This window comes from Mobula birostris, chromosome 14 (assembly GCF_030028105.1).
Source record: "Mobula birostris isolate sMobBir1 chromosome 14, sMobBir1.hap1, whole genome shotgun sequence".
Lineage (NCBI taxonomy): Eukaryota > Metazoa > Chordata > Chondrichthyes > Myliobatiformes > Myliobatidae > Mobula > Mobula birostris.
The window spans coordinates 13,979,009-14,051,097 of record NC_092383.1 but is presented as its reverse complement, the minus strand read 5'-3'; the positions used below and the strand labels follow the sequence as shown (position 1 = coordinate 14,051,097).

Here is a 72,089-nt window from a genome sequence, read left to right as displayed (position 1 = left end):
AATATTGATTTTCTTCAGGCAGATTGTGATGTTATCTTTGAAGTGTTTGCTTTGCCCACCAGGGGCTCACTGACCGTTCTTCAACTGGGAGTAAAAGATCTGTTTGGGGAGATGTGAGTTAGGCATCCAGGTTTGACTAAGCCATCAGAATTGGTGTTGTTTTATCATGGTGAAGATGCTGCTCATGTTGGCCTCCTTAATGGTAGAAGTGCTATAAAGATCTCCTCAACAAAGACTCCATCTTTGTCATGAGTGTCTACGTTGTATTATTTGTAAAAATCTCAATGCTGTCCTATTATCAAAACCAAATATTGAAAATTCTTCTGGAGAAGACAAAACCCCTGCTGTAAAAGCCAAAAGAAAAATGGTGAAAATGTATGACCCTGTCTAAGGAGAGTGTACCAATGGACCTGAGAGATGCTGTAATCATGCCCATTTTCAACAAAGGAAACAATTTTGATTGCAATAATTACAGAGAGGGCACATTGATCTCCACAATTTGGGAAGGCTTCTCCCAATAGATGAATAGTTTTTCCCACAGATACAGTGTAGATTCTGTCCATTAAGAATCACAGTGGATATGGTTTTTACAGTGCAAAAAATCCAAGAAACTTGCAAAAAGACCGGCATTACAACAGTGCCTACAACTTATACTATAAGACAGAGGAGCAGAATTGTCCATTCGGCCCATTGAGTCTGCTCTGCCTTTTGATCATAGCTGATCTTTTTTCCCTCTTAAACCCATTCTCTGCTTCTCACTGTAACCTTAGATACCCTTATTAATCAAGAATCTGTCAACCACCGCTTAAAATATACTCAATGACTTAGCATTCATAGCCATCTCTGGCAATGAATTCCACATATTCACTACCCTCTGACTAATGAAATTTCTTCTCACCTCTGTTCTAAAGGGACACCCTTGTATTCTGAGTCTGTTTCATCAAACATTCCTGGTACTTTAACCCTTTCATTCGAGGAACATTCTTTAGAATCTCCCCTGGACCCTCTCCAATGCTAGCACATCCTTTCTTAGATCTTGGGCCCAAAACTGCCAAATTATGCCGAATGCAGTCTGGCCAATGATTTATAAAGCCTCAGCAGAAGTATGCCATTGTCTGTAAAATACTTTGAGACACCCTAAATGAGTCACAAATGTCTCGGCAGAAATGTAAAACGTTCTTTTGACTTATTGTAAACCAGGAACAGGATTTGCAGTCATTCTGAGGTCAGAACAGTTCATTTAACTTGTGTGACTAGATATGTTAAAAGTGTAACAAACTTTAAACTATTTGCTAAATCCGTGTAGTGCATGCGAAACAGGAACAATGCCTGTGCAGTTTTGACTGGTTATAACCAGTTAGTAACAAATGATAACTGATACCAGCATTTGTGTCATATCAGTCTCAGTGTGGCATGTTATTTATAAGGTCATTATGAAGTAAAGGAATTTCCTTCAGATAAGGTCTGTCACAGATGCCTTGCAATGGACACCTTGACCTGGATTTTAAATTCCCAATGTGCTGAGGGCATGAGGGGAGTGTTGCAAGCAGAACTGACAGCATGGTTATATTGAAAGGGGTATGGTGTTCCAAGGGGCCATCCGGATTCGAACCCAGGACCACTGGCCTTGAAGTCCGGTGCTGATACCACTACACCACTACACCAGCCAGCTAAAAAAAAAAAGGAGTATCTCTTTTACATATTCATGCTTACACATTAACGTAGGCTCTTGATTTAACAAGCAATTGGAATGGGGAGAATTGGGTCCATTACTCAATTAGCACCTAATTTTAATGAGGCTTTTCTGAATGAGGACTTCAAAATTCCATTTTCTGCAGAAATACTGATGCAATTCTGCACTGCCATCAGCATCCTCACGCCAGCCATTACTGTCCTAATTGGGTTGCTGCAGCCACCTCACAATATACAAGAACGACAGTGAACAGCCGGGTTATCAGAAAAGGTCATTGGCTGCAGTCCACCGTCACTTGTGTGCGTGCCCAGGACAAAGAAGCGGGCAGGAAAACTCATTGCGGACACTACCCACCTCGCAAAATACCTTTTCCAAAAGCTCCCTTTGAGAAAGCAGTGTAGGGCTATTAAAATAAAAACTTCAGGTGATCTTAAACGTTTCTTCCCCCAGGTAGTTAATCTGATCAACCATTCTAGTTAGATCAACCACCACCCTCTACCTTCTGCACTTTAAAACACTTATTATTTTCTGTTTACATTGTAAATACTGTACATGCTGGTATTTTATGTATTTATGCAGTTTATTACATATCTGTACTTTAACCTCTTAACTTTATTTTACATACTTCTTTATTCTTTGTATTGTTGAATGTTGTTTATTGTTACATGTCGCACCCTAGCTAACACAGCACAGCAAATTCCTAATACATGTAAATGTACCGTATGTGGCAAATAAAGTTATTTCTTAATCCTTCAATGAGTCACTCATCTTCTGCTGGAGAGTAAGATGTCTAGGGTAAGGTTAACAAAGCAACACACAAGGAACTGGAGGAATTCAGCAGGTCAGACTGCATCTACGGAGGGGAATAAACAGTTGAAGCTTCCAGCTGAGACCCCTAAATATGAGACCCAACATGTCACATATTTATTTAAGTATTTTATTTATTTAGTGATACAGGACTGAGCAGGTCCTCTGATCCAGCAACCCACCTATTTAACACTGGCCTAATCACAGGTCAATATACAATGACCAATTAACCGACTAACTGGTACATCTTTGGACTGTGGGAGGCAACTTGAGCGCCCGGAGGAAACATACGCAGTCACGGGGAGACATACAAACTCCTTACAAGTGACTTCGGGATTGAACTTCAAACTCCATAATGCCCTGAGCTGTAATAGCATCGTGCTAACCCCTGCGCTACCACGGCACATTTATTCCCTCCATAGATGCTGCCTGACCTGCTGAGTCCCTGCAGCATTTTGTACGTGTTGCTCTGGATTTCCAGCACCTGCAGAACCTCTTGTGTTTATAGCATGCCAGTGAGCAAGCACCAGGAGGGCGGTGCTTGCAGATTTCATGCCAAAAATGATTGGTCTAAGCAGAACGTAAGCTGAACATCATAGCATACTCACCTACATTGTAATAAACTTAAGCCCCATCCCAATAAAGTCTGTGAAGTATAAACAGTACTTCACATTTTGCACCTGTTTACCTAGTTAGGTACACTTTTCCACTAAGGTTTAATGGAGAAGGAAAGAGTCTGGAGTCCTGCTGCTATTGAACACTTAATGGTTGACTCTTGTCTGACTGTCTCTGCAACACTTCATGAGTGTGTTGTTTGAGGAAGGAAGAGTGACTGATGCGCTGCAAGAGGATGTATTGATTTCTGGTACAACGATCGAAGCCTAAAGGTCGATCTGAGATCCAGATCGAAGCCCAATGATTGATCGAAAGTCCAGAGGCCGAGGTTTGAGTGCCGGAGCCCAAGCCTGTGAATCTCTGTGAGTCTGCTGGGGAAGGCAAAGCCCAGTATCTGCGAATCCATGAGGCCTCTGGAAGATGGAGGCTGAAGCCGGCCTGTCCTGAGATTAGAGGACTGTGTATATGAAGGGGGGGCGGTGTTGGGGAGGAACGGGACTTGTTTCACTATTGTTGCTTTGCTGAACATTGCAGGCATGCTACGTTGGCGCTGGAATGTGTGGCGACACTCATTTGTCTATTTATTGACATACAGCACGGTGTAGGCCCTCTGACTCTTCGAGCCGTGCCACCCAGCAATCCCCCAATTTAAACCTAGCCTAGTCACGGGACAAATTAACCCACAAAACCATTATGTGTTTGGAATGTGGGAGGAAACCCACAGGGTCATGGGGGGACCGTACAAACTCCTTACAGGGAGCAGCAGGAATTGAACCCATGTCACTGGTACTGTAATACATTGTGCTAGCTACTGCACTTGTTGGATGCCCCCAGCACATCTTTGGATGGTGTTAGTTAATGCAATTGATACACTTCATTATATGTTTCAGTGTAGAAGTGATAGGTGAATCTGAATCAGTGATTTATTGGGTCAATAGCTTTAAATTTATTAGCATTATCATATCAGAGGATCTGATTTCAAAGCTATGTCAGCACCTCTACTTTCTTAGATATTTGCACAGATCCTGTATATCATCTAAAACTTTGACAAATTTCTGGAGATGCACAATAAAGCAGCATCTAGCATCAACGAGCACCACCATCCAAGCTATGCTCTCTTCTTGTTCCTGTCATCAGGAAACAACAGCAAGAGCCTTAGGTCCCATACCACCAGGTTAAGAAACAGTTATTATTCTCCAACCATGACGAACCAGTGTAGGTAACCTTACTCATCTCAATACAGAACTGATTCCACAACCTATGGACTCATTTTCAAATACTCTACAACTTATGTTTAGTCAGGAAATATAAAGGAGTCTTGATCCCAAAGCAGAGTGGCAGAGACGATTTAATGGTGAGTGATTACTTTAATAAAAACTGCAAAATAGCAAGCTATGAGGGGGCCACAAAACAACAGAGGACAGATACCCAACACAACACAACACAACACAACACAACACAACACAACACAACGTACCTGAAAGCTAGGAGCAACTGGTTGAAGCTGGCTGGTTTGATGAGTGTAGAAGGACTGTGGATGAGAACTGGGTTTAAATAGGCTGCAGGTGATCAGTTGGAAATGAACAGCAGGTGACTCCTGCTAGTTGGATGGAGACTGGGAGGTGTCTGCCTGTGGAGGGCAGTATTATTTATTTAATTTATCTGTATGTCTGTCTATCTATCTTTTTCTGCACTTTGGTTGCTTGTCAGTCTTTGTTTATCTGTAGATTTTCATTGATTCTATTGTGTTCCTTTGTTCCACTGTGAAAGTCAACGAGAAAGTGAACCTCAGAATAGTATATGGTGACATATACATAATTTGATAATAAATTTACTTTGAACATTGAATGTGAAGCAAGATATATACTGTATATAATGTATTTCCTACATCTATTGTTATGAATTTGGGTAGCAGGGTGAAGATACGTCGCTACCAAAAGAGGTGCAAGGCATTCCTTCCCATCGTTAGTCTGCAGATCACCCTTGAGCACCTGGTTAGCCCCCGATCACGGTCACATGAAGCCATTGGAGCAGGTGGTCATATGTGCAGCTGGTGCATATCGTAAGTCCTGGTTATGCGCCCACTGACGCCAGGCCGACAGTCTCTGAAGAGTATTGATGACGGCTAGGGTCACCCATCTTATAAAGACGCTGCCCAGAAGAAGGCAATGCAAGCCACTTCTGTAGAAAAAAGTTACCAAGAACAATCATGGTCATAGACCATGATCACCTGTGTCATACAACAAGGTCCATACGAGTGAATAAACAACTTCCCGCTGCTGCCTGTAAGGAGTTTGTACATTTCCTCCCACATTCTAAAGATGTACCGGTTTGTAGGTTAATAGGTCATTATAAATTGTCCTGTGATTAGGCTAGGGTTAAATTGGGGGTTGCTAGGAGGCACGGCTTGAGGGGCCTGAAAGGCCTATTCCATGCTGTCCCTCAATAAGTAGATAAATAAATTGTTACAAATAAGGTAATATTACAATTAAAAATATATACCACTGTCTTCATCTCTTTCTCCGCATCTGTATCAGTCGATTATCCTTTTGCAGTGTTTGGCCTGTCTCACACCCTATATAGTTTTTTTTCCATCTATCTCTCCAACCTGAGCCAGTGCACTTGGAAGCCGGGGAATAATGTGGGAGCAAAGGCAGAGATTCTGACGTGGCTATCCATCTCTACCTTATGTGAGGGGTGACCTAATTGAAACCTATTGATTGGTGAAAGGCTTTGATAGAGTGGCCATGGAAAGAATATTTCCCTTGGTGGGAGTGTCTAAGGCCAGAGGACACAGCCTCAAAGTAGAGGGGTGTCCTTTTAGAATGGAGATGAGGAGGAATTCCTTTAGCCAGAGAGTGGTGAATCTGTGGAACTGCCACAGGTAGCTGTGGAGGCCTAGTCGTTATGCATATTTAAAGCAGAAGTTGATAGATTCTTAATTGGTCAGGGCATGAAGGGATATGGCAGGGGCGGGGGCAAGGCAGGAGATTGGGGCTGAGGGAAAAAAGGTGAAATGGCAGAGCAGACTCGATGGGACAAATGGCTTAATTCTGCTCTTATATCTTACAGCTTTATGGTCTTATGTTTGCGATACCTCTGGGAGCTTCTGCATGCACTGGTATTGATTGTTCTCTTTGCTCTCGTGTAAACTCAAAGTAATCCAACATAAACTGCATACTTGGTGTTTCTGATAAGATTCTAAAGGAATTTCTCAGCACCACCAATACAAACAGAATCTTCCAGAGTTAGTCATGGAAGTAACTATGTGTTCTAATTTTGTTTGACCAATCCATCTGTCAAGCCTTCAGCTCCTTGCTCCTTGCTCCTGGCTTCATACCATGAATGCTTTGCAGTTTTATGCAAACCATACTTGTGGGGCCCTATTTAAAAATTAAAAATGTTACTTTTATAAATGACAGTGACAGAACAGGTCAGGCACCATTTCTAGTTCGAGAAGCGGATTTCACATTTCAGGTCAAAGGTCCTTCACTAGAAGTATGAAAATGAGAAACAAAAGGTCACTTCAATGTTGCTGAAAAAAATAGGGAATGGATGAGTAGATTGGAATATCTCTGATAGGGTGTAGTCAGAGTTGCCATGGTGTCAAATTGTTGTTGAAGACATCAAGTTATATGATAAAAAGAGAAGTGAAAAAGAGAGTACACTGACAAATGAACTTGTGAAATGCAGAAGTGCAGTAAATTGCCAGCAGGTCTGGCTGTGCTACTGAGATAAAAACTGAGTCAGTTTCACAGGCCACACACACAAAATGCCAAAGGAACTCAGCAGGCCAGGCAGCATCTATGCAAAGGAGTATAGTTGACATTTTGGGTGGTCTCACCTAAAAGGACAGTTTGGGTTTTTGGAAGAAGTTAAAGGATAATTGTTGCATTTTCTCTGATTATAATGGGAAAGAGCCATGAGAAGGGAAATGGTTGGTGAAGTTTGAAGAGCAGATGAGGGATTTATTAAGCAAATGGTCACTCAGCCTCAGGACTCGTACCACAAGGTTCAGGAACAGTTACTACCCATCAACCATCAGGCTCTTGAACCTAAGGGGATAACTTCACTTCACTTAACTCCACTTGCCCAATCACTGAAATATTCCCACAGCCAATGGACTCATCACGTTCAAGGACTCTTCATCTCATGCTCTCAATATTATTTATTTATTATTTCTTCTTTTATATTTGCACAGTTTGTTGTCTTCCTAATCGAACGCCCTAGTTGGATGATCTTCTATTGATTCTGTTATGGTTATTATTCTATAGATTTACTCTTTGATGTAATTTTGACCGAAAATATTCTTCATCAGAATTTTGAGAAAATTCTCACCAATATCAACCTGAACTGTTGGAACTCTTCTCCTCCTGGAGAACACAGACACTCCACATTACTGCACTGAATTGTGAAACTTCCTTGGACTCTCTACCCTGCTTCATCATTCCCTGATTTCATATATCTTCCTGGCATCCATCTCTTTGATCACACTCTCATCCTCTTCCTATTTCTCCCAAATGTGGGCATGACCTGTTCAAATACCTCCCGCTGAGAGGAACTTGTGACACTTCTTGCTGTATAGAATGAGATGATATAGAGACCTGTTGTTGAAACAGTAGCGGCAGATGAGGGAACACCTCCAGTTCAGGCACAAGAGCAGGTGGTATCTAAAGTTATGAACTTGAGCTATTAGTCTCTTTCATGAAAGAAACATCGGTGCTCTTACAGCCAGTGGCAACTAACAAAGATACCCGGAAAGCAACAGTCTTATCTAGCTTAAATGGTGCACCTGAAATAGAACTAAAAATTGTCAGCACGTCACTAGAAATTTACAAAAGCAGCAGTTGGTTACTTTTTCCACCTATCATCACCTTCTGAACCACCAGGTTCAGGAACAGTTATTATCCTTCAACCAACAGGCTCCTGAACCAGTGTGAATAACTTCAACTCTGAACTAATTCCACAACCTACAGACTCACTTTCAAGGACTCTACAACTTATGTTTCCAGAATTATGTTTTTTTTATTTACATAATTTGTGTAAGTTGTGGGACTCAATACTCAGGACTCATACCACTGTGTTCAGGAAATTACCCCTCAACCATCAGGCTCTTGAACCAAAGAGGATAGCTTCATTTCATCATTGAAATATCCCCACAATCTATAAACTCACTTCCATGGTCTCTTCATCTCATGTTCTGGATATATATTGTTATTTATCTATTATTATTATTTCTTTCTTTATGTATTTGCACAGTTTATGTGTTTTGCACACTGGTTGAATACCCAAGTCTGTATGGTCTTTCATTCATTCTCCCATGATTATTATTCTATTATGGATTTATTGAATAAGCCGCAAGAAACTGAATCTCAGGGTTGTATATTGTGTATATAGTTTATATGTACTTTGATAATAAATTTTACTTTGCCTTTGACTTTGTAAGGAAAAAAGAAAGCATACTTGTGCACAGCATGATCCCATCAGTACAATTAAATAATTGGCCCTTTGATCTGTTTCAATAAAGTCCCTTGAAGCCTAAATGTTAGTCAGCACTCTTCAAATTCTGCATTTGATATTTTCACTTCAAATAACAAAATGGCTAGAGAGCTCAGCCTTTTGTTTCCATTCATTAAAAAAAAAAATGAGGGCTTTGCTGGTAAAGGCTTTGTTACTCATCCCAATCTGTCCTTGAGAAGATGGTGCTGAGATGCCTACTTGAGCCTTTGTAAACCTTCAGGTGAAAAATAGTCCCACATGCTGACTGCCAGGATTTAAACAGAGTAATGATGAAGAAACAGTAAGACATTTACCCTGGGGGTGGTGGGAGACCACTTGTTAAATTTGGTTTAACATTGCATTTCCTAGCGTTAGACTAAATGTGATGCTCCAAAAGGGTTCTCTTACATCATGGTGTTGACTTCAGATCCCCAAATGTTACTATATCTCGTCACTCTCCTTTTGTCCAGTCAGCTAATTATTCTAAAGTTTTAATTTCACCTCAATTTCATTTACAAATGAAAACTAGCTCTGCTCATACATTCAACATCCTCACAACTCTCTGCTCAAATCATCAGATATTGTACTTCTCTTATCGTTAATTGTAAATCAACATTCCATCGTTCCAGACCACTGACTCACCATCTCGGAACTCCCACAGACAGCACAAACAGCCTGGTGTGGGGAATGGAAATGGAAATTTCTAGAATGATTAGTTATTACAGATCAATGGAACAGAATTCCTGTTCCAAGTTTTGTTAGGGGAAGAGATAACCAGGTTGATAAAGGGAAAGACGAAAGAATGTGGTTAAAGCCTCTTTGAGAAGATGCAGCATCCCCACTGACATCTGGTCCCCTCTGGCCCTTAACTACTCTGAGGAGAAGCAACAAGGACAGAACTGTCAATCGTGAGACTTTGCATCGGGATCTTATGGAAGCCATATTGTAAGCGGTGAAAGGGGCATATCTTCTCAGAGGCTACTCATCCACTTTCTCTCTGAGGCATCTCCAGCCCCTTTTGTGAAATTCAATCTCACCAGCTATCTTGGAACCCTCAAAACTGGAGTACAAGAAAGTTGTCCTTGATTGTCATACACACATAGAACATAGAATAGTACAGCACAGTACAAGCCCTTCGGCCCACAATATTGTGCCGACCCTCAATCCCTGCCTCCCATATAAGCCCCCACCATAAATTCCTCCATATACCTGTCTAGTAGTCTCTTAAACTTCACTAGTGTGTCTGCCTCCACCACTGACTCAGGCAGTGCATTCCACGCACCAACCATTCTCTGAGTAAAAAACCTTCCTCTAATATCCCCCTTGAACTTCCCACCCCTTACCTTAAAGCCATGTCCTCTTGTACTGAGCAGTGGTGTCCTGGGGAAGAGGCGCTGGCTATCTACTCTATCTATTCCTCTTATTATCTTGTACACCTCTATTATGTCTCCTCTCATCCTCCTTCTCTCCAAAGAGTAAAGCCCTAGCTCCCTAGGAAAGGGGAAGAAACGGGAATAATAGCTCCACTCTCCTATCAGACTCCTTCTTCTTCAGCCCTTTAACTTTTCCACATATCACCTCTCAGCTTCTTACTTCATCCCCATCTCCCGTCACCCCACCTTACCCCTCATCTGGCTTCACCTGTCACCTGCTAGCTTGTACTCCTTCCCCTCCCTCTACCTTGCTCTGAGTTCCTTCCCCTTTCTTTCCAGTCCTGATGAAGGGTCTCAGCCTGAAATGTCGACTGTTGATTCCCCTCCGAAGATGTTGCCAGCCCTGCTGAGTTCTTGCAGCATTTTGTACATGCTGCTGGCAATCCACAGTATCGACAGAATCTCTTGTGTTCTTGATTATGAGAAACAGTCAACAAGTAGAAGACAAAAAAAATGCACTTCAATCAACACTTAACTCATATTGTTCCTGATCTTGAAATTGTGATGCTGTTGGTGGATGCCTGAAATAGATGTATCGTTTTATGAAACCCAGATTTTCAGGTTCTTGACTCTGAATACAAGAAAGCATTAAAAGCAATAATGTGAAATCATGGCTTAGTAGCTGGCAGTCAGAAGGTTGTTCCTTTCAGCAAATTAAACTTAGAGATCTTGGATGGCATTCCTGTGCAGTTCTGTGAAAGTGTTGTCCTGCTGGATTCCACAACCTATGAAATCATTTTCAAGGAACAGCCTATGTCCTCAGTTTTATTTATGCATGTAAATACTTGTTTTGTATTTACACAATTTGTCTTCTTTTGGACATTGGTTGTTTATCAATCTTGTTTGCAAGAAAATAAATCTCTGGTTGTATATTGATGCATATGTAGTTTGGTAATAAATTTACTTTGGACCTTGAATTAATTGACAATTATCACATTGTTGCCCGTGGTAACATGATAAATACATGTTGGTTGTTGCATTTCCTGCATTGCATTAATAATTGCAAATCTTCTCCATTTTCTTTAATGAGTTGAATGATGAAAGTACTGCCACAATTGTGCTCATTAGAGGGTTCCAAGATTTTTACCCAGGCACAATCAAGGAGAGATATATTTCCAAGGTGCATACCTGGAGGTGTATTTGCAAGTGGAGGTGGTCCCATGTTCTATAATATATACAGCATTGAATAGACTGTTTGGCTCAACTTATCCAAGCCATCCAAGATGCCTGTCCAAGCTAGTCGCCTTTGCCTGCATTTGGCCTCTATCCTTATAAACATTACCTATCTGTGTACCTCTCTAAATATCTTTTACCTTGCTGTCCATGCCTGTGAACAGTAAGTAGTAAGCTTAGATGCTTCAGTCAGAGAAGTCTTGTACTGTAGTGCACCTTTTCTATCCAGGCCTACACGATAAATGAGAAGCAATTAATTGTTTGATCTATTTTAAACTTAGTTTTTCATCATGAAGGAGTGTTGCAGGGAGGACTGGCAACGAGAAAAATTGCACAGGTGTTCCCCTATTTCACTGCAGTAAGTGCAAAGTTGCACAGCACATTTTAACAAGCACTCACTTCCTTACAAATGTATGTTTGAAATGTTGTATAATATACCCCATTTTTAAATATATATATATATTTCATGAGGTAAAATGCTCTTCTTAATTATTTGCACCAAACTGTGATATCTTAGCAATTCCACAATATACTATGGTTCGATTGAAGTCGACGGAACCGAATTTCAGAAGCAGAGTAAAGCATAACTTCAACGTGAAGATAACAACCACTGAGAGATTTATTCTTAATTTTCTTCTGTAATCATTAACTTCCGATTAGAACTGTTTGCACGGTACAAGGGGTGTGATTCTAGACAGAATCAGAATCAAGTTTATTATCACTGACATACAATGTGTTGTGAAGTTTGTTACCATCATCTACAATAACAAGTATAGATATAAACAAATAGTGCAAAAAGAGAATAAAATTGTGAGGTAGCATTCAGAAGTCTGGTGGTGGAGGAGAAGTTGTTCTTAAAATATTGAGTATGTGTCTTCGTGCTCCTGTACCATCTCCCTGATCACTCACCCTATCATTGACTGTTCCCCTAACCTATGGGCTCACTTTCAAGGACTCTTCATCTCATATTCTTGATATTTATTGCATATTTGTTGTTATAATTATTTTTTCTTTTGTAGTTACACAGTTTGTTGTCTCTTGCACATTGGTTGTATGTCCATTCTGTTGGATGCAGTCTTTCATCGGTTCTATTGTGCTTCTTGGATTTACTGGGTATGACCACAAGGAAATGAATTTCACGGTTGTATATAGTGACATCTATGTACTTTAATAATACATCTATTTTGAACTTTGAATTTTGATGTCAGAAAACACGATCCTTGAATTCGCATCAAGAAAGAAACATTTTTATTCGTCTGGCGGGAAAAATGTAGAGGAAGTTGAAGATCTATCTGCCACCCAGAGCTTTGGTCTGTCAAGCATGTTTTCTCTGGACTGGTCTCATTTTGGGTCAAACCCAGAAGCAGTGTCTGTCTGCCTCCATCTAGTGGTTGCTTTGTTGTACAGATTCAGGTCTATCAATGGGAACAGGGAAACGATGTCATCTGCAATACAATTGCACTAAGTCTGTCTGTTCACTATAAAAGGTCATTGTCCTGAGAAAGTAGTCCAGTTTTTGTCTCCACAGATATTGCCCGACCTACCGCGGATTTGACTTTTCTTTTTTGGTATTGTTTTATTGAACCACCGAGCTCAACAAAGGCTTCAACGCCACTGTTCAGATTCAGAATCAGAATCAGGTTTAATATCACTGATAAATGCCGTGAAATTTGTTGTTATGCAGCTGCAGTACATAAAAGCTGTAAATTGCATTAAGTATTTGCACTACTTGTTTCACTTAACTTTTTAAATATCGATATATATATTTTAAATATTTTAAAAGTTAAATTAAATAAGTAATGCAAAAAGAGGAAAAAAAGTAGTGAGGTAGTGTTCATGGGTTCAATGTCCATTCAGAAATCTTATGGCAGAGGGAAAGAAGCTATTCCTGAATCATCGAGTGTGTGCCTACGTGCTCTTGTACCTCCTCCCTGATGGCCACAATGAGCAGAGGGCATGTCCTGGGTAACGGGGGTCCTTAATGATGGATGCTACCTTCTTGAGGCTCCTTGAAGAGTGCCCATGATGGAGCTGACTGAGTTCACAACTTTTTGCAGCTTATTTCAATCCTGTGCAGTGCCCCCACCCCCCCGTATCAGATGGTGATGCAGCCAGTTAGAATGCCCTCCAGAGTTTGAATAGGCATCCGTTAGTCTCGTGAGACCAGGGATTTGCACCTTGGAAGGTTTCCAGGACGCAGGCCTGGGCAAGGTTGTATGGAAGACCGGCAGTTGCCATGCTGCAAGTCTCCCCTCTCCACGCCACCAATGGTGGCCAAGGGAAGGGCATTAGGACCCACACAGCTTGGCACCAGTGTCGTTGCAGAGCAATGTGTGGTTAAGTGCCTTGCTCAAGGACACAACATGCTGCCTTAGCCAAGGCTCGAACTAGCAACCTTCAGATCACTAGATGAACGCCTTAACCACTTGGCCACGCACCAACACTCTCCAGAGTATATCTGTAGAAATTTTGAGTGTCTTCGGTGACTTACCAAATCTCCTCAAACTCCTAATGAAATAAAGCTGCTGTCATGTCTGCTTAGTAGACGCTTGAATGAACCTCTTATGTGTTGAAAGATGACCTCTTGATCTGCAGTCTAACTGATCACAGTCCTTGCAAGTTCTTTGTCCACCTGCACTGCACTGTCTCTGCATCTTCAGCACTACATTATGCATTCTGTTTCCTTTTCATTACCTCTATGCAATTATGTATGGCATGTCCTGTCTGGATGGCATGCAAAACAAAAGCTTTTCACTGCATCTTGGTACAAGTGACAATAAAAAAACAATTACCAATATTTTTGGTACTCACTGTTGTCGTAATTCGTTAAGTTTCAACAATTTTTGGATATTATAGAGAAACTGGAGTTGATTTTCAGTCTGCACAAAATTGATTTGGTAGTAATATCACATATGCACATTCCAAGTTATAACTTATTTAAAAATACCCATCACCTTTTTATGTGGACCCTCAGGATCCAGGATTACTTATATGTACTATGAGATGACTGATGAGGCCAGCGTGGGATGATCTGGCTTGACTGTAGATGGTGGGGAGCACTTGGCTTTGTCTACAAAAGCCATCCCCACCACTGAGTACATTTAGATGGTGTGCTGCCACAAGAAAGCAGCATCCATCATCAAGGACCCCCACCATCCAGGCTATGCTCTCTTCTCACTACTACCATTGGGTAGGCGGTACAAGAGCCTTAGGTCCCATACTACCGGATTCAAGAACAGTTATTGCGCTACAACTATCAGGCTCCTGAACCATCATGGATAATTTCACTCACCTCAACACTGAACTGATTCCACAACTTACAGACTCACTTTCAAGGATACTACAACTTGTATTTTATTTTGCAGAGTTGATCTTCTTTAGCACATTGGTTGTTTGTCAGTGTTTGTTTTTGTATAGTATTTCATAAATTCTATGGAATTTCTTTATTTTCCTGTAAATGCCTGCAAGAAAATTAATCTCAAGGTCGTATGTGGTGGCTATACTACCATATGGTAGTGTACTTTGATCACAAGTTTTCTTTGACTTTTCCAAAGAAGTTTATATATAAATATATAAACATACAGTACTGTGCAAAAGTCTTAAGCACCCTAGATTTGTTCTATGGTTATAGATGGTATATCATTGTGGCTGTCTGGGATTACCTGGAAAGACAGAAGCAAGTGAGACAGCCGAAGTCTGCAGAAGAAAGGTGGCAAGTTCCCCAAGACGTTTAGAACAACATATCAGCTGACTTTCTGATAAAACTGCACGACAGTCTAACTAAGAGAATTGATGCTGTTTTAAAGGCAAAGGGTGGGCACACCAAATATTGATTTGATTTAGTTTTTTTTAAATGTTTGCTGCCCTTTATAGTAATTATTTTGAGTTTTAGAAACTTTTCATTTCATTATTCTTAAAGCAACTTCGCTTCACAGAATTTGTTTACATGTGCCTTAGACTTGCACAGCACCATATACATGTATGTATACATACTGTATGTAGATTTACAGTGAAGAATATTCTGACTGGTTGCATCACAGCCTGGTATGGAGTCTTCAATGCAGAGAATCACAAAGGGCTACAAAGGATTATTGACTTAGCCAGCTCCATCACAGGTACAACCCTACCTACTACAGCGGATATTTTCAAAAGACAGTGTCTCGAGAAGGTGACATCAATCATTAGAGACTGTCACCATCTTGGACATGCCCGTTTCTCATTACTATCAGCAAGGATAAGGTGATAAAACACACACACACACACACACACACACACACACACACACACACACACACACACACACACACACACACACACACACACACACACACACACAAATCAGTTTGGGGACAGCTTCTTCCCCTCCACCATCAGATTTCTGAACGGGCAACAAACCCATGAACACTGCCTCACGACTACATTTTCTGTACAATTTGTTTATTTATAGATTTTTATGTCTTTGCTCTGTACTGCTGCACAAAGTAACACTTTTCATGTCATATGTTAGTGATAATAAATCTGATTGAAGCTTTTCTTCTGAACACCTCTGAAAGGCATGGCCTACCCAATGGAGTTCAATAAGTGTACTTTGGGTTTCATTGTTGGGGAGAGGACTCTGACATTGGTTTTCTAATTCTTCCAGTGAATTTGGAGAATTTGGCAGAGACAGTGTTGATGGGACCTCTCCAGGGCTTTAAAGTGCCTGCTGTAGGCAATCTATATCTCAGATTTTTATCATATGACAGGGATCCATGATGCTCCAATTTGTGCTGGGCTTCAGATCTTGGTCTTCAAACTTTCATTTTCTCAGTCAGACAAAGGCTTGTTTTCTGCACACCACAATGATGCTGAATTTTCTCAATGTCTTCGTTAATCGATGGTCCCTATAAATGGGAAGTAGACAAAGTTTTCCAGGATTTCATTGTGAACTTTTATTATAAGGTGATGTTATACACTGGGACCAGATTGGAAGAGGAGCATTTATTCGTGAATTGTGAATGTAAGGTTCATGCTTTTTATGCTTCACTGAACAAATCAGATCAACTTCACCAGTTTCTGCTTTAACCACTGATTTTCAGCAAAGTGACCCAGTACTCCAACACTTTCACCAGAGGCGGTGTAGGCAGGGGAGCAGCCAGAACAGGGTCAGATGTACGGCCAAGGGCCTGCACCAGAGTGTGCCTGTGACTGGAAACTGGGTACTGGAGCAGACTGGGACTGGACCAGGCAAGTGACCAGGAATGTGGAGCTCTTGTAAAACTTGACCACTCGCTACTTGGTCACCATTATTGTGACACTGAGCAGCAGGCCCCGCCAACAAGTGAGAAAGGCAAATTTTGAAAGTTACACACAATGTCTATTATCAGGATTGGATGTAATCCATGATAATGCTGGAATATGCTGTTGAAGACTATAGTTTATGTTTAGTTCCAACAAGACTCTGATTTTAAAAATTCTCATCCTTATTTTCAAACTTTTCAAGGGCTCAAAGTTCATGTGTTTTCCCTGTGGCTGCACGGATATCCTCCGAGTGCTTCGGTTTCCTCCCATGTTCCAAAGATATTCGGGTTAGTAAGTTCACAGTCAAGAGAAAATCCACAGATGCTGGAATTCCAGCACGCACACACACACACACACACACACACACACACAACGCTGGAGGAACTCAGCAGACCAGGCAGCATCACACAAAATGTTGGCGGAACAAAATGCTTGATACTGCTGAGATCCTCCAGCATTTTGTGCATGTTATTAAGTTGCTGGCATGCTAGGTTGGCGCTGGAAGCATGGCGACACTTGTGGGCTTCCCCCAGCACATCCTTGGACTGTGTAGACTGTTGACACAAACAATGCATTTCACTATATGTTTCAATGTATGTGTTAAATAACACACATCTTAAGATCTTATACTCTTTTCTATGCTCCTCCCATTCATGCTATTTGTGCATCCTGATGGAAATCACACCACCTTTGACGGCCTTGCCTTCCAGTCCAAATACTTTATGTCTGGAATTTCCCCATTAAACTTATCTGTGTTCTCTACTTCTCTTTTAATCTTTACGATGTTTCTTAAAAGCTACATATTTGACCAAGATTTTAGTCTCAGGCCTAAAGGCTCCTTGAGGATCAATGCTAAATTTTATTTGATCATTCTCATTAGCTCTCAGAAATACAAGTACACTCATCGCCACCGTGGACTTCAAGCCAGATTAAAGCATTGAGGCCTGTGAGCAGAAACGAACCGGTGTTCAGCCCCCACTGCTCCATGCCAGCCAAGATCCCTCACCTGAGCCCATTCCGTCTGCCTGCACTTGACCCATCTCCCTCTCTTCTCACCACTACCATCAGATGGGAGGTGGAGTTTTGGGTACCATGCTAGCAGGTTCAAAAACAGTTGTCCTACGACCATCTACCTCCGACACTGGTGTGGATGGTTTCACTTGCCTCAGTGCAGAACCAACTACACACTCTGCAGAATCACTTTCAAGGGCAGTGCCTTTGTTATGCATAGCTCATCATGGATTATACTGTATTTCTTTATTTTTTCATGGGTGCCTGTAAGAAAATGAATCTCAATGTTTGATATATTATACATACTTTGATAATAAATTTATTCTGAACTTCAATCAGCTACACCCACAGTATATTCATTTTTGTTGTTGTGAAAGAAAAATCTCCCTGGTGAGTTAGGCACTACCCTTTCACCCCCGACAAACATATTTAAATCAATTCCACTCTGAAGGACTGAATGTTTTTTTTAACTTAATGACTACAGAAGTCCAATACAAGACGAGGTTCAGTAATCTCAAAGCAATCTCCCATGAGGTTGTGACTAACAAAGAAGCTGACCTGATTCAGTACGAACATGGCATCCATCAACAGGATGGGTATGAGACTTCCCAAGAACAAAATGTCTGTCAGATTTCTCAATCCAGTCCTATCAGAGCGCGAATCCACTTCGAAGAGTGAACCCAAGGTCTGGATCTAGCAACTGTGAGTCCCATTTGCTATTGTTTTTAGTTCAACCTTCAGAAATGCATCTTATCAGATGCCAGCTGTTCCTCCACTTTGCTTCCGTGCTGCATCATCCAATGTGTGACAGCAATGGAAAGCACGAGAACAGATGGCACCCTGCGGCCAACAGAGCTTTTTATACAGACTCGCCGAGCCACAGAATGTAAATCGGACTAAAATATTAATAGAAACTTTTGTTTGTTCCCCAATATGAAATACGTTGCCATTAGTGGACGGTTTGAATTTTTCATGCTTTTCAATTAGCAGAGCTGCAAGGTTTACAGGTTAGAAGAGTTTATGTCAAAAATTAATGAAATCAAAATAATTACAGTAGGTTTGTGTAGTACAAGGTCTTAGCGAATGCAGCAATTAATATAACAAGGTGCCCTTATTTACATCATCTGTGCCCACTGCTAATTGCGCCTGATGGTTATCTGCTACTCAAGCAAATGCATTATCTTTGAGAGGCGGCCCCTCATCACTAATTACTTCCAGCATATCAGCACCAGGCCATTTCCTCAAACAAGTACATCAATGTTAAAGAGACCCCTTTCCTGAAATTGTAATTTGTTTTATTTGTTTTGTGACTTGTATTGTCCTGAATATTAAGGCAAGGTGCAAAATGTTAGGTTGAAGAGTGGAACTCTTCTTACATCAGGCAACTAATGATGCCCTGAAGCATTCCCAGACAAGTTATTTCACTGAATACACATATACTAAAGCTCTTTCTACTCTGTCTGAAACAAAGTACACTGAGGTCAGGGGTGGCATAAGTGAAATTCAGATTAAAACTCCTTCTACCCTGTCTGTCAAACACTCTATTGTAAGGTACAATGGAAGTTCTATGGCAACAGACAAAAAAAAATCATTCTACAGCCCTCCAGCAAATATTCCAAATTCCTGCACAAAATTGCAAAGGAAAACTCAGAATCAGGGTTAATATTAGTGGCATATGTCATGGAAGTTGTTGTTTTACAGCAGCAGAACACATTTAAAAACTGCAAGTTACAATAAGAAATAATTATATATACTGTATTAAATAATTAGTGCAAAAAGAGAGCATTCTGGTGTTCAAGGAACTCAGCAGGCCAGGCAGCATCTATGGAAATAAGTAAACAGTCAATGTTTCGGGCTGAGACCCTTCATCATCCTGATAAATGGTCTCAGCCCGAAATGTCGACTGCTTACTCTTTTCCCTAGATGCTGCCTGACCTGCTGAGTTCCATCCAGCATTTTGGGTGTGTTGCTTTGGATTTCCAGCATTGCCAGATTTTTTCATGTTGGTGACTCTGGTGTTCATTTCTGAATAAAGATTAAGTAATAAATAAAGTTTAGATACTAAATAAAACTTGCTTTATCATGATTTATCAACTTCATCTGATCAAGCGCAGCACAGGTTAATAAAAGTGAATTAGTTCAAGCTGAAGTTTATCGTCATTCAACCATACACATGTATACAACTAAACAAAACAACGTTCCTCTGGGACCAACGAGCACAACATAGTACATATAGTCACACACAGCACATATAGTTACAATACAGCACATATACACTGTATTAGCTGGTTGGTGGTGTAGTGGCATCCACACCAGACTTCAAGGTGAATGGTCCCAGGTTCAAATCTGGCCTTGCATGCTTTCCATCCATGCTGGGTTGAGCATCAAGCTAGCAACTCGACCTCATAAAAGCAGACAAATACTAAAGAAATGGAAAGGTTGCCAGGGAGGCATGGGAGGATATTATTTATTATTACATATACTCTGTAGTTACAATAAAACACATTTAGTTATGAAAAAGCACAAAACAGTCACAAGAGAATATTAGCACAAATTTCTGAGTGGCATAGCCTGCAGATTGGTGGTGTGTGGGATGTTGTCCTGCACCCCACCTCTACTCCAACACATTAAGTACAGGTAGATCAGAAAATAAACAAAATATGCTTTTCCTTCTGGAAGGCCAGTGCTCAATTAATCCTTCCTTTGCCACATCTGCCATGAAGATATTTAAAATTCTCCATTAATTTGATCTGAACGAAACAGTGGTAAATTTGTGTGGTAAAGATTCCTTTGCAGCTCTGTGATATTTTGCCATTTTCTGCATCTTGTGACCTTTCTTCATGTCACCACAGGCTGAAGCCCAACAGGAAACTGAAGCGAGACCATCAGGGAACAATGAGGAGATTCACGAAAAAAAAGGTAATTAAATGATGCCAAGCTTGGCTGCTAATTTGTGATAGATGACTCAGTAAAATGAGGGGGGCCCAGAATCTTAAGACTTGGGGGGCAAAAACGAGTTTAGTAGGAATTGGTTTCAATATACAATGGAAGGAAAAGAGTGTTGAGAGCAAGCAGTTAAAACATACCTGATTATTATTAATACTAGCATTGATCCAAATTGCAAGGGATTGATTATTTTGCTTGATATGATGAAGGATGGTGTAAATGGAGTGGGATTGCTTGCATAAGTTCCAGTTAAAGACAGTTCACAGAAATGTATGGTTATTGCTACCGTTCCTTAATCCTGAAGCAATTCAACTATGTTCATCAATTCAGAAAAAAAAACCTCCCTGTCTATTTAATTAAGGAAGGAAAATGCACTTGATTTCATACAGAAATTTGTCTGACATTTAGTAGAAAACCTGACTACTATGTCTCGACAAAACAGACAGTGCACTTGTCAAATCCTATTTGTTCCAAAAGCTTAGATGAACTCAGGCCAAATTATCAAAGGGTTTTTAATTCCAGTGAGCATTTCTCTTCCTGTCCAGGTAAGAACTCTCCTTGGGGGCACTGACATATGGGGTTGCCTCGTTCCTATCTGAGCTGTCATTCCATGCATGTCAAGTAGGGGCTGTAATCCAATTATCCATTAATGAGACAAATGCCCTGTAGCACCAGACCAATTTACCACTGTTTCATTCAGATTAAATTAATGGAGACTTTTAAACATCTTCATGGCAGGTGTGGCAAAGAAAGGGTTAATTGAGCTCTAGCCTTCCAGTAGAAAAAGTATATATTTGTACTACTTTTCAACTGGAGTCTTCCTGTTGCATTCACCGGAAAGATATTTTCCCTGGATCAATCTCGCCTTTTAACTGTTGGTTCCTTTGATTCACTATCTGAGGTGACAGGAAAGAAATTTAAACGGGCAGTATTCCTACAGTAAAGTGCACTGGCAGATTACTGCAAGATCTTCAGAGCACAAAAGAGAAGCTGATATGATGGTATGCCACTACCAAAGGATCACAACGGTGAGTGAACAGGAGTAGCCAGGAAGCCAGTCGGCGATTAAAACCGTTCCACGGGTTACTGACAAACACTTCCCATGTCTGGCTCCTGCCTTTTAATGGGCTGAATGATCCTTCAGCCTGAGGATGAATAGAACCATCTGCTCCACTAAATTACTGTAACAGCCAGAACTGGAATTAATACCTGAGTACTCTTGGGAAGCTGGTGAGGAGTAATTACCAGATCAGGAGCAATGTGCAATTCCATTGGTATGTTTTTATATAATAACTTTCGACAAAGATAAAGATAGAATTGTTTTATTCAATTTGCATGTAAAAGTGATTGTAATATTTGTCAGCAAAAGCATGTTTTATTGGAAAATATGCAAATTTTAAATATTTTTGCTGCTGTCAACAAGGATTACTAAAATCCAGTCAATTTTATTACCTTCAGCAAAGGCATTTTTGCCAGTCCGTAATATCTTCATCTGAATGGTGATAAATCTTCATTGCATAGAATTTTGGTCTATGTGATAAAAGGACATTTTGTCGATGTGAAAACAATAGACTTCACACTATAGTCTTTTACACGTGGTAAAGATCCCCTCCACTGATGTAAGAGAGGGAACTTCAATATTTTGAACAAGCAGCTACAAAAGGCAATGCAATATTTGTCCATGCCAGGACCAAGTGTGTATTGGAAAGGATGTTATCTGTCATAGTTTTCCCAAGCACCTGCTGCCCTTCTTCTGGCATATTGTGAAGGATGAAATATTGCAGATTGTACACTGTTGGAAGTGCATACTACAACCGTGATTGATTTATGGTCGAGAACATGATCATTTAAACCAGTGGGTGGTGCATCATTTCAGTTGACATCCTTATCTAAGTGGCTTTCAACTCCATGAGAGTTCTTAGATCTTCACCCATCTAGGCAATTAGAAAATTTGCAATTTCAAAGTTTAAAGTAAATTTATTATCAATGTACATACGTCACCATATATTCATTTTCCCGCGGGGATACTCAATAAATTCGATAATCATAATAGAAGCAATGAAGGACCGCAGACAACCAGTGTGCAAAAAAAACAGCAAACTGTGCAAATACAAAAAGAAAGAAAAAGACAAGAAATAATAATAATAATAATAAACAATAAATAGAGAACATGAGATGAAGAGTCTAGCAATGGGCAAGTGAAGTTCAGAATCAGAATCAGGTTTATTATCACCTGCATGTGTCGTGAAATTTGTTAACTTAGCAGCAGCAGTTTAATGCAATACATAATCTAGAAGGAGGAAAAAAAATAATAAATAAGTAAATAAATTACACTATACATATATTGAAAAGATTAAAAATCGTGCAAAAAGCAGAAATTATATATGTTAAAAAAGTGAGGTAGTGTTCACAGGTTCAATGCCCATTTAGGAATCAGATGGCAGAGGGGAAGAAGCTGTTCCTGAGTCGCTGAGTTTGTGCCTTCAGGCTTCTGTACCTCCTACCTGATGGCAACAGTGAGAAAAGAGCATGCCCTGGGTACTGGAGATCCTTAATAATGGACGCTGACTTTCTGAGATAGTTGAATGCAGTTTTGCCTTTGGTTCAAGAGACTAATGGCTGAAAGAGTAACAACTATTCCTGAGCCTGATGGTGTGAGTTCTGAGGCTCTTGTACCTTCTTCCTGATGGCAGAAGCAAGAAGAGATCATGACCTGGGTGGTGGGGATCCCTGATGATGGATGCTACTTTCCTACGACAATGGTCCATGCAGATTTGCTCAATAGTGGTGAGGGCTTTATCTGTGAAAGACTGGGCTGTATCCACTAATTTTTGTAGAATTTTCTGTTCAAGAGCATTGGTGTTTCCATACCAGGCTGTGAGGCAGCCAGTCAATATACTCTCCATCACTCATCTGTAGAAGTTTGTCAAAGTTTTAGATGTCATGCTGAATCTTTGCAGACTCTGAAGGAAGCAGATGTGCTACCCAGCTTTCTTTGTGATTGCACTTACATGGGTCCAGGACAGGTCCTCTGAAATAATAACACCGCGGAACTTAAAATTGCTGAACCTCTTCACCTCTGATCCCTGATGATGAATGCTTAGGGGACTGTTGGTTTCCTCCTCTTGAAGTCAATAATCAGCTCTTGGTCTTGCTGACATTGAGTAAGATGTTGTTGCGGCATCACTCAACCAGATTTTCCATCTCCCTCCTATATGCTGATTCATCACCACCCTTGGTTTGGCCTAGGACAGTGGTGTCATCAGCAAACTTAAATATGGCATTCGAGCTGTGCTTAGCCACACAGTTTATATTTAGGCATGGTGCACCTGCTGATGGAGATTATGGAGGACATGTTGTTGCCAATCCAAACTGACAGGAGTCTTCTTACTTTTAAGAAGAGAATGGTGGAAAGGTTTGGAACACAAACTACAACATAGTAACAAACACGCGAAAGCCTGCCAATGCTAGAAATCCAAAGAAACGCATACAAAATGCTGGAGGAAATCAGCAAGTCAGGCAGCATCTATGGAAATGAGCAAACAGTCAACTTTTCAGGCTGAGACCCTTCTTCGGGGCTAAACAATAAGACCACAAGACATGAGGAGAATTCTGAACCAGAGCTCTTCTTCCATCACTTCCGTCTCTGAACCCAATTCTTGGCAGGGATTCCACACCCTATGCTGATGAGCCCTTCTCCCGCCTTCAACCCGCCTCCTCTTTTTGGATAGCCGATTCTCTGCCTGCTCTGGATGTTTTCATCTCGAATTTCTGATAAGGCATCAGCCATCTCAACTTCAGCGCTCTTCTCTCTTCCTGCAACCTTACCCCCTCTGAACATGCTTCCCGCCACTCTCTGTGCACCAATCCCAACCTCACCATCAAACCTGAAGACAAAAAGGGTGCTGTTGTAGTGTGGCAGACTGAGGCCAGGTGGCAACTCTTAGACACCTCCTCTTACTTGCCCCTCAAAGAGGGCCCCACTCCAGATCAGAAAACTGTTTCCAACACCAACACTGAACTAACCCACTCTGGAGAACTCTCAGACACTGCCACTAAACTCATAGTTCCCCTACCTCACACTACTCACTTCTACCTCCGATCCAAGGTCCACAAACCGACTGTTCAGATAGACCTATTGTCTGTCTGCTCCTGCCCCACTGAACCTGTGTCCTTGTATCTCAATTCCATTCTATCCCCCTTGGTTCAGTCCCTTCCCATCTACTTCCACAACACTTCACATGCCCTTGATCTCCTCAGTAAATTTCCTGGCCCTCAACTTTACCATGGATGATTAGTCCATATACACTTTTATCCCCCATCAAGAAGACCTCAATGCTCTCCGCTTCTTTCTTGACAAAAGAACCAACCAATCCCCTTCCACTACCACCCTCCTGCGTCTGGCAGAACTGGTCCCCACCCCCAACAATTTTTCATTTGTCTCCCCACACTTTTTCCAAACTCCAGGAGTAGTCATGGGCCTTCGTGTGGTCTCTAACTATGCCTGCCTCTTTGTTGGCTACATAGAACAGCCCATGCTCGAAGCCTTCCCTGATTATACTCCCCAAATCTTTCTCCACTACATTGAAGATTGCATTGGCACTGCTTCAGTCAGTTCCCACAATGCCAGCTCCTTTCTCTGGACAACCCAAATGCAGGTTTGGTGATAGCAGAGCACCTTCATCCCGTAGGTATGGGTAATCCTGAGCTTCCAGTTGCCTGTCACTTTATTCTCCATCCCACTTCCATCCTGATTTATCTGACTGTGTCTCCTGCATAGTTCTAATTTTGCTCAATGTAAGCCCAAAGTCTTTGCTACCCAACCCATCCTGCTCCTCCGTCTAATAATATTCTGGATCTCAGCTCTACTTTCCTGTTGATTCTCTCGTAGTCCAAATTCTTTTCTCAGTCTTAACTTTCTGACAAAGAGAGGAAAAAAAAAATCACATTACTGCTAACAACAGGAATTCTACAGATGCTGGAAATTCAAGCAACACACATAAAAGTTGCTGGTGAACGCAGCAGGCCAGGCAGCATCTCTAGGAGGAGGCGCAGTCGATGTTTCAGGCCGAGACCCTTCGTCAGGATCCTGACGAAGGGTCTCGGCCTGAAACGTCGACTGCGCCTCCTCCTAGAGATGCTGCCTGGCCTGCTGCGTACACCAGCAACTTTTATGTGTGTTGCTCACATTACTGCTTTCTATTTGTCTTTTATCGCCATTCAAACTACCAATATTAAAACTACCAATCGTCATATTAGGGATTTAATATATCTTAGAGGCTGTGTAGGAACTTAAATTTGACCATAGAAAAAAACAAGTTGCAAGAGGAACTCAGCGAATCAGACACCATTATGGAGGCAAAGGGATAGTTGATGGTGTTTCGAGTCAGGACTCTGCATCAGGACTCACCCCAAAGTGTTGACTATTCCTTTGCCTCCATGGATATGCTTGACCTGCTGGGTTCTTCTAGCAAATTCCAGCATCTGTGGTCTTTTTCTCTCTGAAATCTGACTACCTTTAAAGGACCGTTTAAAATGCTTGCATGAACACAAGTTCTTAAAATAAGAATCATTCGGATGATTTTGATATTTGTGTTCCTGGAGAATGTGATGCATTCCTTTAGGGTTAATGGGGTCACTTTTACATCCAGAAGCTACATCGCATGATGAAGCGTTGCTCAACTGACTACAGAGATATCGGAGATGTTGAAATCTGCATTGTCGTAGATCCATCATCAGTACCCCCACCACTCAGTTCAAGCTCTCTTCTCATTGCTGCCATCAGGAAGTACACAAACCTCAGGACACACACCACCAGGTTCAGGAACCTTTATTTCTCTTCAACCATCAGGCTCTTGAACCAGAGGAGATAAGTTCACTTCCCCATGATTGAAATGTTCCCACAAACTCTGGATTCACTTTCATGTTCTCAATATTTATTATTATTACTATTTATTTTTGTATTTGCACAGTTTGTTGTCTTTTGCAAATTGTTTGAATGTCCAAGTTGGTCTTTCACGGATTCTAATATGGTTAATCTTCGATTATGGATTTATTGTGTTCGCCCACAAGAAAATGAATCTCAAGGCTGTATGCAGTAACATACATGTACTTTGATAATACATTTATTATGTATCAAACTTTGGAGCAACAAGTAATCTGAGCAATAAATATTATAAACAAATAAAGTTATAAGACTATTAAATCGTTCCCCAGTAGGATAAGATGGACTCTTGACCTCACAATCAATCATGTTATGATCCTGCACTTTATCTGTACCTGTTGCACTTTATTCTGCAACATTATTGTTTTACTTTGTTCTACTTCAATGCACTGTGTAATGATTTGATCTGTATGAGGAATGTGCGAGACAAGCTTTTCACTGTATCGGGGTATATGTGACGGTAATAAATCTATTCCGATTCTAAACTGGTGTTGGAACTCGGCTGGTTAGGCAGCATCTCACACAAAATGCCGGAGGAACTCAGCAGGCCAGGCACAATCTATAGAAAATAGGAAACAATCCACGTTTAGGGCCGAGACCCTTCATCAGGAAAGGAACTAAAGGAGGGAAGTAAAAGAAACCCATTCCTGATGCAGGGTTTTGACCCAAGACGATGCCAATTGTTTTTGCTGCTAAGATTCTGCTCTAAGAGTTCCTCCTGCAGATATTCACGTCTTCACCTCTTAAATCCAATTTAGATAAAATTACAACAAAACGCACCGTGTTGAATATAATGAACAGTAAAGATTCTGCAGATCACAAACAAGAGAAAATCTGCAGATGCTGGAAATCCGAGCAACACACACACAATGCGAGATTCTGCAGATGTTAGAAATCCAGAGTAACGCATATAGAATATTGGAGAAACATCTATAGAGAGGAATAAGCAGTCTGATCAACAGCTTCAACCCGAAACGCCGACATCTCCATGGACTTGCTGAGTTCCTCCAACATTTTATAGGCTGTGCTGAATATGGTGCAAATTCCCTTTAAAATGCTGCAGGTTTTTAAAAAGACAAACTTCAGAATTTTAAATACGACAATCCACCAATTGGCTGTGCCTTCAGATTGACTGTTAAACCTTCCAATCAAGAATCAAAAATGTTTCTTTGGCACACAATTGGCAATTTTTCAAAGTACATTATCCAATCAAATATATGTATGGATATGCCGAAAGGCAAATGCCCAATCAATGATTGAGCTAGGAAGTTTCATGGCCAATCAAATACACTAAACTGCCAAATTGCTGGAATGGAACCAATGACATTAGTAGGCAGGTTTATAACTCACCCTATGAGCAGACGGTACGACACATCCTTGACCAATGAGCGCTTGGGCACGAAAAAGGCGCCAAGAACAGTTCATCCAAGTTGAAGAGGGAGATGGCGACGGCGATTCTGTAGCCGTGGCAGATGGCGAGGGAGTGAGAGCTCCCTCGGCCCGGCAGGCCGGCCATGGTGTCGCACAACCTCGCCTTCCTGGTGGACACGGCGGCCTCGGAGCGCGATCTGAGCCCGGCCCTGGTGCGGCGGGCCGCGCTGCGGGTGCTGCTGCATTCGGCCTGTCGCGCTGGCTTCCAGGACGTCCGCTGGGCTTTTAAACTCTTCGACTCGGCGGCCGCGCGTGGTCGCGTGTCCCGGGGCCACGGCCACGGTTTCAGGGAGCTGCGGCTGGAGCACCTGCAGGAACTAGAGGAAGCCCTGAACCGGGAGTTGGGGCAGAGCCGGCGGCGGGGGACGGCGGCCGCCACCCAGACCGCGCTGATCGAGGCCTTGTCGGACTACCCGTGGGACCGGCCCGACATCACCTCCCCAGCCAAGTTGGGCCGCGGGTCAGCGGCCGAGGCCCCGCAGCCCTGGCCTCGCAATGTCCTCTTCCTCTTCGCCCCGTGCCCTCTCTCCCGGGCCGACCTGGGTAGGTTCCTGCAGCTCTCGGTCGCCGACAACTGTCACCAGCTGGCGGAGAAAATCATCCCACCGCCGGTCCGGGCACTCCTCTCCGGCCACAACATCGCCCTGCATTGGGTGGACACTCAGCCCTTGCAGCAGGTAAGCTGTACACCCTGATTTCACAAGCCGCCGCTTTTAAATCTCTGGTGCCACTGACATCAATGAACAAGTACCGGCCTATTGTGTACTTCCTAGTCTAGTACGTGAATTAAATTGCCATGAAAAGTGTGTTTGGAGGAGCATCACAAAAAAACCGGAATTGAATAGGTTAGGACTTTATTCCTTGGAACGCAGGATATTGAAAGAAGGTATGATAGAAGTATACAAAATTATGAGGGAATAGATAAGTAAATACAGACAAGCTTTTCCCTCTGAGATTGGCTGGGACTACAACTAGAGGTCATGGGTTAAGGGTAAAAAGTTTAAGAGGAACATGAGGGGAAACTTTTTCAGTCAGAAGGTTGTGAGTGTGAAACGAGCTCGATCTTAACATTTAAGAGAAGTTTGGATCGGTACATGGATGGTAGCGGTTTGGAAGGCTATGATCCTGGTGCAGGTGGATGGCAGTTTAAATGGCTCGGTATGGGTTAGATGGGCTGAAGGGCTTCTTTCTGTGCGGTACCTTTCTGTGACTAATTCAAACTATACATAACATTTGCCTTGCATTGGGAGGAGGAATGTCTGCAAAAGCATGACGATAGTCAGTGCAAAGGAAAAATAAAGACAATCAAAGTGATAGTGCAAGAAGTGATCTTTAGTGTTCCATTGATGCCATAGGGTTAGGACTGTGCAGGTAGATTCAAAAACTGACACACAAGTAGACTTGTGTACAGATGGAATGAAAAATCTACTTTCAGCAGCATCACAAGCTCATAACATCAGAGATAGTGTATTCACAAGGAAGACGTGTATAGTAAAAGAGAGAATGCTATCAACAACTTTAAAGTTGTCATAGTGTTGCTAATATGATACTGTATTGATTATGGTTGTGCATGTCAGCTCAAGAACCTGATAATTGTAAGAAAGTAGCTGTTCCTTAATTTTAAACATGGGAAATTCTGCAGATGCTGGAAATACAAAGCAGCATGCACAAAATGCTGGAGGAACTCAGCAGGTCAGGTGGCATCAATGGAAATGAACAGTCTCTAGACCTTTCCTACCTACTTGGCTTCATCTTATCACCTTCCAACTAGCCTCCTTCCCTTCTCCCCATCCCGACCTTTTTATTCAGCGTCTTCCCCCTTCCTTCTCAGTCCTGAAGAGTGGTCTTGGCCCGAAACATCAACTGTCTGTTCATCTCCATGGATGTTGCCTGACCTGGTGAGTTCCTCCATTTTGTGTGCGTGCCTGAACCTGGCGGATTGGAGCCTCAGGCCTGACCTGTACCCCCTGCCTGACAGTAGCTGTGAGAATAGGGCATGATTTGGATGGTGAGATCCTTTGGTAAATGACATCTTCCTGACCATTTTATACAATAAAGCGTTTGCCCTTGCTTTTATATGATACCATGGTCTGGGCCCTCTTGTGTCTGTTAACCCCTTTTCCAATCAAGCCTCCTGAATGGAATCTCCAAACCTTAATTACGATTGGAGTGTGGATCACCTTGTCCTGACCCTAGATTCCCAAAGTGGTTACTACTCCACGATCCATCATGGCAAGAGGTTTCCAAGAATGTAATAAGGTATAAATTATTCTAGGACTTGCTCTGGCATTTAGCAAGGAAATGGCTGAGGAAGAAGAAAATGGTTCATTCATGGTAAAGCCACCTTAGCAACAAATGTAACATGCTTACGAACTTGTGGAATTCCTAGCCAATGATGTTCAAAATGGAGAAGGGGCATCAGGGAAAGGCACAGATCACCACGGTGGTGTCTCTTTGGGAATATGTGGAGGCCAGGTGAAACTGCTGGAAATACAGAAACTCTTACCCTGCCCTGTTGAACACAACATGATCCACCTGTCATCCAGGTAGTGACCCTAAGGAGGCTTGACTAACTGTTTGGAATCTACAGAAATGGACTGGCAGTAAGTCTTGCTTGCCCTTTAGAAGAACATTATAGAATATTTAAGAACCTCAAACTACCCTGGTTCCCTGACTTTATTCATCATTTAAAAAAACTCTCATTCCTTCCATGGTTTGCTTTTGAGGCTTTCTATATTCACTGAAAGAATGGTGTAGATCAGGGGTTCTTAACTTGGGGTCTGTGGGCCCCTTGCTTAGTAGTATTGGTTCATGACATTAAAAAGGCTGGGAAAACCCTTGGTATAGATAGAACCCCTCACCACATTTAAAAATAAAAAAACATACTTTGACCATGTAATGTGACATAACTTATGGGGCAGTGAGCAATTTCTTGTTAAAGAATTTGCTGTGCACATTTATGAACATCTGTATGTATGCCTAGTTTTGTTCTGAAATGACATTCTTTAATTTGTTTTCTCTCCATCTAGTTCATTGGAGCTTCTGATCATGTTGGCTACAGGTTAATTTCGGAGGTGATGCGATTGGTTGGTGGGAGCTTAATTCCATTTGCTGCTTTAATGGAGCTTTCACTTAAAGATTCTTATTTACCATTTGAAAAAACTTCACTGGACTCTCAGCTCGGCCAGAATGGAAAATATGCCAAGGAATGTGTAAAACAGTTGAAAACAGTGGATGCTTTATTCCCATTTGATTGCACCATGAATTATTTTGTTAGCATTGATAGTTTCTATCGAAATACATTTCCACTGCAACATGGATTTGTGACTATCACACAAGGTAATTATGATTACTTTGTGATCGCTGCCAGAATTTAGAGAATGTACTTGTGCACTGATGTTTTCCTTTGACACTTTTAAACATGATTTGGGATTATAACTTTGCCTTTCCTATCTTATGTTCTGACATTTAACTGTTTTACAGAAAAATATTAGTACTGTTGCAAAACAATTTCTCAGAGCATACACACAATATAAATCCAGACTTGGTAATCAGCCTGCCTTTAATTAAGTTGTCAGTGTAAGGAAGGTGACATCAGTAGGAAATATTAATAATATGGAATTTCTAGTGGATGTTTGATAATGTACCATGTCATAAGTTTACTGATTCATACGCCACGCGGTCTATTGTATCCATGCTAGTAAAATAAAATCACCCAGGCGGATCTGATCATTCATCACAGCTCTGAATGTTAAGCCCCTCACACCCTCAAACCAACTACAGAATAAAGAGTCTCCAAACATACTTTCCCTCTCCTCTCCCAGCATTAGACAGCAAGACCCAGTCCTCAAAATCTCCTTAGTGTTGACTATTCTTACCCAACCCTTCGGTCTCTTAACAAACTAGCCCGAGTACATGCTCTGGTTCCGTATCCGCTTTTTTTTTCTCTTTCCTGCAGTTTCATACATTTAATTAGACATGACAGATTTCACAGCATAAGGTCCACAAGATGAGGAGTAACATTAGAATGGATAAAAGATTTCTTAAAGAGAAAGCAATCAGAACTAATGAAATATTTTTCAAGTTGGCAGATCATTACCAGTGGATTGCTACAGGGATCATCAGTGAGCCCTCGGTTAAATAAATGGCTTAGTAAATTTCATAGTATTGACCGAGGAAGCAGGACTGTGAGCTGAATATGATGGAGTACTTTTAGCAGAGACAAGGAGCATGTGGGATTCACTGATAGGATCTAGAGAAATGCTGCTATTTGGTAAGAATAGTGGAACAGCATTGATTCTTTTAGGTGCTAGGAATCTTATAAAATTACAGATGGATCTGGAGTGCAAGTTCATGGGTTGCAAAACTGTAAACCTGCAAGTACACCACGCAATTAGGGCAAGTTGGATGTCAGCCTCTAATATAGGAGAGCAAGGGAACCTTGCTGATATTTTTCAGGTTTGGTGAGACAGAGAGATCATTTTGTCTTTGTTCTTGTGGAAGAATATACTGACCCTGGAAAAAATAAAAGTAAATTTACATGGTTGATTGCCAGGGTGAGTGATCTGCCCTTCAGTCATATGAGGAAATATGGTCTGTATTTAACTGGAGTTCATGAAAATGTGAAGTAATCCAAGAAGAATAACAATAGTTGCCATTCTAAAATTTAACCGTATCTGCATTTTCCATTGGAGTTTAAAGGCAAAGTTATGTCTTTGAGATAATGTCGAGAGCTCAACATCAACAGGACCCTCATCACCTAAGACATGCCATCTTCTCATTACTAGCATGAGGGAGGAGGTAAAGAAGGCTGAAGACAGGTTCAATGTTTTAGGAACAGCTGCTTCCCCTGTGGCAGATTTCTGAATAGTCCATGAACTGTGCTTTCCTATTCCTCTTTGTATTATTTATTGTAATTTATAGTAATATATTATTTTTTGCACTACTGCCACAAAACAAATTTCATCTTATTTCGATGATAATAAGCCTGATTCGAATACTTTCCCTAATCCTGAGCAATTTTTAATTCTCAGTATAAACTCTCAGAGGCAGATCCATGTCTTGATCTCCATGGAGATTTGTATGTGTAATCATCAATGTAAATCATAACAACTGACTAAATTTGAACTTTAGGTTATTTCTAATGGATGTTACAAGATGTTATTTAAATGGAAGTTCTTCTAGCAGTGATTTCACTATTTATTTTGAGTGTTGTGTATATGTAAAAATATCTGTTTGTGAACAGGAGGGCAGAAGATTTGCTGTCCTATCACTTTGGAACCAATTTCCTGTACACAGGAATACCTGACCGATTCAGTGAACATTATAGTGAAAGGAGTTATGAGGAATTGGAATCCAAAAAGAGGTGACTTGTCTACACATTCTTGGGTCTTGCAACAACATGAACAGAAAGAAACTAAAGATAGCAGTCTCCTTCAACGACTTCTGCAGAAAATGGCTTACAGTGAATTGCACATGGTGGGTACTTTGTTTTGGTAAGAAAGATTTGTTGATGTCTGTGTACTACTGTCATGTTGGAATGATATCACAGGAAATATAGTACTTGATGTTTACTATTTGTAGCTTGTTTTAAATCTTGCATTGTGTTGCATAACATTACTCATATTAAAGCTGTAGCCTTGGGGAAAAATAATGACAAGTACTTAATAACGTGAACATTATGGTATTAATTTTACAGGTTGCTGATATAGAGATGACTAATGATCGCCTACCCACATGTACAGGAATACTGTCTCCCTTGCATCGTAGTACTGCAATTGTCACACTAATTCAGGCACACTCACCAGAGTTTGAGGAGCTTCTCTTGCAGGCAGGCATAACAGAAAGGAGCCAGGAAATGCCCTCTGAACTCTCACACATTGTGGACAAAGCCCTGAAGCTCATTTCTGACAGTCCTGAAGAATGTTTGACAAGTTCAGGTGAGCAAAGTAGCAATAATAATTGCAAATTTTTGATGATTGCATTCCCTGTGGTCTGTAATGAGGATGTAATTCTTCTGTTATTCCTGAACTTGAACATTCAGATTCTGAATTTTAAACTTGAGTGAGGGTCTACAGTAGATTTTGTGGGTAAAGATTGTATGTGGCATTGATTTGCTTCAGTGCTTTAATTGTGTACCGTTTTGACCACAGGAATCTGCTTCGTCATCTTCTATTACGAGGCAAATTGAGGTGACCATACAATGAGTTATTTGATCTGATTTTAAATCTAAGGATGCATATTTCATTAGAAGAGTTAAGAATTGATGTCTTTTGATGCTACATAAAAATGGTCAAGAGAAAACGAAATATTTCTTCAATCCTTCGCTTCTGCAGTTAGAGGTTTCCACCTGCTTGAAAAGAGCCCAAGAGGAACAGGTTGAGCTACCTCTACAACTATGACTTGGTAGAACTAAAATTTATGGTGATGAAGCTCACTTGTAGCTAAAATTAACTCCTGAGCAAGGACCTGGACCTGCTGCAATTTGCCTACTACCACAACAGATCTAAAGATGAGTTATTGAGTCTCCGCTCACTTTGGAGCCCCCTGGACAACAGCAGCATGTACATCTATTGCATCATGGTATTCAAAGCCATCATCTCCTCACTACTAATCAACAAGCTTCAAGATCTGGGCCTCTACCACACCTGCACTGAATCCTCAACTTCCTCATTGGGAGACCTCAGACAGTATAGATAAGTAATGCATATCCTCCTCAATCAACACAGGCCCACATCAAGAATATGAGCTTAGCCCACTGCTCTACTTTCTACACTCAAGATTGTGTGGCAAGGCAAATACCATTTATAAATTCACTGATGGCAGAATCTCAGACGGCAAGAGGGAGTCGTACAGGAGTAACAGAAGATCAGCTGGTTGAGTGGTGTCACAGAACAACCTCACACTCAGCATCAACAAACTGAATTAGTAGTGGACTTCAGAAAGGGAAAGTCGGAGAACATGCACCAGTCCTCATTGAGGGGGTCATTGGTGGAAAAGGTGAACAGCTTCAAGTTCCTCAACAGCAACATCTCAGAGGATATATCTGGGATCCAAAACATTGATGCAATCACAAAGAAGACCGTATGCCAGTGGCTGTACTTCAGGAGTTTGTGGAGATTTGGGAAGTCACCAAAGATCGAAGATTTCTACAAATGTACGGTGGAGTGCATATTGTCTATTGGTTGACAACCTTTAGGGATCCTCCAATATGTAGAATATCAAGATGCTGCGGAGTATTATAGACTCAGCCAACTCCATTTTAGTACAGCCCTCCCCGCTATGGAGGACATCTTGTAAAGGTGGTGCCTCACTGTAGTGCTTCTGCAAAAGAGCAAATGTCAGGATGTGCATTGGTGATAATAAACCTGAGTCTGAGTTCGTGGGAATGTATGCCATTTGAGTTGTCAAGGTGATCTGTGCATTTTACTTTTATATTCATTGCTGATACTGGTACGATTTGTTCACTGTATGTTGGATGGCTTGTGACAATTGCAGAATTTTTTAACTGCTGCTCTAACTGTTGGGCCGCATAATTTCTGACATCTGTCTTCTAATTTTTGATTTTTTTTCTTCTTTTGCAATTGTTTCCCTTGAGGCAATGGTGCTTAATCAATCCAAATTTATTTTCCAAATCAAGGATGTAGGTAATTGGACAGCAATGCAGCAAAGCATGTAATATTTGAGGTAATTGTTTTGTGTAGTCACTGGAATAGGAAATCAAGAAAGTTAAATCTTTCCAAATTACACTGAAATAGAAGCTAATTGACTTTGGTTGAACTGTTTAGTTCCTATATTACTTGCCAATTTAAAAATTGTTATTTAACATTTTATGTTTAAAAGCAATTGTGAAATCGAGTTCACAGTGTTGTCTGGGTTTGTTTGATACCTATTTGATGTTAAAAGTGGTGATATTTGGCAAGGTTATATGCCATTGTTATTCTCTGGAATCCGTTCTAGTTGAGGGGTGGGGAATTAATGTATGGTAACCCTATTTTAATAAAAACATAAATGAAGTCACTGGAATAATAACTACTTCAAATGAAATATTAATGCTAAATTCATCTTCTATAACAACAATTAAATCACGATTGCACATCTTTACAAGATGAATTCAGAAGACCAAGTAGATAACTTAACATTTTTCTATTATATTGTCTCAAATTTATATAAACTAGCATCAAACGTGCAAATTGTGCAAACGTTGACTGTTGAAAAATCTGTGACTGATTAAGCATTTAATACTGTACACATTTAAACATAGCAAAGAATTGGTGTTGCAGTCTGGTCCCAAAGCCAAATTTGTCCAAGGGTTTCATAATCTCAGCATTCCTTTGAAATTTTTACAACTCATCTGAGGTAACCATTGTCACCCAGTCACTACCCACTTGAATCATGTGCTTGTATAGTTTGTGGCTTGGATTTATCTGCTCCCTTTTCAGGTATTTCAGTAATATGACCATCGCTTCATCATTGTGTTCAGCTTCAGGCACTCCAGCTTTGTCATGTGGTATAAAGCAAAAAAATTAAAAGTAATTTTCTTCCTTCCAAAAGATGTTACTGTTCCAGACTGGGTGCACTTGGAGTTGTCTGAGACCTCCCATGAAAATATTTCCTTTGTTGAAGGGTGGTTTCCATTATCTGAATTATCAGGAGCAAGCTCCAGTCTAATGAAATCATTCAGGTAAATTATTAAAATCACTTCAGTTCTTGAAATAACAAGTAGTTGAATCATTCTTAAAAAAAATAAACTTAAATGTTTATAGATGTTGTTTTTCTATTAGATCAATTGAAGCCATGGATAACAAAGAGGACGTAGACTCTGAACTTGCTCTAACTGGTCAATTAGCTGAGTTTTACCAGAGGAAAGCTGCAGATGAAGCTGGAGCAAATATAGAGCATAAAGATAAAAGAAGAAGATGTAAGTGTTTTCTGTGACTTAAAATATGTTGCTGTGAATTTTTACTTATGATGCATCTTCTCTGAACTCCCACTATTGTGGTTGGGTTATTTGATTATTTCACCATTTTATGGTATGAATACTATATATGAATATTTCTGTGATCATAATATCAGCAAGCTATTCAAGTTATCAGATTACTAGATGTTCTGGATAGGAATAAATTTAACAAATAAAAAATGTTCTTGGTATTGCAGATAGCACCTGTAGAAAGAAAAACAGATATTTTATTTGATGACCTTTCATTAGAACAAGTCCTCAGGCTGAATGTAGCCACCTTTGTTTTCCTCTTCCACAAATGCTACACCCTATCCTCGTTATGTGCGAGGGATACATTCCTTGAAGTTGATGCATAATGTGAAATCGCATAATATGAATAATTATTTAAATGGAGAAAATAGGGATGCGTTCCAGAGGGCTTCCTAAATATGTTTTATCTGTAACTTATTCACATTTTTATACCAATAAGACACAAAAGCAGTACTACAAGACAACATTTGTATTGTATTTAATCAATTTAAGGTAATATTCGATGTAATAAATCATAGAAAGTTAACATCCTCTGGTGTATAGTACTCACCAACAGTGGCAGGTGTGTTCGCTCCGGGAGGTGAGTGGTTGTTGTGATGCCGGGCAGCTTTACACAGATAAGGTGGATGGTTGTGGTCGTCAGGATAATATCAAGCACAGCAAAGGGTGAAGGAAGACTCACAGAACCCTTAGAACTGCCGGCAGCAGCAGATTACAGCGATTTGCATAAAGTGATGAGGGTTGTTTGCTTGGCAGCATTTTGTTTTTCAGTATAAATTTACTTGTAGGGAAGAAGGGTTGAAGGCAGGGAATGACTGAAATGCTGACTCCATTCTAGACTTGGGTCCATGTCCATCGCCGTTTGTACCAAGTGTTCTGACCTCCACCATTCCCTCACCGTTGGTAAACTCTGGGGATTTTTAAAATAGTCTGTTGCTTGCAGCATCTGAGAGATAGTTCGCGGTAAAAAAGTACGTATGCCTTGAATGTGGATTACACCTTGGTCGAGTGGTTGAATCAGCGATGTTGTGTTAGGCGGCGGGAAATGCACTGTTATGTTAAGATGAATGCTGTCCAAATATTTAGGATGGGCTGGTGCATTGTCAAGCAACAAAAGAACTTTAAAGGCAAAATTCCGTTCCTGGCAGTAGCATCCTAGAGCTGATTACCTTCAGCTGATGCTGCGCTGTTTATAATTTCCAGCTGTTTTTCAAGTGTTAAAGCAATTCTCTGCCGCTTGGCTGACGGCCCAAGACATGACATCGGACGCTTAGGAGACATAGTTAAATATTTCAAGCACAAAATCACTGCACCGTAGGTAAAACCAACAAAAGTTTAAGATCGCGCATCCACACCTTGCCAAAACCAATGTGAGAGTGGCGGGAGAGAGATTGTGAGGCGTGCGCACTTGACTTGTATTGGCGGGAAAGCGGTGCTTCTCATCCCAACAGTGAGACTGTGAGGTGTGCGCACGTGACTTGTATTGGCGGAAAGGCAGTGCTCCTGGCATAACTGTGAATCTTGGACGCATATAATGAGACGTTGGTAGAAATAGGTTCCTCGCATAACTGTGAATCCGCATAGTCTGAAGATGCATATAACGAGGATAGAGTGTACAGGTGTCCCCCGCTTTTTGAACGTTCGCTTTATGAGACCTCACTGTTATGAAAGACCTACACTAGTACCCTATTTTCGCTTTCAGAAGGTGTTTTCACTGTTACAAAAAAAAAATTCAGCGTGCGATAAAAGGCAGCACGCCCCGAGCAGCCACTCTCCCCCAGATTCTTGCCGGCATTGCTTAAACATGAGCCTGTGAGCAGCTGTTTGCAAGATGAGTTCTATGGTATCGGAAAAGCCTGAAAGAGCTCGTAAGGGTGTTACACTTAGGGTAAAACTAGACATAATTAAGCGTTTTGATTGTGGTGAACGAAGTAAGGACAACGTGAGTTTGGCTTGTGGAAGTTGAGGAAGATGATGTTGAAGAGGTTTTGGCATCCCATCACCAAGAACTGACAGATGAAGAGCTGATGCAATTGGAAGAAAAAAGGATAACAATTGAAACCGAATGAGTAATGATAAAGTACAACTTTAATTCTGAAAAGGTACGTCGGTTTAGGGAATATTTGCAGGATGGTTTGAGTCCTTATTAAAGAACTGTGTGATAGGAAAATACGCGAGGCTCAGCAGTCAAGCAAACCTTCCACATCAGCCACAGCAGACGACGAACCTCGACCTTCGACATCGAGGCGGGCATTCATAGGAGAAGATGAGCTGCCTGCTCTAATGGAAACAGGCGACGAGATGACACCCCAGTGTCCCACCACCCCAACCCCCAGGCCACGGACAGATACCGATTCGCGGAGAATGCAAAGGTAGCCGGGAGGCACACAGCACATCTTTAAGAAAAAAGCCGAAATAAACATGCTAATTAATTAGGTGCTGCCAACACGTAATTGTTGGCCCAGATCAGAGACGACGCAATCGGAAATCGGCACTGATCTGGGCCGACAATTACGGGCAGCACCTAATTAATTAGCATGTTTGTTTCGGCTTTTTTCTTAAAGATGTGCTGTGTACCTCCCGGCTACAGCTGGACCCCTGCGTTCTTCGCGGCAATGTATTGCTCAGCGGCCTGGAGGGTGGGGGCCACTGCACGACCCAAACTCCAATGACTCAGCTTAACACACCATCATCAGTGTGCTCAGCGCTGTCCCGATTCCCGTAAGTGATACTACACTGTACATACATTACTTCTACTTTATATCAGCTGTATATTTTTGTGTTATTTGGTATGATTTGGCAGCTTCGTAGCTTAAAGATTACTGGAGAGCACTTGCGCGTGTTTTTGCCAACAGCGCTTGCGTGAGATTTTCGCTCTGAGAACAGTTCAGTAATGATTGTGGAAGAGTATTTCTCCTTTATTTAGGCTGTGTATTTATCATATCATTCCTGCTTTTACTATATGTTACTGTTATTTTAGGTTTTATGTGTTATTTGGCATGATTTGCTAGGTTATTTTTGGGTCTGCGAACGCTCAACAAAATTTTCCCATATAAATAAATAAAGCTTCTTCGCTTTACAACATTCTGGCTTACGAACCTTTTCATAGGAATGCTCTACCTTCGGATGGCGGGGGAAACCTGTATCTGACTTGTAGAAGACCTAACTCCAGCATTTTGTGTTTATTTCAGATTTCCAGCATCTATTTTCTTGTTTTTGAATAAGTTCTAAAACTTTGAAACCTAACATGACAGATCTCAGTTTAAACATTTCTGGCTTTGCGTCATTATGCTTAAACTATATTATCTGTCATTTTCCCGTCTGGTTTTCTGAACACATTTTATTAAATTAAAGGTGGTCCGCGAACTCCCATCCGACAAAAGATGAAATCCATGAGTCGCTCTCTCCAGATGTTGAATGTTGCTCGACTAAATGTGAAAGCTCAAAAAAGTCAAACAGATGGGGTACAAGCACCTTCTGGAGGATTATCCACCAATCAATCCAAAATGCATTCAGGGGACAAACGGAAAAATAAAAAAGCGAGAAAGGATATTGCAGGTTGGTCTCAGTAATGACCTAACATCTAAATTCTAAATGGTACATAGTTCAAAGATGGCTTCTCATCAGATCATTGAAATCTTGAAAATGGTAAGGTAGATGGTCCCTGCATAAACTCGATTTGCTGTTTGGAGGGTAAAAACTTATGAGAGTTGCTCATTATTTCTACATTTGTTGAAGTATCTTTGCTATGACCGATCAATATCAGATTAAAGGAATATGGAATAATTTTGTATTATTTATTCACTCATTTAGAGCTGGGTTGAAATAGCATTTGGTGAATAGTGAATCTGATTCTGCAGGGTGATGTCTGATTGCCTAGGAATTTGTCTCCTTAAAAAATACTGAAATATCATTGGAAATTAGTTTAAATTTGCAGTATTAAAAGGACATGCAGTATGGTGACTAAAACAGTATACAATGTTATGTTAATATTTGTTTGGGGGAGTATTATTAGGAAAAATCAGTTTGAGTGTTCATTTGTGTTTAATTGCACCCTGTTTACCACAGCACTGATTTGCAACTTTTAAATTGACTTCTATATCTGCCTCTTACAGATTTTAAAAGTAATGAGGAAATGGTATCTAGTCTGAAAACGACTTACCAGAAATGTGTTTTGGAGGAAGAATTGTCCCAGTTCAATTTCATAAAAAATACTGTGGCTATTGTTAAGATGTATCTAGAATCTGGTAACGCTGAAGATCTTGAGGTATTCCATCTTTAATTTGATAAATCCGATAACTCTGAAGTAAAGATGTGCTTAAATTGCACCATTGTGTCATTTCGTGAACATAATTGTATTTGGGTACTTTTGTCATCTTTTTGGTATAGCACAGTATTACATTGTTTATCTTGTTTATTCTGTTGCTAAGTTTTAGAAATTGTTACGCAAATTGAAATATGCTTCATTAGCTTCCTTACTGGTGAAAGAATGGAAGTTGTGTTTCATGAGCATTAGTGCTGAGGAGCTATTCATTTTGGTAGGAATGTGAAGAGGCCATGAGGTCTGGAACATTGGTCTTTAATCCATGTGAAGTGGAGTCACTAAGTGATTTGTAGAATTTAAGTATATTTATTATCAAAGTACATATACTGTATGTCACCATATACTACCCCATTGTTATGCACAACTAACTAGAATTAAGGCCAATTTATACTTCTGCATCAAATCTACGCCGTAGGTACGGCGTAGCTGCGTACCCTATGCCGTAGCCTGACGCGCACCTCCCCAAAAATGCAACTACGCGTCGCGGCAATGCAGACCGCAACAACCGTGATTGGTCCGCTTGGTAGTATCGCATTTCCTCCTACGCATTTCTGGTTCCTGCTGCTTCTCCGCCATTTTCAAATTGAGAGAGAAGAACGTGAGTTGGAAAATGGACCAAATCGAGGAGAGGTTAATTGAGGAAGTCCGAAAATATGTACATTTGTACAACTCTTCGTCACCAGACTATAAAGACATGGCATCAAATTCAATGAAAGAAATTTCCACAAACACCGGTTTGGACATCACGGAATGCACAAAGAAATAGAAAATCTTGAGGGACAAGTACATGCGCGTCCAGAAAAAAAACTCGCCAAGAGGAGTGGGGACCCAGGCAGAAAAAAAGTGCCCGCATTTTATTTCTTTCTTTCCCGGCTGGCGCCACATATTAAGCACCAGGAAACAGTCAAATTATGACGACAACAAGGTAAATACAACATGTTCTTTGTATCATAAACCTCTATGTTGTAGTAAGTGTTTAGGCTAGCTAGCAAGCTAGCAATACTGTCTAGTTGTAATCATGGCATATTGATTTGCACAAAGATAATGCTTCCGTGAAACAAAAATGTAATATGTAATAAGCTGTAATTTTATCTGGCTTGCTCATAATGCAAACACAATAACCAGTATTCTGCCAATGTAGCCATATGCCGTTTTCTGTTTTCCATAGCTCTGCCAATCTCTGTACAGACACTGAATGCATGTATTACCTGTATGTATAAGTACAAAGACTAACTTAAACTATTTGCAATTTTTTCCATCACAGGATGGAAATGATTCGACCTCAGGGTTGTCCACCACTTCAGTTGCTGAGGAAAACCAACCCCTAGACATTCCATCTTCACGTGCAGAATCATCATCGAGTAGTGAGACATCTCCTCCGTCCCCCCCAGCCATCTCCTTTGACCCCCAGTCCAAGGATGGCACAGAAGAAGAAGAGGAAAGAACATGATGACTGGTTTCAGAAGCAGGTCGCCCAGTTGGATGAACGCAGGGTGGAACTGCAACATAGACTGTTGCAAGAAAATGATGAGCTCTCCAGGTTTGGGCAAACAATTGTAGATATGATGCGGAGGCCACAGGCAATGTTCGATGTCCACAAACTACTATTTGAGAGGCAGCAGCAGAAACAATGAACAATTGCATATTTTAATATTTTGGTATTTAATAATTTAATATTTTGTCAGTTCCTACACTATACATTTTCTACACTTATATTTGGGCACTAAGCTGTGTATAATTGTCAGTGCTTTACAACTTTGCACCTTTTTAATGTAATACTTTGCACCTTGTATAATATTGTGCACGTTACTGCAAATAAATAACAACTTGATTTTATAACTTGCTTTTTTTATTCAAACAGCTACATGTTGTTTATAGGTTCATTTATCTTATGACCTTACAATTTACTGATTTAAGTTGGCCACGGCACACTATGTTGTTCTGCCATAGCAAAATTCCATGGGGTGGTTGAAAGAAGGCCATTAGGTCATTCTGTACATCAGTGGCAGCTCTGGTGGAACGGCGCCTTGAAAGGTAATGAGGATCCAGAGGTTCCAAAAGATTTGTGTCCCCTGCTACCACTCTTCGCCACTTGCCTGGCTGAGGTGACCCTGTTGCGTCTGAGTCTGCAAAATTAGCACGGATGTATTACATGAAATTAATTTTCATTGAATTCAATGTCTGTGACATACTTGGAAAGGGACGCATGAAATAGAGAGAACGCAGCATTGCCAACGATTACATGCGGAATTTTGACTCCTGTTCCAGGAAAATTGGCTGGTGGGGGCAGGTTCAGTTTGTGTTCAAGCAGCATAGGACCAAATCTGCTCTCCTTGAAGATGCCCCTGTCACTTTCTTGTCCGTAAATCGATATCTGGCGTCGCAGGTAGCCAACAGGACAATGGCGTGTGCGCCCTTGTAGTTGTAGTAGTCGCTCCCGGCGTGCGGCGGTGCCTTGATGTTCACGTGTTTTCCATCTATGCTGCCAATACAGTTCAGAAAGTTCCATAGTCGCCAAAAATCAGCTGCAATAGCTTCCCATTGGGCGACTGAAGGGCAGGGAAGGAACTCTGGCTGCAATGCTTTCCATAAAGCTTTACAGGCTTCCGAAATTATGGAGGACACTGTGCTTGACGCCAGTTTGTAGCTAGCTGCTGCAGCCTGTTGACTTCCACCTGAAGCTAGAACTCAAATTGGTGATTGCCAGTCTCTGAGTAATGTCTATAGGCATACTGATGCGAAATAAATGGAGATGATGAACCAAATCGTCAAATCTACTTGCCGACATCTGAAAATATTTGAAATGCATTTCCTCGTCCATGTCTCTCAGTGGCCGGACAAGCACAGAAAATTCACCTTCCTACTGCCTCAATCCGTTCAATGGTCGTACACACCATCTCCTCCAATGTCTTCTCTCTTTTCTGCGTTGCAGTAATTTCAATAAAAGTAACTCTTGTTCAACATTTATTAGCTCCAACTCCAACATGGTGCCCTTAGTTTCAGTCGCCATTGTTTGAAGTACACAAAGAAACTCAACGCAGTGGCATAGAAACCCCACTGCCAACTAGCGTTTTGGCGGTGAATTGGAGAGCGATGCAGACACACCAACGCACAAGTATAAATGCTCACAACGGCTTAGGCTACGGCATAGAGCCTACGCAGAAGTATAAATCAGCCTTTAGCAATGTTGCACTTTCTAATAAAAAAAATAGATAGAAATGTGTGGTTTAGTTAAATGGTAGACTTAACAGGCATTTGGTTTGTCACGTTTAAGTTCTGCTTCTCGTATAAAACGCAGAAAATGCAGTGATCATTTACGTCACCAGAATTGAAAGATTTTTTTTTATCAGGGAAGATTATTTTGAGTCCTTTTGTCTAGGGCAGAAAAAAAACAGTTCTCTGATAAAAGCTTTTAAATTCTTAAAATGATTTTGTAGGCTAATCATAAATAAGATTTTTCTGCCCGACTATGACTTTGGTAACATGAGGTATAAATGTGCCTACTGATAAATCAGAATATTCAGCTGAACAATGTTTAATCCTGAGTAGTTAGAATGTGAAATTTGCTAATGCAGAGTATCTGAGTGTAGATGTATTATAAGGGGTACCTAAAGAACTGGTGAAGGGAAAAGGAAAAGGGACAATATAGATGTGATTGGGTGAAGGATGATGGAAATCTTGTATGAAGCATTAAATCTGTGATGTCCCAGTTGTCTAGTTTCTTTCACTAAGCTACAATGCAACTATGAATGTAATGAATTTCTCACTTCAAAGTGAGTTCATTGCCAACTTCAAACTGTTCCTTCCATTCATTGAGTTTTGCTTCTTGGAGTTTGAAAACTCAAACCTCATCAACTGCAGATTTACCACTTTTCTAATTTGTAAGTGTATAGCAATTTCAACCCCCTCCTTCTGCAAACTCTTTGCATATAATAATATTATTATTGCTTTTAAAGGTAACAAGCATAAATCTGATCCGGACGCAATTACTAAAAAGCAGTAAATCAATTCGGCAGCGCTATGGAAACCAGGAAGATAAGGAATTTAAAGTCAGAGAGTGAGTAAAGTGGCATTTAATTTGAAAATTAATGGTCATACTGGCTAGCCATTTTTTTTTAGAAGAAAATGCATTTTGTTGGGCAGTTTCTAGTGAAATTGTATAGAATTGTTTACAATGTAAAACTGCACAATCCAGCATTTTGATAATTTGTTTCATTCAAACTGCCCCTTGTGTTAGTGTTTTTTTTTAAATACACATTCCAAGTTTAATCACTACAAGGTGTGTAGGAAGAGTTGGGGAAATGGTAACAGACTTCTAACTTGCTTTTGAATCTGGTTTGGGTATTTTTCTTAACCGGTGTCAAATATCCTCTTACAACATCTCAAATTTTGTTTGATGATAAGCCTTGGATTGGAAATGATTATTATAACTTCGATGGTGTTTTATTATTTTTGAATATTGTCCTTTTTGTAAATGATTTTCATCCCTTTTGCAGCTGCCAACTCCAGGTCCTGCTGCGGTTAGAGATGTGCCAGCAGTTTCCATCACTACAAAGTGATAGTGAACAGTTGGAACAGCTAGTGGAAGAAGTGAGTATAGTGTTACAGCAAGTCTAAGTTTGTATCTGGCATAAAGGATAAGATAAATGTCATGTGAATTTACTGTTTTTAACGCAGTTTGTGCTTTTTTTTTTTTTTTGAAGCAGCTATTCGTATGAGGCCAAATCAGCAATTTCACTTCAAGGATTGTTGATGGTAGACATTAATCGAAAATCTCCCATTATCTGTCATGAGAAGCAGCAGAAACTATAGCACTTTCCCCAATGAACACAGCTTATATTCAGTGCCAAATTTCCATACCATTTTAAACAAAAGTGAATATGTTCAATATTTTGAAACAGTCATTTCTGAAGGATGAAATATTTGTTTAGGAATATTTTGATTATATTACAAACTATCACAGGCTAACTGGAAGAAAATTGCGATGTGGGACAAAACCTCTTGATTTACATGAAAACAAAAATACCAGGAATTAATTGCATGGGAAACAGTGGCTGTTATAGCGATATTTAATGCATGAGTTTTACCTCATCAGAAGATGTTATTTTGAATTGAACTTTTAACACCAACTATTGAAATGTGGGATGAAATAGAAAAGTTCATGTCGAAGCAGTTGTATATTTTAACATGCATTCCCAGCGTGGACTCCTGAATCCCCAATGATACTTGAGTAATTTTTGGAGGCAATCTTCTATCACTCGGATTTGATGGCACATAAGTATAGTTAACTGCAGAATCTATGACTGTTTGAAGCATGCTTATGTATGTATGTAAGATATCTGAGCACTTGTTCAACTCTTCACTTATTTTAAATACGGTGGATTCTGATTAATTTAGGCACAAAACCAATATATTTTGGCCCAATTAAGTGGCTGCCCCAGTTAGTCAAAGTTACATGGAAATAATTACAATGTTATCAAAATAACTACTGTTTAACTGGGACTTTAAATGAAATGCAGAACAAATTGGAACACTACCAATACAACAGTATTATTAAACAGTGTATTGGTTCCTAATAGTTATCAATGGAGGAATTCATCCAGTTTATGTTGCCATGTTCTTTTGATTAACTGTAAATGATCAAGATCAGTGCTGATGATGGACTGCCTTCCTATAATGCTTTTGATGATTGAATCCTCCAAATTTTTGCTTTCATTCTAATATTCAAAAGATTATTAAAATGTCCAATTTCTTCCTCCCTAATGCTGAAGTAGTGAGGTAATTTCATTTTCACTCATGGCTGCTCCTGGCATCTCTGATGCTTGAATGTTTAAAACCACAGTGAGCAACAGGTTTGAATTACTTATTTCTTGCTTACTAATAGTGACAAAAATCACTGCTTTTTGAACACAACATGCAGTTGATGCTATTTAGCAATTGTTCAGCAACATTTCCTCTCCCAATTAAGTAGCAGCGTGTCCTAAATAAATGAAGGGAATCCCAGCTACTTTCTTGATTAGATTTTGTCTTTAGGAGTTGTCCCAAATGAGCAACTGCCCCAGCTAAACGACGGCCAAATTAACCGGAATCCATTGTATTCTGAGAATAGAGGTTCTTCAGTATTATTAGTGTTTATGTTCCCAGTGCTATTCATGTAGCAACTGATCATAAACTGCAATTTGGTGACCAGTGTATTTTCATGATAATATTATGAAAGATTAATTTTTATTTAAAACCAAACTTTATGTTGGTTACAGATGACAAATCTCCTGCGCATTATTTCTTTAACAAAAGATACCACGTTCCTCGCAACGTTTCTGGAGGAGGAGGTTTTAAATACGTAAGCTAAAAACAATTAATTACATATGGCATTATGTTTTTATTTTATTCATTTCTCTCCTTTTCATTGACGCATCTGTACTTATGCAGTTCAGGGTTAATTGTATGAGTATTGATGAGCAAAGACTGATATTGGTATTTTATAACTTCACTCTCTCAAATCAACTTGAAAGTGAAGCTTAATAAGATTTTATCATTTCTATGGCTCTAAACTTTGCTGGTTGGGCTTATACCCAATGGGCTGGCAGCAATAAAGTTACTTTCACAAAAAATTTAAGCTGTTTTTAAGTTAATCAGTTTGTGCAAGAATATGGGAGTAAGAATTTACAAAATGTTACTGATTCATGAATTGACTGCTTTCTCGTTACCATATTGAGAAATATTGTAGCGTTAAAAGTTTAAATGGGTGTTTGATAATGGATTTGGTGGGCTTTTCATGCTGGATGACTCATGACTGTTAAAAGGCAAATAAATACCCTTTGGAAAGTTCCCCAACTTTAAGTAACATTTTAAATTGCCTGGTATAGTTTCCAAATTTGTTACTGCTGTGTAACATTTAATTAATTTATAACTTTTCCACTGGGTCAATAGTGAATTTCATATAGTAACGTGTGGCAAAGACCTATTGTCTATTGCTTACTCTCTTCATCCTTTGTTCATTGTGACTTGAATAGTTAATGCGAAAAAATTGGCATAATTTTCTGGATCTGAAAAATTATTGCTGAGTTTTCTCATTTCCTCAATGTTCATTAATTCACTCTCAAACCTCAGATAACATCAGAGAAATTCTGGATGTAGGACAGATGTAATTGAGATGTCACATTTAAAATAAAAATAATGTATATACTATGGTCATATCTGTGTAATTTACTAGTGGTTTAAAGACTCATAATATTGAATTTGTGGAGGTAACTCTGAGCTCTTCTGATTACTCGCTGTGATCATTTGAGCAGCTTGACTTTGATATCTAGTGCAAGAATGTCAAACTTGAACTGTGGCTCAGTGGGCAGCTCGCTCATCTGAATTAGAGATTTGAGCACAAATATCTGCCTATTACTAAAGGAGGAATATAGTACTGGCAATCTCTTTCTAAAGACTCTTTAATCTAAAATGTCAACTGGTCTATAAGGAATAACTTGGAGCAGTGTTATCCTCTGTGCCTAAGCTGATATTTATCCTTCGGCCAAACATCCCTAACAAGAGTATTGGGTTATTGAAGTTGCTATATATTGGAGTGTCTGCGTGCAAATTGGTTCTCTAGTTTTTCCAGTATCAGAGTACCTAAACCTCAAAAGGTGCTTTTGTAATGTTCTTTGTTGTCAAAAGCAGAATGTAAATGCAATTGGTTATTAAAAATGAAATTGATTTGGGTGAATTCAACCTTGTTGCATTGCAGATATTTGCTCACGTTGCCAAAAATATTGGGGGAGTTGTACTTCGGATTAGGGCAGAATGTTCCAGCACGTCTCGCCTCACTGCTTCCTGCTGATTTCTTCAGTGACGAATCTATGAGTCAAGATCCCGAGTCTCCTGGTAGCTCCCAGCCTACTTCGCTAGCTCCAACTAGCAGCTGTGCAGACTTTGAAGGAGAACAGCTGGAAGAACTACGTACCAGGTCTTGTAGGAAAAGAAGGTATTGAGCCCCTTAATGTGCAATCTCTCTGCACCTGTATTGCTTGTCTTTTACCATCCTTGTCAGAATGAGTAAAGAGATGTTTCAGTTGCTTTGGTATATTCATTTTTTAATTTGTAAATTTGCCCTTCTGAACCAGTTTTTACACCAATTATCTATACGTAACATAGTCATATTCATACTTTATTCATACTTTTTTAATCCTGGGGGACATTGGTTTTCTTTACAGTTGCTCCATAAATAATAGTAATAGAACCATAAATAGTTAAATAGTAATGTGTAAATTATGCCAGTAGATTATGAAATAAGTCCAGGACCAGCCTATTGGTTCAGGATGTCTGACCCTCTAAGGGAGGAGTTGTAAAGTTTAATGGCCACAGGCAGGAATGACTTCCTATGACGCTCAGTGCTGCATCTCGGTGGAATGAGTCTCTGGCTGAATGTAGTCCTGTGCCCACCCAGTACATTATGTAGTGGATGGGAGACATTGTCCAAGATGGCATGCAACTTAGACAGCATCCTCTTTTCAGACACCACCGTGAGAGAGTCCAGTTCCATCCCCACAACATCACTGTAGGTAACCATAGCTACCATACTCTAGTTTACAGCCCAGCAAATGCAATCTCTGTTTTGAAGGAGAAAATCTATACATTCAGATGTCTTATTTAAAAAATATATAGTATAAGATACTGCTTCACCTTTGCCCATCTCGCTGAAACCTTGGTCAGATTATGAAATACTTCTGATAAGCTCTGTTGCTCTTTTTTTTTTCCTAGTTTCTTTCAGTGTATTGGCTAACTGCCCTCGTGCAACTCTACAGAATTACTTGTTTTTTGCCATTACCCAAAATAATTTTTATCAGTGATGTCCCTTCTGGGAAATGTTGATTTGATATAAAATCTTTATTTATGTCTTCAAATCTCATGGTGGTATTGTGAGCTACTTCTAAACCTATATGGTTCTGAGATATGTGCACTCTTCCAGTTTGGATCTCTTCTGCATACTTGACTTCTGTCCCTGTCTATCTGGCAGCCATAGCTTCAGTTTCTGAGTTTGAGTGCAAACTTGCTTCTTGAATTCTACTGTGCTTCTATTTTTCTCCATTTTGATAACCCTTAAAACCTAGTTCCTTTACCAGACGTTCAGTCATCCATCCCAATGTTACATATGAAGTCAGACATAAAAGTTTGCTTGATAATGCTTTTTTAAAAAAGTATGTTGAGAGCTTTTACTATGATATATAAATTCTAATCATATTAGGCTGCATGGAGACAATACAATCATATGAATGGTATCTGAGCACATTAGATAGGACCGTCTAAGAGATTGTCGCTTCCATGCAGTATTCAAAAGTGAAGCAGTGTTTTGGATTTCCTGAAGAAATGAAAAACTGTTTATACCCATTCAAAAAAAACTTCAGCTTTTGTGTCCAAAGACCACTTGATTAAAAACATAGAATTTAAGTCCTTTACTTTCCTACAATTTGCTTGAAAATGAAGGCAGGAACTTTTGCTTCTCTACTGCGGCTAAATCAGCTGATTTGTCCAATGTAGAAGTTTTGTCTGCATACTCAATTCCCTTAAAAGGTGATACTGAATGTGATCATAGATTATTCATATGGGTTAAAGGTATAAAATTAGTACTGTTCTGTACAATAAATTATTCTAATTAAACATTCAACAAAAATACAGATTAATGATTTATCTTTTAGGAATCTTCTAATGGCTAGACATCGGAGCTTGTCAGAAGTATCCCATAATCTACGGCAAATCCAATTGCCAAAGAAGTCTGTAAAACAGGTAAAGTGTTTGAAAGAAGGAATGATCTTTAAACCTTAAAGTTGTAATTTTTTTTAAAAGCCTGGTGGAATTTTTGGTTAGCACTTAAAGGACTAATGGTTACAAAAAGGAAAGGTGCCATTCAGCCTGTCGTGTCTGTGCTATATCTGTGTAGGGGCAATCCAGCAAGTCCTTTTCTCCACCCTGCTCTCTATGACTCTGCAAATTCCTTTCTCTGAAAACTACAGCTGAAATTCCTCTACTACTATCATTGGCTTTTCAAGCCCAGAACTTGCACTGCATGGAAATGTTTCTTCCCCTCAAGTCACTTTTATGGTTCTTTCGCTGATCACATCAATTCAATGTCCTGTGGTTCTTGATCCTGCCACAATGGGAAGTTTCTATTCACTGTCTATGCAGTGTGCTTTTAAATGCCTCGATGTGATCCTTTCACAATCTTCCTGTTCTGTGGGTAAATTGTATAATCTGGTGCACTAAAGCTACAGGAAATATTCTTTACGATATAAGTTTACTTTTCAGGCTGATTTTACAATATAAGAAATAGAAACAAAGGTAGACATTTTAATTGAGCTGGCTCAACCATATAGTAGGATCTATGTTGTATCTCAGGGCCATTTTCCTGCACTGACCTTGCATTCTTTTTACTATCATAATATTACCATCATGGATACATGGACTTTTCACAACGGTCTTCCAGTATCCTCTTTATAATTGTCCCTCATTATTATACATTGTTTTTGCCAAAATGTGACACATTCCATTTTTATATTAACTTTACTTTGCTATGAATTGCATGCTTCACTAGAATTCTTACATTCTTTAGTAGTTGTTGACATCTACATTAATGTTTTTGTAAATTGGAAAATAATCATTGGATAGACACATGTCCCATGCCATATCAATCTTGGGCAAATACTGCACATGGCCCTTAAGTTATAAGGTTATTTTGTATTTAATCTTAATGGTACAACTTTATATCTATCCATGTTGGCCCTTAAAAAGAATAACATTATGCAATCTATGTATCAAGTTGCGATGTTTAAGTGTGAATCTAGCTGGAAACTACTCAATAAACACTTCGATTAATGGCAGGAGAATCTACAGTCTCATCTGTCCTTGGCTATTGAGCAACCAGTGCAGCTCCAGTCTTCATCACAAAAAGAAGTGCAAGGTACAATTTTGCAGTCACATTTAGATTTTTTTATCCGATTATTGTACCACTGAATGTTAGTACCTGTGTGATTAGATATGGAATAACTACGTCTTGGTGTTTTGGTAATCACATTCTTTGCAGTTACTGCATAGATTGCCAATTCAAAATACGTGAGGTGGATGCAGGTGAATTTAGTCCAATGAAATTCAAAATTTGCTGACTTGTACTGCATTTCAAGTACTTTTAAAATTGGTGCCTATCTTTATTTCTCAAATTCTCCCAGTGGCATGCTGTTCAAGAATATAAACCCATTACAACTTCAGTTGAACACCCCTCTTCTAGCTCTAGCTTTGCATTGGGTATCATTTCTTTGCATTACTGCTTTTGAATATCTGTGCTCCTGCAGTAATGTTGGTGGGAAGCTTCAGGATTCAGATTAAAGTAATGGTGATATATTTCTAAATCAGGATGCTCTTGCTCTTGGAGGAGACAAAGTCTGTTCCAATTGATTATATTTGTGTTATGTCAGGAGTGGACAGATTTTTGAGAGCATGTGCCCAAATTAGTGATGATCTAAAATTCTCCCATATACCATGATAATTTTGAGCAGAGATGATCATTGATTATGAATTTCCTCTACTACTATCCTTGGTTTTTCAAACCCAAAACTGGTTTATAAATTTAATTGCATGAATTTCGCTGCTGATATTTAAAATTTTTTGAAGTTACCAACCTTTCAATTGATCTTTCCTTTCTGTTTATTAATCTTCAGAGGTTACAAAAGTGAGAAGAAACCTTTTTAATCATGAAATGTTGTCTCCGAGAAAAAAATCAAAGATGCCAAGAAGCCAGTCTTTGTCACTTGATAAAGGAGTGAAGCAATTACACAATGAAGAAAATACCACTAAAAGTAAAGATCTAATAATTTGTTTAAATATTGTCTTTTCTTTTCAAAAGTCACTTGTGCAAAGTAATACTCTATCCATCCTGTTGTTAGATGTGCAACACTCAAATCCAGCATGGTTCATGGTCTAAAAGAACCATAGAACACTACAGCACAGAAACAGGCCTTTTGGCCCTTGGCTGTGCTGAATCATTTTTCTGTCTAGTCCAACTGACCTGCACCCGGACCATATCCCCTCTCATCCATGTACCAGTCCAAGTTTTTCTTAAATGTTAAAAGTGAGCCCGCATTTACCACTTCATCTGTCAGCTCATTCCACACCCCCACCACTCTCTGTGTGAAGAAGCCCCCCCCATGTTCCCTTTAAACTTTTCCCCCTTCACCCTTAACCCATGTCCTCTGAGTTTTTTTCTCCCCTAGCGTCAGTGGAAAAAGCCTGCTTGCATTCACTCTATCTATACCCATCATAATTTTATATACCTCTATCAAATCTCCCCTCATTCTTCTCTGCTCCAGGGAATAAAGTCCTAACCTATTCAACCTTTCTCTGTAACTCAGTTTCCCAAGTCCCGGTAACATCCTTGTAAATCTTCTTTGCGCACTCTCAATCTTATTAATATCCTTCCTGTAATTTGGTGACCAAAACTGTACACAATAGGTAAAGCTTCTCAAATAAGTGACTTTTGATGACCTGCTGAGACTTCATGGTAAGATTTATGTTTAAGGCACTTCTGGTTGGAGGCATCTGTTTAGTAACATAGTTACTGGGCCACACATTTTGCTGATGATTCACATTTGGGGGTAATTGACCAAAAGACACAGGAGTAGAATTAGGCTATTTGGCCCATTGAGTCTGCTGTGCCATTCCATTATGGCTGATTTGTTATCTCTCATTCCCACTTTCCTGCCTTCCCTCGTAACTTCTGATGTCATGAATAATGCAGATATGCCTTCTGGCTCTCACGTTCACTTTTTCAAAGTTCAGAATTGGAATACTTGATTCAGCTATGTGCCTTTAAGTTTCTTAAATCTACAGTAATTCTTTTTACTGAATGATTATTTTTCCGTAGTGGTCTCCATACCTTATGAATGGAAGCCCCAGGCCACATTCATTTCCTTGTCCCTAAAGACTAAGTATTGCCCTATTTCTGTCTATCCTAAACTTGGCAATAAGTCTCAAGTCTACTGAACAAAAAGGAAAAAAAGGTTCAATATGTTTTACCTCTCTCAGGTAATCGGAAGTTGCTAACCAAGAAAGTGACTGAGACACCACTTCACAAGCAGGTATCCCAGAGGCTTCTGCATAAACAGATTCAAGGAAGGTATGTAGCCACACGTAATTAAAATGCAGTAAATTTTGTAGTTACTGCATTTTGTTAAAAGTATACATAACTAACATCTTCAGACACTGGGTATTAAACTACTTAATAAAGAAATTTTTTCTTGATAACTGTTGGCCATCATATGTTTTTAAATCTCCGCTTCATTGTCTTTTACAGATGTTCAGAGTCCAATTTTGATGTTGGTATTGTGGAGGAATCTCCAGAGAAAACATTGTCTGACAGTAAGTTTGTAGGTGTTAGATCAGTTATTTTAAAGTTCATGCACATACTGACAATGTCAAGTTGTTCAAATTTAATTGTCATTCGACCACATGTGGATACCCACTAAAGTAACCAAATAGAACAGCCTTGCTCTGGGGCCATGGTGCAAAACACTGTACCAACAGCCATACACAGCATAAGGCACATGTAGCACATATAAGACAGCAAGCATGTATAAGCTAACAGTAAAATAGTCACACAAAAAATATACTCCAAGACCATGAGACCATGAATGTTACAGCAGTCTGCAATCAAATACAGTACGGCTTGTGTTCTGCTGAACAGAAGCACCGACTCTAGCTTGGACACTTTTCTCCTGGGCGGCTGTGAACAGGTCACACTGCAGCTTGAGTCCTCGCTGCGACTGAGTACAAGCAATTCCCCCGCTGTCTGTAAATAAATCAGTAAATCAAACTTGCAGCATTCCAAATTAACAATATTCAACAGCGTCTTGTGATCACGAGAAAAGTGACTAAGACGAAGTTGGTGCACACCAAGTTTGTACGCCAACTCCTCTGACGCAGACAGCAGCCTGATCCGCACAAATTCCAGTTCCTTCTGTTTCTCCGCCAATCAGCAACTCACTGATGGTATAAACCTGCAATACTTTAAGCTTTTAATGTTCAGCGGGGTTTTGTAATAATAAAAAAATGTGTTTTTTAAAAAAAAAACCCTTTGGTTGACCCCGTAGAAGCCGCTGGGACCGAATGTACTGCCATTTTACTGGAAGTTGTGTCATTAAAGTCAAAAATTTTCCATAGCTCTGCACGCATTATAATTTTTTTTAAGCAGGGAAGATGTAGATTATATTGAGTTTGAGAATAGCAAACAGTGATTCAGTGATGATTTACTTACGTTTAATGACCATCCCAAATATGTCCCTGAGAAGCTGTAAGTGAGGAACTATCTTAAACACTACAGAAATCTTAATGGTGAAAGTTTTCTCACAATGTCTTTCAGAGATTCCAAGATTCCTAATCAAGCTATGACCTGAAAGAGAACTTTTTTTTTGTACTTTGTCATTAACCTTGCAATTGCTAAAATCCATTAGTTTGGGAAGAACAATAGAGGAATCTTTGATTTGTTGCGATAGATCTTGCAGATCGAATCATGCTTATAAAGATGATGGATACAGTGCCATTTAAGGGGTATACTTTGGACGAGCCTCAAATATTGAAGCTGCTCTTGTAGATTATCTCAAATTAACTGGATGAACTGTATCTATAGTATCATGAAATATAGACCACCTATAGATATATAATAATGTGAAATATAAGTGATGTTTAGGGACAGTTTGAAAAGCTAGTTAACAAGTACTTCAATAGAATTGAGATTTGAACTGGACATGTTTCTGAAGTGGGTGTTCAGGTACAAATAAACTACTTTGCAGGTCATGCCAACATAATACAGTCGGCCCTCCTTATCCGCAAGTTCCACATGCGCGAATTCAACCAACCGCGAATCGAAAAAACCCGGAAGTGCTCTTCCAGTACTTATTCTTCGAACATGTACATACTTTTTTTTCTTGTTATTATTCCCTAAACAATGCAATATTACAATTATTTTACATAGCATTTACAAATGTTTGTACATTGTATTAGGTATAAGTAATCTAGAAATGATTTAAAGTATACGGGAGAATGTGTGTAGGTTATCGTGAATCGGGATCGGAAAAAAACGTAAGTTCTCTTACTGAGTAAGTCGGAACAGGTACATCTGGTATTATTTAGCGTCAGTTAATCAAACGTTTGTCTTAGTATATAGTATATATTTTACCTTTCTAAGCATATAAAATACTTAAGAAACATATGTTTCAGCGCTGGGCTCAGGAACGGAAGTTCCTAAGTTCGATCCAGTGACAGATCGCTCCCGAGCACGCTGTCCATCCTTGCCAGGTTGATGTGGAGGATCAAAAACCCAATACCCAATAATTAAACCACTGCGTTGCTGCGTAATAATTGTTGCTTTACTTGGGCAGGGCCTTTCTCATTTTATCCTTTAAAATTGTTCCGATCGTTGACTGACTGTAGCCTAACGCTTTTCCATTGACCGATGGCGTTTCACCTCTTTCTGATCGCTTTATTATTTCCACTTTATTTTAAATCGCGATCGTGATTGTTTTCGTGAACAGAAATACTGTGGATTCAGAGCTCCACCGCCGGGTCCTAATGCCCACCGCACCGAGACAGGTTAAATAAGGTCCGGGGTTCCGCTGGGTCCTAAGGTCCACCGCATTTAGACAGGTTGAATGAGGGACTTGAGCAACCGTGTTTTTTGGTACCCGCTAGGGTTTCCGGAACCAATCCCTCGCGGATTAGGAGGGCCGACTGTATATTACTTCAATGTTACTCAAAGTGGAGAAAATTTAAATTTGAGGTGAAGAATTGAAAATGGGGTGATAAATATTTGAATCCAGTACTTTGCCTGGTATTTAGGCTCTGAAAAATTTTCTTCCCTTTATATCGTTATTTGTTATGTATAGGTTCATGTCTGAGGAGGAGCCCACGCATCAGGAAAGCATCTCTTGCCCGGGGACGTTCTAGCTCATTCTATTCTTGTTCTCGCCCAATGTCTCGGAGTCTGGAGCGAGTCCAATCATTGTCACAAAAAGCAAAAGGAGCAGGTAACAAAAATTACAGATTGCTTCCAAGTAATAAATAATTTCAAGTTCAAGTTTATTGCCAGCTGACTTGTGTATACAACCAAATGAAACAATGTTCCTCTGGACCACAGAGCACCCATAGTACATGTATCACAGAGTGCATGAAACAAAATACTACCACAAATAAGTTAATAAAATAACAGCACAGTAAACATCTTGCTGTCTTGGTGACAAGATATCATTGCTGGTGGGTATTAATTTGTCTCTCAACCTGAGGAAGAAGCTGCTACCCAGTCTGGCATTCAGCGCCTGAAGTTTTAATGCCTCTTTCCTGATGGTAGTGGTTCAAAGAGTTAAAGGGGTGGGTAGTAGAGACCTCAACAAGGCTTCGGGCCTTTCATGTACAATGCTCCCAGAAAATGTCACAAATAGGGGGAGTGCGAGACGTCAGTGAACCCTTCAGTGGCTTTTACTATCCTCTGTTGGGTCTTGTGATCCAATGCTTAGTAGCCAGACAAGACACTGGTGCTCCTGTAGAAAGTTGTTAGAATGGGAATAGGGAGCTTTACACACCTTAATCTCCTCAGAAAGCATAGATGCTGCTTTTTTGTACTACATTAATGTTCTTGTGTAAATTTGAAAAATGAGCTTTTAATCTAGGCCAGCAAGTTTCTGATCCCAGCATATGTGACCCATTCTACAACCCCCCCCCTCAATTTACACCCTAATTCACAACACATTGGGCATCATTAATAATTGTTTGATAATAACAATGGAACCTGCTATTCTTATTTGATTGATAATTGCACAAGAAAGTGCCACTGAATCAATTTAGAAGGAAACCTGTGTAGTATAGGAGTTGGCCAATATTTTGCCAATTAAAATTGGCAAATGAGATCAATTAGCTTAGCATATACCATTGATTGAACTCTAATTTTTATATTTGGCAATGCCTTTACCTATCAAGCTGCTAAATAGCAAATTATTTTCTTAACTAGTTTTTAATAATGTTTCGATCTTTTCTGTGGAACATTGTGCTCAAATCACACTTGATTTCTTTATACAGTGAAATGTTTTTATTTAACTGCATATTTGAATGTTGTAAAGAAGGAGAACACATTTTCCTGGGTATGTTGATGAAGTTCTTGTCTGGTTAACAGCAGAAAGGATTGAAGGTCGTTCTGATTATTGCTTCAATGAAGTAAAAGAGTACAATAATAACCCTTTAGACAGCCTGTCAAGGGGATGAGGGGTGAATTTGTTCAACAGTTTAGCTAGATGTCAAAAAAAATACTGTATAATCATCGAATGAATGTGTATAGATCTTTGAAACATATGACTGATAATTTGTCATTCTGTTGATAGTACTGTGAAATATTGGCAGTTTTGTCTACAAAATCAGGTCGTTTGCACCTCAAAATACAAAAATTTCAACTGATGTTTGAGGCATGGTGTTAGAAGCTTGATACCGGTTTTTGTCTAGATATAACAATGTTTCTACTGCACTCATTTGATCTTTTTCCCTTAGACAAGGAAGCTATCCAGTCTCCAAATCGTTTTCTCTTTGGTGCTGTGCTTGGCCATGTCAGTCCTAAGGGCAAGAGAATTCGTTCACCTGAGGGATTATTGGCTCGGGTATGATTGAACTTGCAAATTTGATTCAAGAGTGGGAAAAATATTGTATACACTGTTGGAAAAATCTTTTGCTCTGTTTCTCTCTTCCCCCCCCCCCCCCCCCGATTTTTTTTTTCCCTGTACTAGTTAGAAAGTTTTTTTTTTTGTTTTTCTTTAAAAACAACACTAAATATTTGATAAATATTTTGTTTCAATTTTATGGGCAAATGCAGAAAGTTTAAAAATAGAAGTGCCAATGCTGCTGACTTGCTAGTTGATTTGGGATGAATCCCAGTCATCATTTTTAACACTAAACTGGGATATCATTTTAAAAATTAACTGCCAAATCTTGAAGTAAATGGCACTTTCCAGTTTTTGAATTCTGTTTTACTGAATGTCTTTAGAATAAACTTTGAGAATGTTTGCTTAATTTTCATATAGTTAGAATTGGGGATGCTGATTTAAAAAGTTCTTGAATATAGTTTTAATATTTTATTTAATCTCCCAGGGTCTAAAATCATGTCCGAAGCTGATCTCACCTGACAAGACCAGAGCTGCCCAGAAAACAGTGCCAGCACATCATTATTTAACACCAAGGAAGAAAGCAAAGAATGTCAAAAGCCCATCCAAGAGACTAAATTTTGCTAAAAATTTCCTAAATAAGGACTCTTCACCCTGGAAGATAACAACAGATTCACAGTTTCAATCACCAAGGCGAAGTGAACGTTTGATTAAAACAACTCATGAAGAAGGTAATTCACCATCAAAAACAGAAAGTGAATCCTCTTTTAACTTGTCTCCCACTGTCCAGCCGAAGCTGAAGCTGTCATCTTACAAGGATCATCCACCAGCCAAACAGTCTTCCAGAAAGAAAGGGTGCTTAGCATCTCCCTGCAGAAACTCAACTGCAGATTTTGGTTCCCAAGTGAAAACACCAATTAAAGAAGCATCTCCGTTGAACAGTTCAGTAATAGAGTCAAAAAAGCTGTCACCCTCTGGTTTGATTGATACCCTGTCAAAAGATAAACAATCAAAGCTCAGTACATCAGGGAAGCTAAAATTAAGGAAGTCAAAATTTGACGAATTATTGATCTCTCGCACACCAGTGAAATCTTTTGTTTCTCCCCAAAAATTATGCTTATCAGAGTCTACAAAAGATGGTGAAAGAGTACATAATTTAAGCTCTCCAGATAAAAGTGACTGTTTGCAATCAAATCCAAGCACCCCTTCTACACCAAGGAATATCAGTGAAGCCAGTCTTCAAACACTACTTAAAACTCCAGTCATGACCAGATCTATGTGTAGTCTGCATATACCATCCAAGTTTTATGAGAGTCCAGGGCAAACAAGAGTTGGGTTTTGTGCTATTCCTTCAAAATCTCAGTTGAAGACACCATCTAAATCTGTAACACCTCCTAAAAGCCCAGTAAAGACACGATCAATGTTTAACGGAACGCCAGCAAAACCTCAAGCAAAGTTGCCACCAAAATATTCTATGTCACCTTATGATAAAAGCCCAGTGAGGTTTAACATAGAATCTAAACCTGATGTGCATAACTTATTTCAAGCCCCAGCAATGTTGGATGCAGCAATTAAATTGGTTTCTGAAGTGGAAGCAAATACAGCACCAATGAAAATTCCACCAAAATGTGCCACTTCAGTGCCCAGATTAAACCAAGTGTTTGAAACTCCAGAAAAACAGAAGAGGACAATTTATAATGCAGAGGAGAACTCCCTGAAAAACAAGGTATCTGGGAAATTAAAGTTCAGTACATATGAGAGTGAGAAGCAAGAAAACATTAGTATTCCTAAAACAACTGAAAGCTGTGCTGCCAGCCAAACAGATTCTGGCAGTCGGTCAGAAACAATTTGTGACAGCTTGCAGAATCTTAAAGAGGACTTTTATAAACCTGTTGGAGCTTTGGATTCTATCTCATGTCCTTCTCAAAGCACGACTTCTGAACATGTTCCCGGTGTCGTTTTGATATCAGAGGAACCAGATTTGTCTCCTTTGGCTAGTAGAATTGATTCTAGTTCAGCTGGCTTGCAAACAGAAGAAAATGGTGATATATCTCAAGGTTACCATTTACCACAGGAAGACTCTGGCTTAAGACTGAAATTTGCTCTGCAGAGCAACTTGTCTAATTCCAGTGTTCTTAATTGTGTTGCCCCAACTAAATCACCCCTGCTTCAAAAGGAATCTCTGTCATATGAGTTCCGCTGGACTCCAGATAGGAGACAGAGACTTGCAGCAGCACAGCAACAGCAGATGCTTGAAGTTCCAAGGAAAATATCAACTCTGAGTACTTGGGATCGGCCCTCAATGCCAACCTATGAGGTTGAGTTGGAAATGCAGGATTCTGGACTTCCCAAACTCCGATTCAGGAGGACCAGTTCCAGTATGGGAAATGGTCTAAAGCTGAAGAAATGTGCCACAGAATGCAATAATAGTCCTCCTTCAGTTAGTTTAAAGAGAAGTGGGTGTGAAAGCCCGTTAAGCGAGGCGCATACGCAGTGGTGCGTCAAACATTTGGGAAAAACTGAAGCAGGCCAAATATCCCCATCGCTTTGTTTCCATGCTTCTCTCAGTACTCCAGCAAAGGCTACACCCAGAAAAGGTGGTGTACAGACTTACATCTGTCAATCCTATACTCCAACCCAGTGCTCCTCTAGCACATCCTCGCCATCACAAACAGATTTGGGAGCTGTTCCTTGGACTCCTTCACCCACACACAAGCCTTGGCCCTCCCAAACACCAGATGCTATTAAAAACTGGCCAAGAAAAAAGAAAGCAGCCACCACCCCACTCAATCAAAAGAATCAGAAGATGGGTGAACCTATAATCATGCAAAAAGATGGGAACACTTCTAATGAACACCATAGTAACAAAACACTGCCTTTAGAAGAGTTGGGTATGGAAGGAGTGAGCAGGTTACAAGATCAATACCCTAATATGGAACGGGACCAAAGGTTTCCAGATAGTCCAGTGACAACATTTGCCCTTCGTTCCAGAAAACGTGGGAGTAGTTTTATCTCTCCTGTTGAAACAGAAGGAAGGGAAGTTAAAAAGCACAAAGGGACAGATTTTACTGGAACTTCGGAATCTGGATTCACATCAGTAGAGCTGCAAACGAAGCAGTCTTCATCTAGATCTTTTGCTCCTATTCGAAAAGATAGATTGCACTGTTCAGTTGAGGATGATGTCTTCGGTAATCCAGGTGATTTTCCTAACACTGTTTTTTATTGAAATTATAGATTGCAGTCTGGTTTTACTCTTGCACTAGAAAACTACTGCAGTTGCTGGAAATTTGAACTAAAATATGTGGCAAGAGAACAGCTGATTGTTTCCAGCATTTTCTGGTTCTGATCTTAAGCTATTGTCTATTGTTGGAAGTGCAGTTTATGAAAGTAGCTCAATTTGCCATAACAGTACCATGAATTTGCATTTTAGAGATGAATATATATCATCTCTTTATATATTCCTTTTTTTTGTAAAGAAAGAAGGCTGAAACTTTGCTGGTTTCTTTAACTAAAAATCAAATTGGCATGTCATAGTATAATGACATGGGGCAGGGAAATCTGGTTTTGCAGCCCTCACTGATTAAGTGCCAGAAACTTGAATTTGCTGCACAATCCACTGTAGATTTGTTGTAATTAGGGCCCTTGCAAGAGCTTGTCTTGCCTGATGTATGCAAATTAAATGAATCCTTGTGCAATACCAATTCCACTCTCAGGCACTGCCGTATATTCCCCTCACACACTTATTTGGGTTTTTAGATACTTGCCAGTGTTTGTTTGGATTGTAGGAGTGTTGCCTGCTTGTAGTAATTGTTTGCAGACCTCTTCAGGTTTTAAAATCTCCAGGGAGTTATGGAGGAGTGAAGATTTGTCAGTCATAGACTTCTAGATTGGGGATTTTGGTGACCATTTTTGGCATAAAAGGAAAGAGTAGAAGGTCTGCATTATAGTGCAGCATGTTAGGGGAAAAAACAAATTGCTTTAAGTACTCAGCAGGTCAAGAAAAACAGTTAATGTTTCAGATCCTGTGTCAGGGGAAAAAATATAATTTTCAGTACAAATAAGTTTGAGAGTGTGTGTATGTTTGGGGGGTGGGGGTTGAAATTGGTAGGGCAAAGCCAATATCTTTGATGTAGAGTTAAACCAAATAAGCTAATGTGCCACTTAGAATCAAATTTTGCTCACTCTTGGTGATAATGTTCCTCAGAGCAGGGCTGTGCTACGGGCCCAGCAGATCAGGCTTTTACCACGAGGGGACACTGAGAACCAAAGTGAGAGTGAAGTGGAGAATTTGATATTGGGTCTAGAAGGCTACAACATCACCAACTGGCAAGTGAAATGTTGCTTGCATTGAGCCTTGTATTATGGCTAGAAACCATAGATCAGAGTGAGATGGAAGAACACTGGGGAGCTCAGGGTCACCCCTCCAGATCAAGTGTAAGTGAGCCACAATGCAATCACGCAATCTGTACTTGGTTCCTGCATTGTAGACAAGACCACATTGTGAACAATGGATAAGTGGACTAGATTGAACAAAGAGCAAGTGACTCACTGTTTCACTTGGAAAGCCTATTTGGCTCCTGGATTCAAGATTGCTTAATGTCATTTCCAGTACATAAGTGTAAAGGAGAACAGTAATTGTTACTCTGGATCTGATGCAGCTCTCCCCTCCCAAAAAAAACCCAACAAAATAAAGAATACAATAAGGAAAAAATGCAATAAATATAAATACATAAGATAGCTTGTACATAAATTGTATGTCCATATGGTGATGCTCTGCACAGGAGTGTCTGTACATACTGTAAGGCAACTGACAGGAAATAGTGTTTGGAGAATTGTAGTGGGCAGAGGTTGAGTGAGCTAGGTCTTTTCACTTTGGAGTGTAAGAGAATGAGGGATGACTTGATAGAGGTGTATGATAATAAGAGGAATAGATATAATGGACAGCCAGTGTCTTTTTCCTCAGGGTGGAAATTGCTAATGTGAGGTAATATGAGGGTATAATTTTAAAGTGGTCGGAGAAGAGTTGTGAGGGGAGCCTCAATTAGGTTTTTTTTTATTAATTGGTGTGTGTCAGAAACACTGCAAGAGCTGTTGGTAGAGGCTGATTCCTTGGGGACATGGATGAAAGAAATGTGGGAGAGAGGTGTCAGAATGATGTTGGAGTAGGTTAAAAGGTCAGTACAATATCAAGGACCAAAGTACTGTTATGTTCTATGAAATGACAGTTGTACTAGTTGAAGCTTCCTGACAAAGTTTGAATTCAGAATTGTGCCTCCACGTAATACAAGCTTTTTTTTTTTAAGTTTAGTACTCCAGAAAGTTCATTCCTGCTTATGCAATGCAGACACTGAATAATAATGTATAGTTATTGTCCTGAGAGCAGCTCTTAAGTATTTTATTGATACTTTTGCTGTTTAGGAGCTGAGGTGGAAATATTTTACATCAAGGTGATACAGAAGCATGGTGTTAGTAAGTTGTGGGTGTGCTATGTTAACACGGAAGCATGGCAACATATTTTTATTTTATTGACATACAGTGCAGGGTGGGATTTTCCGGCACTTCGAGCTGCACCACCCAGCAATCACCGATTTTAATCTCAGCCCAATCACAGGACAATTTACAATGACCTATTAACCTACCAACCAGTACATTTTGGGACTGTGGAGGGAAACCAGATCACCCTGAGGAAGCCCATACGGTCATGGGGAAAACGTACAAACTCCTTGCAGGCAGCAGCAGGAATTGAACCTGGGCTGCTGGTACTGTAAGACATTGCGCTAAACATTATGCTACTGTGTCACCGATGCAGGCAGCGCACTCCTCTGATTTGATTTGACAGAAACAACATATTTCACTGTATGTTTTGATCTACATATGACAAAGCTAATCTTAATCTTCTGTGTTTTGGAGAAAATTTTGTTTAAAATATGGCCAATGGATTATGGGTAGTGAAATGATAAAGTAGGGAACTGAAACAAAAGCTTTATTCTTTGTGTTCTGTAGCTGAAACATCACCAAGTCGTAGAGTTAAATCAAGTCTGTCTGCCAGTGGCCTGCTCACACTCACTCAATCACCTTTGTTGTGTGCTGGAAGAACACCAGCGAAGAAAAGAGGTGATACCAGAGGTAAATATGAAAGGCATTTTGTATTTTAAGTATTGTGTATGCACGTATTGGATTTAAGTTAAGCTGAACCAAGGAAGATGAGTTTCAGTTTGAAGGGCAAAATAATTTTTTTTCTTTATCTTCTTTCATGCTGTCAATCTTGTGTACCCATAATGTAAGGTGAGTAAAACATGGGGTAGAGAATTTCAGTAATTTACAACTTCTGAAAGAAGTTCTTCACCTTTCTCATAAATATCCCCCTATTCTGAAACTGCATTTCTCTTGTTTTGGCTTCCCCAGGAGATTAAGCAGCATTCCTTCAGCAGCTACAGATCTAAGCCCTGAATTATGGACTGAGAGGAATGTCAAAAGATTTAGCAGGACAGACCAATTGGAAATGTAGGCAGAGAAATGGCAGATGGAGTTTATTCTGAACAAGTTTCTGATGTTGCAATTAGGGAGATCAAAAGTAAGACTTAAGGTATACAGTAAATGACAGGATCTTTAGGGGCACTGACATACAGAGAGATTTTGAGTCCATTGCACCCATGGATGAAGAGTTTCAGTCCAAACTGTTGACTGTTTACTCTTTTCTATAAGATGCTGTCTGGCCTGCATTTTGTGTGTGTATAGAAACATAGAAAATAGGTGCAGGAATAGGCCATTCGGCCCTTCGAGCCTGCGTCACCATTCAGTATGATCATGGCTGATCATCCAACTCAGAACCATGTACCAGCCTTCCCTCCATACCCCCTGATCCCTTTAGCCACAAGGGCATATCTAACTCCCTCTTAAATATAGCCAATGAACTGGCCTCAACTGTTTCCTGTGGCAGAGAATTCCACAGATTCACCACTCTGTTTGAAGAAATTTTTCCTAATCTAGGTCCTAAAAGGCTTCCCCTTTATCTTCAAACGGTGACCCCTCGTTCTGGACTTCCCCAACATCGGGAACAATCTTGTCCAATCCCTTTAGGATTTTATACGTTTCAATGAGATCCCCCCTCAATCTTCTAAATTCCAACGAGTATAAGCCTAGTTCATCCAGTCTTTCATCATATGAAAGTCCTGCCATCCCAGGAATCAATCTGGTGAACCTTCTTTGTACTCCCTCTATGGCAAGGATGTCTTTCCTCAGATTAGGGGACCAAAACTGCACACAGTACTCCAGGTATGGTCTCACCAAGGCCTTGTACAACTGCAGTAGTTCCTCCCTGCTCCTGTACTCGAATCCTCTTGCTATAAATGCCAGCATACCATTCGCCTTTTTCACCGCCTGCTGTACCTGTATGCCCACTTTCAATGACTGGTGTATAATGACACCCAGGTCTCGTTGCACCTCCCCTTTTCCTAATCGGCCACCATTCAGATAATAATCTATTTTTGCCACCAAAGTGGATAACTTCACATTTATCCACATTAAATTGCATCTGCCATGAATTTGCCCACTCACCTAACCTATCCAAGTCACTCTGCACCCTCTTAGCATCCTCCTCACAGCTAACACTGCCGCCCAGCTTTGTGGCATCCGCAGACTTGGAGATGCTGCATTTAATTCCCTCATCCAAGTCATTAATATATATTGTAAGTAACTGCGGTCCCAACACTGAGCCTTGCGGTACCCCACTAGTCACTGCCTGCCATTCTGAAAAGGTCCCATTTATTCCCACTCTTTGCTTCCTGTCTGCCAATTAATTCTCTATCCACATCAATACCTTACCCCCAATATCGTGTGCTTTAAGTTTACACACTAATCTCCTGTGTGGGACCTTGTCAAAAGCCTTTTGAAAATCCAAATTTGCCACATCCACTGGTTCTCCCCTATGCACTCTACTAGTTACATCCTCAAAAAATTCTGAGATTCATCAGACATGATTTTCCTTTCACAAATCCATGCTGACTTTGTCCGATGATTTCACCGCTTTCCAAGTGTGCTGTTATCACATCTTTGATAACTGACTCTAGCAGTTTCCCCACCACCGATGTTAGGCTAACCGGTTTATAATTCCCCAGTTTCTCTCTCCCTCCTTTTTTTTAAAAAGTGGGGTTACATCAGCCACCCTCCAATCCTCAGGAACTAGTCCAGAATCTAAAGAGTTTTGAAAAATTATCACTAATGCATCAACTATTTCTTGGGCTACTTCCTTAAGCACTCTGGGATGCAGACCATCTGGCCCTGGGGATTTATCTGCCTTTAATCCCTTCAATTTACCTAACACCACTTCCCTACTAACATGTATTTCCCTCAGTTCCTCTATCTCACTGGACCCTGTGTCCCCTACTATTTCCGGAAGATTATTTATGTCCTCCTTAGTGAAGACAGAACCAAAGTAATTATTCAATTGGTCTGCCATGTCCTTGCTCCCCATAATCAATTCCCCTGTTTCTGTCTGTAAGGGACCTACATTTGTCTTAACCAATCTTTTTCTTTTCATATATCTATAAAAGCTTTTACAGTCAGTTTTTATGTTTCCTGCCAGTTTTCTCTCATAATCTTTCTTCCCCTTCCTAATTAAGCCCTTTGTCCTCCTCTGCTGAACTCTGAATTTCTCCCAGTCCTCAGGTGAGTCACTTTTTCTGGCTAATAGCATACCTGCCTTCACAAATTGGGTGATGAGTGTGTAAGGTGAGGAGAAAGAAAGATTATTTACAAGTTAAGTTCCTTTGCCGTGAAGGCCATTGTTCTATGTGCCTTTTTTACTACTTTTTGTGCCTTTTTGTACACGTTTGTTGAATTTCATGTTGGAGGGACCTCGAAGTCTTAGTACAAATCCTCTGTACTTTGTCTCCAACTATGCGCTGCCATCTTTAACTAATTCTATTCAACAAAATAGATAACTTTTCATTTTTTTTAATGTATTATGCTCGAAGTGACTTTTCTTTAATCTATCTCCCTTAACAGATTCTCTCCTTGCTACTTAAATTTTCTTTTTCCCTTGGGGCACTTGCCCCTTTTCCTGCTTTTGCCTTAAATGGCTCCTTGAAGATGTATAATTGCTAACATGCACTTTTAGCAGAATTATCAGATTTCTGGTCCCTTGTCCAAATAGCACTTTCTATAAAGTTAAAATGAACTATTTGACTTGAAAGATATCAAAAACCACATCTTTTCTGCTTTCAGCTGATGTTTATATTTGCTATCAAATGAAAGATAATGACTTGTTTCCATATACATGTATTTTTTTTCTAAAATGACTTCTGAATGCTTAGCAGTTACAAGGAACTGAACCTGGGATTTTGGAACATTTCACTTCTACATTACAGAACATACTTAGGATTATGAAGTTAATATTCTTCACTTTAAATTGTTCACAGGTACTGTGCAAACAGACAACTCCCCTTGCAAGAAATTCGCTGGTGGCATGGATCAGGATTACTCTCCTTTCGCTAAAATGCCAGTTCGCCGATGCATTACAAAGACCTACTCCAGAAAAAAACTTGCTATTTCACTAGAACCACCTTAGTCATGGTGTCAACCCCTCATAGTTTTGTTTGTTTCTTTTCTCTAGGGAAATGTTGCACAGGAGTGTGGTTCTCTTGAAGTTGTAATTGCTTGTAGTGGTAACGGTGGATTGGATAAAGTAGTTCAAATGGCATGAACTTGGAACATTGCACTAGCTTTAAATAAGCTTAGTCGCATAGTAAGTTTTACTGAGCCTTTGAAATTGATCACATTGTATTTGAAACCCCACCCCTTAAGTGTCAGTGCATACTTGAGCCAGAACCATTTGGACGAAATAAAGGTAAAGTCCGAGTGCCCACAGTGGGTCACCTGCTAAGTCTTTTTCACAAGATTGGACCAAATGGAAATAGGTTAACTTTCTGTTAATTTAATTTTACACATTGCAAAGGTTGGCTCAATTACTACTTTTTGATGTTTGAATAGTTAAGGAAGAAAACAGTAAACCCAGTGGTCATTTATATACAACTCATGATTTTAAATTCTTTGCAAATTACATTATTTTAATCAAGGGGAACAGTTTAAAGTAATATAACCAATTTAAAATTCTCAGGCTTTTTTTTTACTTTTAACAACGTTTGTGACATCATGAAATGTTTGAAAGAAGCTACGGTGAATTTCCAGTGACTTTTAAGAGTGCTACCCAGCAGTGTGAGAAGAAAACAGGTTTTTGAATCACATGCTTCTGCCCCTTGCACTGCAGTGAATGGCCTGTGCAAGTCTGCAGTTTTGGAATTCATCAGATCCTGGGCTTCTCCCAGAGTGGTTCAGTCCTCGATTATCTGTCTTTTTAAAAAGTTCATTTGCACCCCTGTTTTAAAATTTGGAATTCTGAATATGCTTGCAGAACATTTTATTGAGGAGCACTCAAGTTATATTTTGTGCTATTAAACTTAAATACAATTTTATCTTTTCAAGCATGTCACATTTTAAATTCAAATTGATTTTTGTGGAGTAATAGTACTTGTATTTCTTTTAAATTATCTCATTGATAATTACAATAGAAGAGAACATGAGCTAGACACATGCTGAATGCAGATATGTGTTATGCATAAGCTTTCTATTTATGTATGAACTAATTTTGGGAAGGTGTAAATACTGTAAAGTGCTTTTAAATGAAAGCTATTATAAGTGTTCTACAGTTAGTGATAAATTCATTGTTTATTTTACTGTGTAAAATTATAAGTGCAGTTTGTACATACATGTTACTGCATGTGGAAAATGCATTAAAGACAATTGAACCTTGCTTGTCAAGAGTTCACGGATGAACATTGTGTCTTAATATTTTTTTGTTTTGATGTGTAGCTTTTAAAGTTCATCCACCTATATTAGAAATTAAGTCTGAAATGGCTTAGAAATGTAAGTTTGTTACTGAAATTACAAATCTGTGACACAGGTGTATTTGATGCCTATTACCTTTTATAATCACTATTTTACTCCTACGCCCTCTGATCCCAGCTTTAATCTGAGCTTCATGTCTTCCGCCCTCTGATCTTCTCCTCTCTAAAGCAGAATGTTCTGTTCTAACCAAGGATCTTGCCTTTGTTCCCCTTTCCCACACTTCGAGTTCTGCTCCCACCATGATACTGAGCTCTTCCTCTGTCTTCAAGCCCACTCTGGCAAGAATTTCCCATGACACACTGATGACCCCTTCTGTCTCCACGCTTCCTTTTCTTGGACACCCCACTCTGATTCTCTGCCTGCTCTGGATCTTTTCTAACTGCCGATGAGGCATCAACTGGCTTGACTTCAGCACTCGTTTTCTTCCTCGAACCTTACCTCCTCTGAACCCACTGCTCCTTCACTCTTTCCACACCAATCCAACCTGCAGACAAAGGGATTGCTGGTGTAGTGTGACAGACTGACCTTGCTGAGGCCAGGTGGCAACTCTTAGACACCTCCTCCCACTTACCCATTGAAAAGGACCCAACCCCAAACCGTCAAACCACCATCACTAACCTCATCGACTCTTGAGATCTCCCATCCTCTGCCGTCAAACTCACAGTTCCCTTCCCCTGCACTAGTAGTTTCTACCTCCCACCCAAGATCCACAAACTGAACTGTCCAGGTAGGCCCATTGTCTCTACTCCTCCTGCCACACTGATCTGTCCACATACCTCAACTCTATTCTATCCCCCTTGGTTCAGTCCCTTCCCACCTACATCTGCGACAGTTCACATGCTCTTGAACTTAACAACTTTCAATACCCTCGCCCTGACCACCTCATTTTCACCATGCCTATGCACTTGCATCCCCTATCAAGATGATCTTAAAGCTCTCTGCTTCTTTCTAGACCAAAAAAAAACCCAACCAGTTGCCCTCTGCCTGGCAGATTTGGTCTTCACCCTCAATTTCTCCAGACTAGGGGTGACCACAAGGTCCCTCTATGCCTGCCTTTTTGTAGACTAATTGAACAATCCATGTTCCAAGCCTTCCCTGGTGATGCTCCCCAATACTTCCTGTGCTACATTAATGACTACGGTATACCTCTTCCCACCCTGTCTACTGTAAAGATGCTATTCCCTTTTCTCAGTTCCTTCATCTTCACTACATCTGTTCCCAGGATGAGGATTTCCTTTTCAGGACTTCAGGGATGTGCTTCTTTTAAAGAATAGTGTTTCCCTTCCTCCACCATTGATGTTCTCACCTGCATCTCCTCCATTTATTGGATATCCACACTCGCGCCATCTCCAGCTGCCTTAACAATGGAGAAGTTCATATTCTCAACTGCCACCCCATGAGCCTCTGCATTCAACACATTCTCTTTTTCCATCTTCAGTGCAATCTTACCACCAAGCACATTTCCAGTTTCCTCAGGGATCACTCCCTTCGAGATTCCCTTGTTCACTTGTCCCTCCCCACTAATCCTCCTGGCTTGTATCCCTGCAAGTGAGAGAAATGCTACACCTGCCCATTCACCTTCATTCAAGGCCCCAAGCAGTCCTACCAGGTGAGCCAATACTTCACCTACAAATCTTTTTTGGGGCAGTCTATTATATCGAGTGCTCCCAATACTGCCTTCCCTACACTAGTGACAGCCAACATAAATTTGGGGACTGCTTCGATGAGCACCTCTGCTCAATCTGCTGAAAGTGGAATTTTCCCTGCCCAAATATTTTAATTCCTATCCCCATTCCTGTTTTGACATGTTGATCCATGGTCTCTTGCCATGATGAGGCCACTCTCAGTGGAGAAGCAACACCTCGTATATCATTTAGGTAGCATCCATCTTGATGGCATAGACATCAATTTCTCCTTTTGGTATTTTTTTCTCTTTTCTCCTCCCCTCTCTTCTATTCCCCACTCTGGCTTCTTGCCTTATTCCCTCTCCTGCTCACGGTCTACTGTCAGATTTGTGCTTCTCCAACCCTTCACCTTTCCCATTCACCTGGTTTCACCTATCACCTAGCTTGTCCTCCTTCCCCTTCCCCCATCTTTTTATTCCAGTGTCGTCCTCCTTCCTTTCCAGTCCTGATGAGGAGTCCCGGCCCAAAACTTTGTTTATTTATGTCCATAGATGCTGGCAGTCTTGCTGAGTTTCTCCAGCTTTTTGTGTGTATTGACCTGGATTTCCAGCATCTGCCGAATGTCGTGTTTAGAATTTAAAAGTATTTACATTCTGTCTTCTTCCCCCTTTCCTTTCCAATCCTGAGGAAGGATCTTGGCTCCATACTGCCTGATCTTCTGAGTCCCTCCAGCATTTTTGAGTGT

The 72,089-nt window shown here is 40.1% G+C and overlaps 1 protein-coding gene and 1 pseudogene across 2 annotated transcripts; both read left to right on the top strand.

The window, feature by feature from the left end:
- The first annotated feature begins 27,844 nt into the window (after positions 1 to 27,844).
- ticrr (TopBP1-interacting, checkpoint, and replication regulator) lies at positions 27,845 to 69,639 on the top strand. 2 transcript variants are annotated; one of them, XM_072278121.1, is made up of 22 exons: positions 27,845 to 28,509; positions 30,862 to 31,171; positions 33,078 to 33,310; positions 33,531 to 33,771; positions 36,386 to 36,515; positions 36,616 to 36,752; positions 40,176 to 40,379; positions 40,937 to 41,088; positions 45,102 to 45,202; positions 45,642 to 45,735; positions 47,403 to 47,485; positions 48,881 to 49,117; positions 50,829 to 50,916; positions 52,009 to 52,087; positions 52,842 to 52,979; positions 54,205 to 54,295; positions 54,473 to 54,537; positions 57,060 to 57,200; positions 58,708 to 58,814; positions 59,302 to 62,011; positions 64,818 to 64,940; positions 68,234 to 69,639. In XM_072278121.1, the coding sequence occupies exons 1-22, from the start codon at positions 27,916 to 27,918 to the stop codon at positions 68,380 to 68,382; spliced, it is 6,207 nt and encodes a 2,068-aa protein (XP_072134222.1). In that variant the 5' UTR covers positions 27,845 to 27,915; the 3' UTR covers positions 68,383 to 69,639. The 2 variants fall into 2 exon arrangements, with proteins under 2 accessions (XP_072134222.1, XP_072134220.1); XM_072278119.1 differs by having other exon boundaries at positions 36,598 to 36,752.
- LOC140209592 (uncharacterized) lies at positions 41,379 to 42,860 on the top strand (annotated as a pseudogene).
- Positions 69,640 to 72,089: the final 2,450 nt, after the last annotated feature.

Coding starts and splice junctions, on each gene's coding strand:
- ticrr (XM_072278119.1), top strand. CDS start 27,916: ATGGTGTCGCACAACCTCGCCTTCCTGGTGGACACGGCGGCCTCGGAG. Junction 36,516..36,597: donor AGTCTAATGAAATCATTCAG/GTAAATTATTAA, acceptor AAATGTTTATAG/ATGTTGTTTTTCTATTAGAT. Junction 47,486..48,880: donor GAGGAGGAGGTTTTAAATAC/GTAAGCTAAAAA, acceptor GTTGCATTGCAG/ATATTTGCTCACGTTGCCAA.